General features: G+C 36.6%; 4 protein-coding genes and 1 pseudogene across 5 annotated transcripts in view; 2 read left to right on the top strand and 3 right to left on the bottom strand.

The window, feature by feature from the left end:
• Positions 1 to 1772: 1772 nt before the first annotated feature.
• On the bottom strand, positions 1773 to 7727 carry LOC137742485 (uncharacterized). Of its 2 annotated transcripts, XM_088679943.1 has the most exons (6): positions 7018 to 7727; positions 4812 to 5028; positions 3523 to 3993; positions 3252 to 3401; positions 2638 to 3089; positions 1773 to 2548 (listed from the first exon to the last, which is right to left on the bottom strand). In XM_088679943.1, exons 2-6 carry the CDS (start codon positions 4975 to 4977, stop codon positions 1919 to 1921), a joined length of 1869 nt encoding a protein of 622 aa, XP_088536069.1. In that variant the 5' UTR covers positions 4978 to 5028; positions 7018 to 7727; the 3' UTR covers positions 1773 to 1918. The 2 variants fall into 2 exon arrangements, with proteins under 2 accessions (XP_088536069.1, XP_068338469.2); XM_068482368.2 differs by lacking the exon at positions 4812 to 5028 and having other exon boundaries at positions 7018 to 7267.
• Positions 7728 to 9421: 1694 nt separating this feature from the next.
• LOC137743000 (uncharacterized) lies at positions 9422 to 10261 on the bottom strand (annotated as a pseudogene).
• Positions 10262 to 38043: 27782 nt separating this feature from the next.
• Positions 38044 to 40543, bottom strand: LOC137742788 (small ribosomal subunit protein eS25). Its single transcript, XM_068482740.2, has 4 exons — positions 40366 to 40543; positions 40154 to 40228; positions 39860 to 39994; positions 38044 to 38380 (listed from the first exon to the last, which is right to left on the bottom strand). The coding sequence occupies exons 1-4, from the start codon at positions 40366 to 40368 to the stop codon at positions 38267 to 38269; spliced, it is 327 nt and encodes a 108-aa protein (XP_068338841.2). The 5' UTR covers positions 40369 to 40543; the 3' UTR covers positions 38044 to 38266.
• Positions 40544 to 57990: 17447 nt separating this feature from the next.
• On the top strand, positions 57991 to 67675 carry LOC137743629 (uncharacterized protein At2g27730, mitochondrial). The gene is made up of 5 exons (XM_088680599.1): positions 57991 to 58350; positions 63232 to 64062; positions 65000 to 65119; positions 66780 to 66818; positions 67248 to 67675. The coding sequence occupies exons 3-5, from the start codon at positions 65018 to 65020 to the stop codon at positions 67455 to 67457; spliced, it is 351 nt and encodes a 116-aa protein (XP_088536725.1). The 5' UTR covers positions 57991 to 58350; positions 63232 to 64062; positions 65000 to 65017; the 3' UTR covers positions 67458 to 67675.
• Positions 67676 to 71480: 3805 nt separating this feature from the next.
• LOC137742387 (N-carbamoylputrescine amidase) overlaps positions 71481 to 72089 on the top strand; it is a 4193-nt gene continuing 3584 nt past the window's right edge. Inside the window, exon 1 of the mRNA XM_068482242.2 lies at positions 71481 to 71811. Within this exon, the coding sequence (XP_068338343.2) occupies positions 71723 to 71811 (89 nt within the window). The 5' untranslated portion in view covers positions 71481 to 71722. The remainder of the gene's footprint in view (positions 71812 to 72089) is intronic.

Consider the following 72089-nt stretch of genomic DNA (forward strand, 5'->3'; position numbering starts at 1 on the left):
ACTTGCGGCAAGAGGGATTAAATTAAGGTTTTTTTTTTTAGGTGGCTGCATGATATCAAATGGAGAATGGGGAATATAATAATATAGTGGCTGCGGCTTATGGGAGAGGATTAGGTTACGGTTTTCAGAATTATGGAATGGGAGGTCAATGGCTTAGAGAGAAATTAGGGTCCATGATTATGGAATGCACGGCAAAGGTAAAAATAAAAATGGGATGGTGGCTGCGGATTGAAACTTAGGGTGAATGGCTGAAAACTCTAGGGTGAAAAATTAGGTGCGGCTTAGATTCCTTTTTGGTTTATTAGGTTAAATGATAAATGGGGGGGGGGGGCACGGCTTATGGGATTTTTGGGTGAATATTAGGTTGAATGGCTGATTAAAAATATGAATGAAAGGTGAATCAATATGAATTAAGGTGCGGCTGCAAGGTTGTAGAACTAGGGTTATTAGGGTTTAGGGTTTAAGTGCATAAAATGAGACAAAACTACCCCCCCTTGCACGGCAAGGGAAGGGAATTGGGCTAAAGGCACGGCATGGGTTGGAAATTGGGCTAGGGCCTTGGTCTTGGTACTAAAGTGTATACAAGGCCTACAAAGTGGCTAGAAAATACAGACGTTTAAGTTTAGGAAAGGTTACCAAAACGAGAAACCTAGGGTTAACTTTCATACTTCAAGTAGGAATCCTTGTTTGAGTAAAAATCCTCGTTTTGGTAGGAATTCATCGTTTCTTCAAGTCTTCAACTCATTCATTCCTCTTTTGCTCCAAAAAGGCTCCAATTTGTATCTTCTTGCACACTTTGGCCTTATAATCTGAAAATACACAAAAGTGGCCTTAAACACTAAAATAACTAAGTAAACACAACATAAATGCACGAGAACGAGCTAATTAAGTCGCATGAATATGCTCCTATCAATGATATCGCATGAAAATTGAAGAAAGAAGAAAAAATGTACAAAAAACATAAAATAAAAATAAACTAAAACTAATACAAACAACTACGCAAAATACAAATAAATGGAAAGAGTGTACCAGGTGGAGAAAAATTATCCTCTCCTCGCCAAGTCGATCCCTTAGCAATGGCGCCAAGAATTGCTTGCTAAACCCTACTGCAGGTGTCGCATAGCAGTATAAACTCTAAGTCTAAGTGTCGTATTTCTTAAAGAGCGTTGAAAAACAATACAGAATTTATCAAAATTGAAACAAAGAACAAAACCAAATGAGATGTAACTTATAGAAGAAAAATTAAACAATTAAAAACATAAAAGCATCAGGGTTCCACCCACATACAACTATACAATTTTTACTATTTTGATTCTTTTTTATAACTCAACTAAAATACAATTTTTACTATTTCGATTCTTTTTTATAACTCAACTAAGATACAAATGAGTGCTCTTAACCGGAAAATATAGTAGTTAAGTTTTCTCCATATGAATCTACTTGAAAAGTGACTTTCATTGTAGAATAACAATAAAATGGGTATGGTTTAGCTGCCCGCGCAGCAAAACTTCTCTTTATATCCTTCTTGAATAATGCTCATTGATTAATCCATTATTGATATATTAATGTCAAGCATAACTCCAGCCGTATATTTTGTCTTTCTTTGTTTCATTTCCTTTCCGTATCCAACAAAGGCTTAATCGCCAATTTATTATTTTGCGCCTCATCCTTTAATTGCCTTCCATCATTCTAATGGTCATGCACATTAAAATTAATATAAGTAAGTCAAAATTAAATAAATTAGATATAAAATCTATTTGATCAGTTATACATAATAAAGCACAAATTTGATAAATTACTCAAGAAAAACATTTAATGGTATAACCAAAGCGCATTGGACATGCAATTTTGAGCAATCATCATATACATATATACACATCATTGTGGAGGCCAGGTATCAGTTAGAGGGTTCTACAAATTAGGCCTTGACTTTCCAGTAAATCAAATCCCTCCTTGGCTGAAACAGAAGACTTGAACAATATGTTGAAAAGAATATGTCAGACAGGAGAGGATACTGCAAGAAAGCGAACAAGGCAACTGGGACGAATGCAAATATAAATATAAGATCCGGAACCCATCTCAATTCGTAGCGACAAGATAAATAGAAGGCTGTGCTGAAAGCTACCATCATCGATGTTATAGATATGAAGAGTGAAGTGAGTCCGATCATCAACTTCAACGGTAAGGATTTGAGAAAATCGTTTTCAGCATACCGTGATGTAAGGATGTACAAGAACATGAGGATTGCAGTTGATGAGGAAAAGAGTGCTACTCCATCAGATATGATGAAGATTAGAAATGCTGTCTCTTTTACGAAATTCGGTGTTCGTTTATTATCAGATATACCCCCCGGAATGCTAAATGCAGCTGAAAACACGACAGTGGCGATAATAGTTGAAACAAGCATGCACGAATTTGCAGTGCTCTTCATCCATGATTCTCCCTTGTGCAATAGATCCTCATGCTCGCTAGTGAATAATTCTCGAGGTGTTTTTCCTTGGTTATTTTTCATGTCTATGAAGGGAGGTTGCACTATCTTCTCGACTTCCTGTCACATCAATGATCATTAATGAAATTAAAGAATGCAAAGAATTTTTAGGCGATTAAAGTTGATTATAAAATAATATTTAATCATACCTCAAACCATACTAATTCTCGCTGCATTTGAAGAGCCGCTCCAGACACAAGATTGAGTTGGTCTTGAGGTGCCAATTTTGCTGCTAGATGTAGAATGTTGTTATTCTCATTGTCAGTATATGTTGCTATGATATCTTTGATGGAGCCTGTCTCGTGCACTAGATTGAAGATACATGCATGACGATGCAAGACTGCAATATGGAATATAGTCTGATTGTTGTCGTCACATTCTGATAGCAACTCCGGATAAGAGTCAATAAGAACGGACAAGAACTCATAATTTCCTAATTTCACTGCATCAAATAGTAATTCTGAAGGTTCTCCTATCAGACGCATGACTTCATCATCGTCATGTTTCAACATTTCTTTCCAAAGGCATTCGACTAGTTTCAAGGCTTCAGTTTGCTTCAAGTTTCTTTTGTAAGAAAACTTTATGCCTAGGAGTACTTTCACTGCAAATTAAAATGGTTACAACATAAACAACAAGGTTGATATTCATAAGGACATGCAATTTTCGTACTAATGTGGGATGATCAAATACGATAGTACGTAAAGTTTGTTTTTATATAATTCATCACATTTTGATATCATAATTTTTAGAAGAGTTAACTCACATGTGTTCATAAGTCTTCTACACATTCCAGGAGTACTTTGGTCACCAAATTCTAAAGACTTTCGAGCTATGACATGCAAGGCCGTTCCACCGTCGCCTTTGCGGGCCGTTGCTAATGTAGTATCATCTTCTAGCAACTTCAGGGCTACATCTGCACAATATACAAAGATTAAAAGAAGAGGGGGGGTTGGAAAGAGTGCAAACAATTTTTAAAACAAGAGTAGTCAAGAAATAAAGATGTGTTTAATGTTTAACAAGTTCCAAGTATTTACCATAAAGATCATGATCGATGCAACAGAAGAATAGAAATCTGCGGCTCTTTTCATTCAACGTTTCATATGTTTTATCGTATAAATACCACGCCATTTTAGACTGTCCAAACAAAGCAGCCACATAGAGTGGTGTCATTCCTTTACCACCTGGAATTGTTGGCAAGGACCTATTTTTTCGTATCAAAATCTCGGCAATTTCTAGGGTTCCAGTTGCAGCAGCGAAGCTCAGTGCCGTATTTCCTTTAATGTCTTGAAGTGCCAAGTCTTCTTCATCCATCATTTGGACTAGTTCCCCCACAAAGTGAATATTGTCCTTTACTCCTGCTGCAACGTGAAGAACAGTTTCCCATCCTTTTGTTATACTAGCGGTTAAGAGTGCCCGGTTGATATTTAAGATGTCCTTGGTGGTATCCCAGTCGCCTTTCATTGCAGCTTTATAGAGGGGCATACACAAGTTCAAGTAGGAATCTCCTGTGTTGGATGCAAGAGAGGTGAAGTTAGATTGAGCATATGACTAATTTGTTGAATGTAATGTGTGTGTGTGTGTTTGCGCGCTTGAATCTTTCACTTGGTTTTTTAGTTTATTTTGACAGTATAAATGCTATAATTTTCGCATCATCTAAAAATTCACTTTATATCAAATAAATAGACAATTTATCATTCTAATTAGGAGGTTACTAGCATTCAAACCGGTCGATCTGTTCAATACATATGAATGTAGAAAAACAAACTCCAAATTTTGATTGATCTTTTTTCTTTTTTACACAGAAGATATTTTAATGATGATGAGGAAAATAAACTTTTTTTATTATTATGTTTGTACAGTGAAATACATTAATCACAAGTGAACAAAATATTAGATGCACGCACGTGGTGGACACAATTATTATCAAAACTAATATACTCTTAAGTTTACGGATGGCATACTATAGTTAAGGTATTATTCTTTGTTAACGTAACATGGTGACATTTAGTCCATATCTTGATCTTCACACTTTCAATCAGTGTCTACGATCTCATGCTACTGCCTGTATCGTACAAACTCTGTATTATTAGATAATAGCAGTTCAAATAATTTTGCTGACTTTTTTGCCACTTTAATTAACCAACATGCAAATACAATGGTTGTGCTTGTGCCATATTTCCGGGATAATATATGTAAACTATCACTCATATATATATATATATAGACACACACACATACATATCATACTTGCATCTCTTTATAAGAGAAAAAAAAAGAATCATATATGCATGGGATGCGCATTAAAGAGGAAGATCGCACGTACTATTGGTATTTTCTAGTAGATGACGTGAAGGATGGGTCGGTTGATGAATGGGTTCTGTAGAAGCGGGAATGCCAATGACGACATTTTCAGCAACCGGAGCACCATTTACTGCCGCCATTTGAATCCCAGTTGGAGCTGGTATACTTTGTGCTCGTGGACTAGACATTTTTCCTAATTGAACTTGTGGAAGTAACGTAAACGCCTGTAATTATTATATCTACACAGAAAAACCTGAATTAGCAAGTAATTTATAATGTAGGATGTTTCTAAAGCATTAACTACAAGTTAAATAGCGAGATAACCAATAATAAGTGATTTGATTTACACTAGTAGAGTGAGATAACCCATAATGTCAATTTTTTAATACAACCATGTATTTACATTAAGATGAGATAGAATATATCGAACTTGTCATCCATAATATTTGAACTCAAGATTTCTTACTTAAAAGTTCGATTAATTAAGTTGTAGTACTAAGCAACAATTTTAATTTTATTTAAGAAAACAAGTTTTAGTGTATTTCTTTCAAAAATTCAGATGTAGTATATTGGTCATTTAGGAAAGAAAGGTTTTTTCAGCCAAAATAGACACTAAGATTGATATAACTCTTTATTTTGGTTCTTGACAATAAAAACCGATAGAAGTGATCCATGAGTTTGTCCACCATAAATTGTTTTACCCTTATGTGAAAAATCTGTCAATATCTTCATTAAGTGAATTGATTGATTTGATAAAAATATCTTTAAAAAGATGATCACTTAGCTATTCACGTGGCCATTTGATAAGATTATATGTTGACTTATTTTCATAGAATAATTGATTTGACAAAAATATCTTTAAAAAGATGATCACGTAGCTATTCACGTGACAATTTAATAAGAATATATGTTGACTTATTTTCATAGAATTTACGGTAGACAAATTTAGGATCATTTTTATCAATTTTCATTGTTAAAGACTAAGGTAAGGAATTATAATAATTTCATAGATCAATTTAACTAAAATATAGAAAAGAAAAATAAAAGACAAACACAATTGGTTCGCTCTTTTGTAGAGTTATACGTCACTCCCCTACGTTAGGCTGACGAAGTACCAAAATGTTATGGAAAGAGCCAGTCATGTGTCCGGCACTAAAAACACATGTCGGGCCCTATTCGCAATGGTGGGGATCTTTTTTATTTTATTACTTTTTGAAATAAAAAATTGTTTATTCACTAAAATCCTTTGAAAATGAGCAGTTAAAACTGGAGCGAGTCTTTTTTTTAATTTTTTTGATAGAAAAGAAAAGACTCCATTAAAGGGAGAATCTCCTTGCACAGACAGAGCCATTAGAATCAAATAACAGAGCAAGGTTGGATCCTCTCCGGATCTCATCCATCCGGATCCTCCAGATCCTTTTAAAGCCTGAGTTCCCCGAAGTCGGGCTTCACCGGAGCCGGTAATCGGCAACTTCGTAGTAGTGGTTGATCAGATACTCCAGCTTCTTGTTCTAAAAAAGAGTGTGTAGAAGTTTCTAGAGAAACAAACAGAAAAGTGAAGAAGAAGCAGATTTGAAGAAGAAGAGTTGAAGAAGAAGTCAAAGCAGAAGCAAAACTGCAGAGATGAAGAAGGAAGAAGAAGAAGAAGAAGAAGGATCCGGATCCTAGTCCTCCTTTTGTTCCAGAACCATTGGTCATCCTTTGCCTATTATTCTTACAAGTTATAGTTTACAACAAGACTGGCATGGTGAATCTGTTATGCTTCTAATTAAGCCATGTAATGGTACGTACAAGATTGACAAGTAAAAAGGAAAAACTAAATATGTATTCAAGTAATACACACACACATATATATGATTATTCAAGGTACTGGATTACAAAAAACATGAAGATAATAATGAGTGTACGGAAATTATGCAAGTAAAAATAGCGATCTAACATACTTGCATGATAATATTTGTTTTGTTTTGTTCGAAAAAAAATTATCATGCAGGTAATTTTTTTGTTTAAGTTATTATTAATTTTGATAAACGAAAGCTTGAACTCTAAGAATATACGCATGGAAATTTTGTTGGACCAACAAACATTAGAGGGAGAGTTTTTATCATTTTTTCCGTAAACTAAAAGAAGAAAAAGAGAGCCAGCAGACCAAATAAAAAGAAAAGAACAAGGAGAACTGGAGAAGAATTCATGGATTGATATAATGTATTTATAGAAATATTACTTACAGATTTCCAGCACCGAACCAACTGGAGCTAATTACACAGCAACACTGCTACTCATCCCCGGCTTGGTTTAGTGGACAGTAGTTTAGAGAGAGAGTAGTCTTAGCTGTGCCTGTGTATATATATTGAGAGCTTATCAGTTATCAAGATTTTGAAATTCAAGCCGGAAGAGGCCGCTCTCTCTCTCTCTCTCTCTCTCTCTCTCTCTCTCTCTCTCTCTCTCTCTCTCGCTGCTTTAGTGGGAAAGAGCTAGGAAACTTACAAAGACTCTTTCAAGACTTAATATGTGGCTACCCTCACTCCATGCATGGGGTTTTTAGGTGGTAAACACCCATTTTTAGTTTTCACACAAGTTTCTTAATTTTCGATTGTCAGATCGAATGAATTGAATAAGATAAAAAAACATAAATTAACAAAAAATATATGAAAAATAAAAAACTAAATTGGATTAATAATTCCCGTAGTGATAAGATGCTCAGAAGATAATCCACCAAATTTATAAAGCCACCACCATGCTGCTCCTCCAAACCACATCCATAATCCTCGCCTTCATGGGCTCCCTCCTCTTCCTCTATCTCCTCTCGAGACTATCCATTTCGCCGTCCAGGTTTCTTCAGCATGTAGGGAAGCAGCTATTGCAAAGAGAACGCAGGAACTTATGTATCAATTTGGCACAATATTGCATCAGGCAATCAACTTATTAGGCAACCAACTCTTCTACGTGGGAAGCATCGTGGTTATCTTCTTAATGTCAGCTAGTTCTACAATAACATCTCTCCTCGCGGAATTAATTGGTCATATGTTTGGAATTTAGGAAAGTAGTAGGGATTTGATTTTTTCAGATTGTGAATTCATAACCTTGGATGAATGAGTTTTTTTTCCCCTTTTGGTTATGAAGGTTGGATGGGTGAACGGAGAGTTGACAGAAATGTTAATTTTGGACTTGAATTCTAATGGACTTTACCACGAGGGTTTAAATCTGAATTTTTTCATCATGAAGGCTATCTTCCGATTACCATATCACCACATAGACATTAATCCAATTTAGTCAAACAAAAATGAATGTGTAGATAGCACTACATTTTTTAGTAATGATACACTTACCACTTATTTGTATCATCATTTGTACAATATCTCTAATAAAGATAGAGTTTGTCAACGCATGCGAATCTTATCTCTAGAAAGATGTTGCAAATATGTGATACCGAGTAACATTTTTACAATATTTTTTCATTTGCTAAACGTTGAAATTAATAAATTAATAATATTGTTTTGATTAAAGACCCGATGGAGGGACGTGGAAAAAGTAGTCTCGGTCGGCAAAGACTAGTAAGGCCATCTCCAAACGAGGGCTGGCCAAAGGGCTCGTTTTAACCCTCTAGCCTAGCTCTTGGTTGAAGACAATTTTCAAGCTATTTTCAACCCTTTAATCCTCAGAATCCTTCGATTGGAGATGGCCTAATAGTGTGGAGCCTATAAGGAGGTGGCCTCCGCTGCGGACTCACTTTCAGGTGGAGAGGAGCCCGCCAAAATAATATAAACATAGAAAAACACTGTATGTTTATATATTGTAAAGTGAGTGACAAAAGTCAGTGGATTCCCCACTTGGAGTTGGAGGGTAGTGAAAAAGCTAAACTATATATAATTGCAGGGAAACTTGCAGGAAATTTCCTCTCCATATATTCAACCATACAGGTGAAAGGTCCCTATCGCACGAGGAAGAATGACACACGCCTACCGATTAATAATTTTGGATAATACATCTTTAAGGGAAGAGATCAGTAGGTCTGGAAGAGATTTCTCATATTTTTACAAATATGACGGTTATTTTGTGCGATTCACATCACATCGCTTTATCCTAACCGTTTATTTTTCAAGTTACACTTTATATATCATCTTTATAAAATATTAGCTAAATTAAAAATATTTGAGGTATCTAATTAAGTTCAAAGAAATTGACGAATACTTTATTCTAAGAAGACATTAAAATTTTATTGTGATAATTAAATACACAAATGGTTTCAGATTGAATTCAATTTTTGCAAGGATGATATATGAATCAAGACTTACAAAATAGAAGGTTTGGATTGTTAAAATTTGATGTGGGGAGGGGATCTCTTTCCTTAAAGTGCATGAAACTTACATTCCTAGCAGGGCCGTCTCTGAAATTTTGGGGACCCTGTGCAAAATTCATAAAAGGGGCCCTTCTTATAAGACATTTAAAAAAAAAAAATAAAAAAATTGAACAACGTATTGATGCTAAACTTTAAAACTAACTAACTATCTGTTTCTAAATATTATTAAATGTAAAGAAAGCTACAAAATAACCATAGTACTAATAACTAACAATAAGTTCAATCTAAAGAAACCAAATAAACAAAACTTAAAAAAGTCTAGCACCGAAGCTTCACTTAAAGATGGCTCTTTGTGCATTTTTTGCTGCAAAATCATCAATTAAACCTTCATAATCAATTTTGTCTAAAAAATCACTTTCAATCGATATCAAAGCTAGTCCATTTAACCTTTCCTGCAACATGGTTGACCGCAAGTATGATTTTAATAACTTTAACTTTGAGAAACTTCTTTCTACAGATGCAACAGTAACAGGTATAGTCAACAAAATTTTGTATGCAATGCTTGCGATCGGGAAACAACGCATCCCCTTCAAGTAGTTCAATATGTCAATGGATGTCCTTATTTCTTTTGGCAAACGCTCTCGTAAAAGCTTCAACTCTACTAATAATGCATCCCCGTCAACATCAAAGAGCTCATCTTTCTTGAGAAAGTTTTGAAGCCGATCACAACAATCTTTCAATTTATCATTGTCTATCGAATTCAACCGTTCCAAAGTGAACAAAAACCCAAATATATCATCATACGCTTGATATTCTGCAAACCTTCTCTTCAGTGAACCAATAGTTTGATCTATTATATACAAGAAGTAATGAACCCTAAAAGATTCCTCTGCTGATTATTCAGTTGGTTGGGATGATTCACCTTCATTCTCATCACAATGTCTTTTTCTACGAACTTGATGCTTTTCTGGAAACACAGGATCAATTTCCATTTCAATAGCAAGTTTTTTAGCATTAATCATAGCCTCTGCAAATCCAGTTTCTCTGTACTTTTCAAAATAAGCGATCAATCCTTGTACTTGTTCTATAGCAACATCAATAAGCATGTCTGTAGATTGCAAATTTTTGCTAACCTCATTAACAGTAGCCAATATTTCATACCAAATAGTCATGCCCAATAAAAACTCAAAATTCCCAATGTCGTATGTGAAGGAAGATTTGTGAAAAACAAGTTCATTTGAGCAACATCAACAACATGCAATTAACAATTAAAAGGCGGAATCATGTTTATATGCACTCAAAAACAAAACTTAACCCATGAACTTCAAAGCCTAGTAGATAGGTGAACCAAGACTCAACTCAAAACAAAGTGAGTTGAGAAATCAATACCTTTGTAGATTCCTCTTTGCATAAGCAAAGGCTAATCACCCAAAGAGAGGGCCTTCATTCCTTGCATCTTAGATCCATGGATTTGGATGGATGAAAAAGGTTTCTCCAAGTTCCCAAAATTGAGAACCTCTAAGTCTCCACACCAAGGCATATTGTAGAAGAAATGAGTGACCTAGAGGAAGTAAGATTGCTAGCTTTTCCCCTCTAGATTGGCCGGCCTCTTTGAGAGCAAAGGGAGGTTTGTGTTCTCATCTTTACTCCTAAGAAAACCCTAAGGATGAAATGGCTATAAAGATGTCTTTATACCACCTCACAATGGAGTGGCAAACTTGCAATTAAGCCAAGTTCACTACCCTCCTCTAAATGGCCGGCCTAAGGGGATTTATTGGGCTATTTGGGCCTTTGTGAATCATTATTCATTAAGTTGTCATACAACTTAAGTCAATGGACTTGACGTTCGAAGCCCATTGGGCCTTAAGGTCCAAAACTATCCCGAGGTCTTTAACGAACTTATTCGTTTGATTAATTAACATATTAATTAATCCTTGCCATAAATAATTAAACCATTTAATTATTCTTACTCATCTCCGTTGAATCTTCAATCTCTACCTTACACGGTGTACGATCCATTAGGTTCCTTTTAGCGAGGCAGTGGGCGATTCAAACTCTTTCAAATCGATTGTGAATTGAAACTTACTTTCAATTCTCCCGTTAGTGATAATACACTTTTAGGGCTTCCACAAACCATGGTTGACGCCTAACAGCATGTCATGGTTACCCAAGCTAATCAGAAGAGGTGGAGAACCTATTCAGTTTTAGGATTACAAATGCAATACGGTCTTTCTCTAATACAATACTCTTGACCACATTGTTTGGTTTGATAGTTTATTCATGTCTACTATCCAATGTGAGTCTTGTGCTTATATGATTACCTTGAATGTGATTTGGAACAAATTCCTAAATCTCATTCATACTTTGGCCAAAGATTCTTAATCATATCATAGAGTATTCTCCCTCAAACAGTTTGAAGGTTATAGATCCTTTGTTGCGCATTCACTTGCCTTCATGGCTAAGTGGCTTAACCCCAACGATGTCATGGACACCCTCCTGATGGAGTGACTTTGACATAATCAAAGATTAAGGACCTAACCACAAGACAACTGTGATGCCTCAGGTCAAAAGACTAATTTGCATTATCCCAACCATGAGTTCTCATGTGACATGAATATGAGAACTCTTCGTTGATCGTGTTCAGTGAACTCATTCTCTATTGAGCACCTACGTACTTGTCTTGATGTCACACACACCAATGACTCGAGACTAGTCACTCTCCCTGAGAGAAAACATAGCACGTACTGATCTTAACGGACTGTCAATGCCCAATTGACAATCCTATGATCAGGAACGTTTAGGATGTGTCAACGAAAGAATGGTCTCATGAATCTAACTTCTTTAGATCGCATTCTTCCAATCACATATTCCTTGGACTTATCGTTTAAGCATATAACATTTATATGAGACGGCTCAAACAATAATCTTTGCCCTTTACATTTAAACTACATTAGTTTAACTTTGTGAAATGTCCGTAAAGTATCATCATATGATTGGTTTTAGGGCACATTTCCAACAGTATGTTCCCATAGATTTAGCTGCACTTCTTGTTACTAAGTCATTGTCACTTTCTGCTAATTGGAGTAAAGCTTTTTTTATTTGTAGAGGTTGGGATTGAATTGCTTTAACACTTGCAACACGGCTTTCCCATCGTGTGGCCAACAATGATTTGAGAGTTAGTCCTTTTATATTTTCTTTCAAAATCAGTCATCGTTTTGTAGAATTTGCAAACAAGCTGTAAATACGTTGTACTATTCCAAAGAAGTCTTTCGCTTTGCCACAAGAATTTGCCATATCACAAAGTGTTAAGTTAAGACTATGGCAACCATATGGAGTGTACATTGCCCTAGGATTTATATCCAAAAGCCTCTTTTGTACACCTTGGTGTCTCCCTCTCATATTTGATCCATTATCATAACCTTGCCCTCTTACATCATCAATATCAAGATCAAGAACTTTTAATGCATTATGCAACTCTTCAAACAGTCATTCTCCTAATGTGTTATTCACAATCAGATATTGCAAAAAATATTCTTCTACTTTTACTGGAGTATTGTTCATATCCACACATCTTATGATCAAGGTCATCTGCTCTTGGTGGCTAAAATCAGGAGTACAATCAAGTATCATGGTAAAATATTTAGCTTCTTTGACTTTTTGAATGATTGCAGCTTTGATTTTACAAGATATCAACAATATCAACTCATTCTGGATAGTATGACTAAGATAATGATAACAAATCTCATTATTTTGGAAGCGTTGAAGATGATTATTTATCAATGGATCAAATTCAACCATCATTTGAACTAGGCCCATAAAATTTCCATTACTTCCTTGATAAAGCGTATCGTTATTTCCATGAAAAGCCAGTGTGTGTTTAGCTAAATATTTCAAACTGGAAATCAACATTCATAATAACTCCCTCCAATGCTCTTTTTCTTTCTTGATCTGGTATTGCACAACTTTGTCAATTGTTTCATTTTTCTGCAATCTAAGACGCAAATCAATCCAAATGGTCATGTTCGAGATGTGATCAAAACTGTTTTCATGCTCTTTAAGCCTCACATTGAGATGTGTCCAATCTTTGTAGCCCTCATTTGCTAATTGACCTTTGAGAGGCCCTTTCTTGAACAATTTACAACAAAAGCAGAACACTTTATCAACATCCCTTGAATAGACTAGCCAATCTCTATCATGTTTCTCTCTAATGGATAAGTATCAAGTGTAAAAGGCTGCATTAAAATGCCTATTAAACTGATCTTTAGGACCTTTCTCAATTAATAGATCTCTTCCAGGACCTTTTTCTGCCAACAAATCAATCCATTTAGGATCAAACTATCCCAAATTTGAGGATCATAAATGTTTGAGGGAATGGACTCACTCGGTTGATCAGTGACAATAGGAGCATCCTCATGATTATCATTCTCATCAAGGTCATCATCAATTTCATCATTGCCCAAATCATCAACTAATTTCTCATTGTCATCCTGTTGTTCCATAATTAAATCATCCACTGAACTTTGTGGTTCTTTTTCTTTCAGAAAGAACCTATCAATAACTCCTTTTTGAGACTGAATCAATTGTTCAACTTTTCTTTTTCTTTGACGCTTCAAGTAGCTAGATGGATATTTTCTAGTAGGTGCCATCTTTTATGTGTCAAAAAAGATCACAATAAAATTATAGTAAGTATGAACAATGAAACCTGATAGTTCGTAATATGTGTGCGTCTAGTGATTTTTTTATTTTGTCCTGAAAGGTACAAAAGAAAAAAAAATCATTATGAGAAATACCCAAATCTTCAAGTTTCGAGTCAATATACTTAAATTAGTAAATATCTTATTTTGATCTAAGTCTACATCACTCTGATCAGTTGAATTGTCTTCATGATTTGGAAGTTTTTCTTTAATTTCATAAATTTATAAATTAGGGTTTAATAATTTGTGGGAAATATAACAATGGGACGAAGAGAAAAAGGAATTACATTGGGAGTCTGGGACACTCACACTGGCGCAGAGTTCTGGTGCTCTGCGTTGAATTATTTGCATCTGTAGTGACGGTAATCTGGTGTGAAAAGAAGAAAAGTGAAATGCAGCAATGGGATTTTGGCGTGAGAGAGAGAAGTAGTCTGAATTGTTTGCCTCAGTAGTGGGGTTCTCCAATTGATTAACTTTGCCCTTTATTAGTTATTATTTTATATATTTTTGTATAGATAGTACTAGTAGTCTGATGGCTTTTAACCCTTTAGTCTTTTAGGGAGTAGTCTGACTGATGGTTTTTAGGTAGTAGACTAGTAGTCGGATGGCTTTTGGCCCATCAGAGTTTTATATGTATATATTTTGATTTGATTAGTATTTCTATATATTATTTTTATATAATATTATTTTATATGTATTATTATATTCAATAAAAAATATTTTTGGGGGCCCCCGAAATTTTAGGGCCCTATGCCATGGAACCAGTCACACTCTCCCAAAGCCGGCTCTGATTCCTAGTAAAGAGAATGGATATATCCCACTCATTACGAATTATATATCTTTATTGTATAAATGTTTATAATAATAATCATTTAACTCTTAATTCTTATTAAAAAAAAATCATTAATTTGAACAAGAGATCACTTACACATCCTAATGTAAGGACAAATCGACAACGTTAGTACTATACTAGCATATTCATGAATAACGGTTTATTTACATGACACATTTTGCTGACTAAATGATCCATTTGGAATGATTATTGTTTTTAAATATTCTTTAATAAAGATTAGGAAGTTAAACGGTTCTAATTATGCGATTTATGTAGTAATAACACACTATTCATAAGGATAAAATATGTATATTCTCCATATGATGCAAGTATTACTCTAATAATAATTAGCAATAATCGTAATAAATAGTAATTTATAATCACGGTGGCATAAAAATTTGGCTTCCCGCATCCGAGGAGGCGACGCCCGCCGCACTGCTTGGAAGGAGACAATCTGCCGAAAAGAAATGAGGATTGAAAATCAAATACAAGAGAAAGTGGTAGGGCGCAGCCCGATGCTCAACTATTGGTGAACCTTGTTATGGTTGGGGCACAAATTTGTGAGAATATCTAAGACAGGATTTATTATTAGAAGTGTATCTAACTTATAATATACTTGGTAGTCAATTGTGAAATATTAGCTAGAGGTAAAATGAGTAGAAATATTGAAAGTCTGTGTCTCATCCAAACATACTCTTTAACTTTGGATTGTTACATTGTTTTACACGTGTGTTTATTATTAAAAGTGATTAATGAGATGAGACTAGTTATAATATTTACATGTATTTGATATAATTATTATATAACTGTCATATATAATTAATATGAATATATGTATTTAATACGATCACTATTTGACAGTCAGATAAATCGGAATTGACCACTCAAGAATTTGAATATATGGCTCCCTAGCTAAAAAGCATATCGATCAAAGAGTGCCACAATTATATACTTTTTAAGAGAATTCAATAAGAATGAAATTACACTTTGCAAACTCTTTTAAGAACGAAGAATGTTTGGCTATGGACCTATGTGAAGCACTACGAAACTACAGTATTTGGAATTAGGCTCAACTAAAATACAGACAATTTGACATATTGTTTACTGTTTAGTATTGTCTGTGTCTATTGGAATCGAGATCCTCTTTGTATATCTGTGTTTGGCACTCAAGGACACAGAGATCCGGGCCGTTGAAGCGAGACCAGAGAACTGGAGAATATCTCACTTCTGTTTAGAGTGTTGGCCATCCATAAATTAAATCTTATATGCTGATTTTTGACGTTCTTGAAACTCGTAATGATTAAAGAAGGGAGATCATTTTCACACATATTTTTTAGTTTCTCACGCACTCTTGTTTGATCATGTTTATTTCCGTTTGATTTAATCAATTTAATAGTTAAAAATAAAAGAAACAAAGGCCTACTAACGCTCCGGTTAAAAGATGTGATTATGGGACAGAGGTTTAGGGCCGAAGGGATAAAGGAAAACCTAGGAAGACTTTGGAAGGGACTCTAAGAAAAGACTTAGTATTTGGATCTAACGGAAGACATGCGTTCTAAGATTCATATAGCCTACCCCAGTTAGTGGGAAAAAAGCTTTGTTGTTGTTATTGTAATAGTTAAAAATAAAAAGGAAAATTTTATTAAAACCCATTCAACCTCTTTTTACACCCAACTCTAAAAATATTTTATTAAAATTCCTAAGTCACCCTTGTCTAAAACCGAAAAACAAAAAACAAAATCAAAATGTATTTCCACACCCACCGTTCTTCCAGCTCAAACCCCACAAGAGATTTGCCAACGATTTTTCAAGGCAACTTCAAATCAAACTGCCTTCCATGGCAGCCCATTTACCTTCCGTTCAAGTTTTGACATCGAACGCCTTCCATACAACATAAAGGCACCCTTGGTCGTGATTCTCCACGTCACCGACTCTGTAACACTTGAAAACTCTATAGGTCCCCATCTTCGTCGGCATTTGTCGGTTGAAGGAAGTGAGCAATAAAGAGAAAAACGGGTAGAAGTGTTAAAATGCTTGAAATAAACATGTTGGAATAATGGTAGGCTAGTCAATTTTCTTGTTCAAAGTTAGGCAAGTTAGGTTAGTCAAGCAAGTTAGGTAAGTTAGGCAAAATTAGGCTTATGTTCTTTTTCTTCCCTATATATATGTTTCATCTTGTAATTGTTTCATCAAGCAAATATACAAAACCATCTTCAACACTTCTCTCTCATGGGTTAAACCCTAGAACCCACGAAACCCTAGCAGGTTCATATTTTATCATGGTATCAGAGCATCGTTTCTGGTGACTCTGAATACCCCACCTATCTTCAACGCTTCCGCACCACAACCAACAACATCGTCATCATGAGTGATTCAGGAACCAACACAAAACCATTAGAGATGGCTACTGATCTCTCGAACCCGTTTTTATTACATCCCTCTGATCAACCTGGGAACATCTTGGTCTCCAAAACCCTTCAAGGAGACAACTACAACACATGGAGCCGTGCTATGCGCATCAGTCTAAGTGCTAAGAACAAGCTAGGTTTGGTCGATGGAACCATTGACCCACCTGCTGAAACAGATAAACAATTTGCATTGTGGCAACGATGCAATGACATGGTTCTCGCATGGATCCTGAATTCTGTACATGAAGACATTGCAAGCAGCGTTTCCTACTACACTTCAGCAGCAGATGTGTGGGCTGACTTGCGTGATCGTTTCTCTCAAGGGAACGATTCACGTGTTTACCAAATTAAGAGAGAAATTGTTGAGCACAGACAGGAGCAACAATCGATCTCAGTCTACTACACCAAACTAAAGGCGTACTCTCTTGTTTTACAACAAGAGAAACAAGTGGAGGTATCTCTCACTCGTCATAACAACAGTTTGAGCAACAATCGATCTCAGTCTACTACACCAAACTAAAGGCGTACTCTCTTGTTTTACAACAAGAGAAACAAGTGGAGGTATCTCTCACTCGTCATAACAACAGTTTGCATGCGATGCATTTGACAAGCCATAGGCTGCACAACGAGGTAACTCCTCTATTAAATGCTCATATTGTGATCAAAAATATCATACCGTAGATCGGTGTTTCTATCTCAATGGTTTTCCACCGGGGCACAAATACCATGGCAAAAAGACGATTCTTCCTAACAAGAAGAAACCTGCTGCTAATCAAACAAAGACTGGCAGTGAAGTCGCCACAGTCACGGATCAGCACCGTCATGAAACCAACGGTGACAGCCCCAAGTTCACTCCTGAAGAGTACAACCAAATCATGGCCATGCTCAAGAAAAACAATTTGGATGGTAATCCTCACCATTTTGCAGACGCCATAGGACATGGCTACGAGGAGGACGATTGGCCTGGGCAAGCGATATAATGGGCTCTATTACTTGTCGTCAACACAAAATCCTCATTTAGCTCACAATGTCAACCGTCATTCAAACCTTTGGCACCCACTAAGCTCGGCACAATTTGAGGTCTTAATTAGCAAGTTGGGTGTCATCGACATTCACACTCCAACTTGAGGGGGAGTGTTAAAATGCTTGAAATAAACATGTTGGAATAATGGTAGGCTAGTCAATTTTCTTGTTCAAAGTTAGGCAAGTTAGGTTAGTCAAGCAAGTTAGGTAAGTTAGGCAAAATTAGGCTTATGTTCTTTTTCTTCCCTATATATATGTTTCATCTTGTAATTGTTTCATCAAGCAAATATACAAAACCATCTTCAACACTTCTCTCTCATGGGTTAAACCCTAGAACCCACGAAACCCTAGCAGGTTCATATTTTATCAAGAAGGAGAGAGAAGGAGAGAGAAGGAGAGAGAGAGAGAGAGAGAGAGAGAGAGAGAGAGAGAATGGAGGATGAGAACAAACAGAAAGGAAAATGAGCCTAAAAATAGAAGACACTGACACGAAAAATTTACCGGCGTCAGTGAAGAAGTTGCTGGAAAGCTGTGGAAGTTGGTGGGGCTGATATGGGTTCATCTCCTTTCAATATATTTTCCTTATATCACATTAATTTACGGTTAATGTGAAGAGTTCAATGGTAACAATATTTAAGTTGGGTGTGGAAATAAGTTTTGAGGGTCTAAATAAAATTTCCCAAATAAAAATGGGTGGGGGAAAGGCTAAAATATGTAATGTGGAAATTGGTTTCCATAAAGAACTTACATATTAAGAGGATTAGGCGCATGGACTTGAACAACAAGCGGCAAGGTGTGATGAAAACTTATAGGCTATGTTTGGATAGTGGTTTCCACGTCTCAAGAGATTGATGTCAAGTTATGAAGTAACGAATCATAAAATGCACATGAGAGGGATGTCAAGTTATATAGAGGGCTTAGGAAAGTCCTCCATGAACATTGTAAATGCACGTGAGAGGGATTTGTAGATAATACCTCCCAATGAAGGAATTAGCAAATCTCTCTCACATACCTGTAATGCTCGAGTAAGAGTTTTTCTTATCCCTTCCAAGTGACATTTTATGATTCATTCCTTAAAAACTTAACATCGGTATATCCCTTGAAACTCAGAAACCCCACATCTAAACACAGCCATGGAGTTGATTTGATATCTTTATGGTCAATGAAAATTATATCAAATAAAAATGTGGATTAGGTGTCTATGCTACATCAATTCTTTATCTTTTTAAGTGATATCATTATCATGTATAGTTTTGTCTGCAATAGCATTATTATCACGTTTACATATAAGAAGTTAACAACGAAAAGTCTAGTCGTCCAGCTACCTTTATTTTTTGTGGCATCAGTTGTGTCATGAGTCATGACTGCTTGTTGCGTTCCTCTAAAATATCTTATCTTGATTTTTTCTTTATTATCAAAATTGTAACAATGGTCCTAATAAACTTTCTGAACGCTCGTCATTGAAATATGATTTTTTTTTTTTTTTTTTTTAAATAAAAAGAGACTAGTTGGTGACTTAGTCACTGTAGTCCACTTTTTTGGTGGTCAAAAAAAAAAATCACAGAGGCATTTTAGTCTCTTCATGGCCATCATCATGTAATTCACCAGTACCAAAAAATCGAACCTGAACGTGCTTTGTGGAATATAGGTTTGGAAGATGATATTAGAAGTGGTATATTTTTCTTGTAGTGCCTTCAATTATATGAAGAATTAATTAAGTTGGAAGATGTTTTGGAATATATATGGTGTTTAAAAACATCGGGGTTGGAATAAAGTCGACATCTTTAATACCTATAATGATAAAAAATTGATCACTCAAAAATTTATTCTTATTTAAAATTAACATTATCTTGTACTTGTTATGTTCTTATTAATTATCACTTCTTGAAAAGAAATTAAAAAAAAAAATAGTTGTTCAAAACTTTATCCCCCCATCTTGTAATTGTTATTTGGATCGTCACCAAATTCTGGAAAGTGTTTAAGCTCATCGCCTCCAATTTCTTAAATACTTCTATAAACTCTGTTTATTCGATCTCAATATGGTGAGCTTTGATTGCTGGAGCTAAGCCTCTTGGTCCTTGTAATGTGTTTTTGGTGGAAGCTACAACGCTGCGTCTTGGTCTTACACAAGCTATCTGTAGAAAACAGAAACTTAGCAAGTAAGGAATCAGAATTTTAGAGAGAGAGAGAGAGAGAGAGAGAGAAATGTAGAGAGAGAGGGAATTGTGTAAATGTATTCTCCATTACATGAGTGTTTTGTGTGCATTGAGTATTTATACATAAATACCAAAACTAACTTAGCTGACTCAACATTCCCTACCTAACACATAGACTAAAGGTCTAATATGGTGCTTTACACCTTTGATAACCTTGTGAACCTTCAGTACTCCTAACACACCCCCTCAAGCTAAAGGTAGAGGAGCGAACTGAAAGCTTGTCAATCAAGGAAGTAAAACAATCAGCAGGAAGAGACTTGGTGAAAATATCAGCAATCTGTGACAATGTACTAACATGTTGTACAACAATCTGTCCCAGAAGAACCTTTTCACGGATGAAATGATAGTCAATCTCAACATGCTTTGTTCGAGCATGGAAGACTGGATTGAAAGCTAGGGCAACAGCACTTTTGTTATCACAGAAGGTGACAGGTTTACGGAGAAGGGGGAATGAAATATCAGAAAGAATCTTGGTTATCCACGAAATTTCTGCAGTAGTGTTTGCAAGAGACCGGTACTTGGCCTCAGTGGATGACCGAGCCATTGTGATTTGTTTCTTAGCACTCCAAGCAACCAAGTTTGGTCCCAAAAACACACAATAAACACCTGTAGAGTGTCTGTCAACAGGACAACCAACCAAATCAGCGTCTGACCAAGCTGTGAGATGTTGAGCACCCTTTGTAAATCATAGACCTGAGTCAATGGTATCTTTGAGATATCTCAAGATACGCTTAACAGCTAGCAAATGAATGGTTCGTGAAGTCTGCATGTGTTGGCACACTTGATTCACTGCAAAAGCTAGATCAGGTCGAGTCCAGGTAAGATACTGCAATGCACCAACAATGGACCTGTAGGAAGTAGGATCCGAAAGTGGATTTCCAGAGTGATCTAGTTTAGAAGAACTAACCGGAATGTTGTAGAGTTTGACTCCTAACATATCAGTTTTCTTAAGTAGATCCAAGGTATACTTTGATTGATGTAGAAATGGACCTTTGGAAGATCATTGCACTTCGATTCCCAAAAAATAATTATATCACCAAGATCTTTAACAGAAAAATAGCTTGCAGGTGAGAAATAATAGTTTGGTAGACTTAAGAAGAGCTGCCAGTGATGATTATATCATCGACATAAACCAAGATGAAACTAATAGTGGTGTCTTTCTTTATGAAAAGACTTGTATCAGATGAGGATGAAGAGAATCCCAAAAACAAAATAGCCTGATAAAAAGCTTCATACCAGGCTCTAGGAGCCTGTTTAAGACCATATAGCGATTTCTTAAGTTTGCAAACATGAGTAGGCTTGGAAGTATTAACAAAACCAGGGGGCTGCACCATATAGACATCCTCTTTTAAATGACCATGTAGAAATGCATTGCTAACATCTAGTTGATGAATAAACCAATCATAATGCACTGCAATAGAAAGCAAAATCTGAATGGTTTGTGGTTTAGCCACGAGACTGAAGGTTTTTGAGAAATCCAATCCCTCTTGTTGATGAAACCCCTTAGCAACTAGACGTGCTTTATACCTTTCGATAGACCCAACTACCTTGTATTTCACTTTGAAGACCCATTTACAACCAACAAGATTGCAAGAAGGATGATGAGGCACCAAATCCCATGTACCAGTGGAGTGAAGAGCTTGAAACTCATCTTACATTGCTACCATCCAAGGTGCATATTTAAAAGCTTGGAGATAAGTAGTTAGTGCTGATGGTATTTTGGTGAGAGGATCAACTGAAGAAGGAAGAGGATGCTTTGTAGTAGTGAAAACTTTGGGCTTATGAATACCTGATTTAGCTCTAGTAATCATAGGATTAGTGTTGATAAGTGCTGCAATATGTTGATTTAAATCTGGTGCTGCAACATTATGATCAGAGACATTGATTGATGAATGAAATGTGGAAGGAAGAGATGTTAGAACATCCATTGGTGGTGTAAAAGAGTCATTAGGACTTACAGAGATCTGAGCTTGCAGGCCTGCAATTTGAGAAGAAGATGGCATAGGTATAGTAACTGAGACTGGAGGAGTTGCAAAAATGGAATTGAATAGTGCAGAACATGGAGAAACTGAAAAGTTGTGTTGAAGATAAGGAAAAACACCCTCATCAAACACAACATGCCTTGAGATGTAGAGCTTCTCAGTTACTGGATCATAACACCTCTAGTCATTATGATTCAAACTATAACCCAGAAAGATGCACTGCTTACTCTTGGGTTCCAACTTGTGACTGGAATAAGATTTCAACCATGGATAACATGCACAACCAAAAGGCTTCAATGTATAATAGTTTGGTGGAGCTTGAAATAATTATTCCCATAGACTCAAAGAGGAAGTCTGTGAAGGCAACTTGTTAATGAGATACACTGATGTTTGAAAAGCTTTAACCTAAAATTTGGATAGGAGATCACTCTAAGAAAGTAAAGTTCTGCCCATTTCAACAACATGGCGATGTTTTCTCTCAGCACACCCATTTTGTTCAGGTGTATGAGGACAACTCAGCTGATGTGTTATGCGTTGAGCATTGAAGAAACTTTGGAGTGTTTTGTTTAAAAACTCACCCCCTGAATCAAATCTGAGGCATTGAACCTTAGAGGCAAACAGTGTTTGGACTTTGAGAATAAAGGTTTGAAGTATTGAAGCAACATCAGATTTAAGATACAAAGGATATAACCAATTGTATTTTGTGAAATCATCCACTAGTATTAAGTAATATTTGTAACGAGTACAATAGAAGGTAGGAGAAGGTCCCCATACATCTGCATGAACCAAATGGAATGGTTTAACTGAGTTACAAGGCAACACAGAGAATGGAAGGTTAGAAGCTTTGCCCATTTGACAAGCTACACAAACTTGCAATTTATTTACTGAACCAAGTACAAGTAAATGGTTAGTACGTAAAACAGAATGTAAAACTGCAATAGAAGGGTGTCCAAGTCTTCTATGTCAGAGATAAATATCAACCTTTGCAACCATCAAGGCACGAGGAGACACTATGATTCCATAAGATCCATTTGAAGCTGTCAAGTAGAAAATATAAAGACCACCTTCACTGGGGCCCTGGAAGAGCATCTTCCTAGTTCTTAGATCCTTAATATAGAATCCAAAATGATCAAATGTCAAAGAACACCAATTATCATGGACAAACTTGTACACAAATAACAGATTATGAAATGCTTGAGGTATAAGTAAAACATCATTAAGACGAAAAGCAGCAATAGGTGTGCGTATAAAGGTATGACCAATATGAGATATACACAGACCTTTACCATCTCCTACAAATAGTTGCTCACTGCCTGTGTATGGAATGGCAGAGTTGAAGAATGAAGGATCTGGAGTAACATAATAAGAGGCACCACTGTCTGTTATCCAATAATTTGGTATAGAAGTGGTTGTTGTAGACATAGCCATAAGTGAATAACCTGAAAACTGAGGTGAACCAAAAACCTGATTATGGCCAGAAGTCATTGAAGAAGCAAATTGAGATAGACGACCACAATGAAGGGCTTGATGACCATACTAATTGCAAAGCTGACATGGAATAGATTTACCATAGAGGAAAAAGTTATGAGATCGAGATGGACTAACACCAAGAATACCATATGTTTGATTGGTAGAGCGATTACCCCCAAAATTGTGATTGCGATTTTGATTGTTGCGACCTCGATAATTCCCTCGGAATCCAGACTGAGAACCAGAATTATTAGAGGATTGAGCAACATAGGCATGAAATGGAGCAGATATATTAGATGCAGACGATCGGGTTTTACGCTTTTGAAGAGAACTTTCTTTGCTCAAAAGTAAACCATCCAGTTTATCAGAAGTAACTAACTCATTCCTTGTTTCTATAAAATCAACAAAGGATTCGTAATCATCAGGAAGACCAAACAAAGTATAAGCTACCAAATCAAACTCAGAGATTAACTCACCCGCAGCAGCAAATTTATCAGAAATGTTTTTAATGGAGTTGAGATAATCAGTCATCGAAAAGTCACCTTTTTGGATTATCTGAATCTTAGCTCGAAGGCTATGAATGTATGTGCAAGAGGCTCCAGCAAAAACATTTTTCCAAAGAAAGCCAAAGAGATCTGGAATCATTCATTCCAACAGTCAGAGGGAGAAGATCTTCAGAGATAGTCGAATTGATCTAAATCATCAAGATTTGATCTCACTCACACCAAATTTCATGTGCAAAATTAAGAACACGAAGTCCAGTAGAATCACGAATGAATTGAGAAGGGCATGTGTTGGTGCCATCGATAAGCCCTAACATCGTAAATTGCTTCAGAACTGGAAGAAATAAACTGCGCCAGGTGATGAAGTTGCGACGATTCAACTTCGTCGGAACCGTACCGGCGATGTTCTGAACAATGATAGAGATAATCGAAGCCAATAAAGGATTAGAAACTTCAGCATGAGGAGCAAAATCTGAAGAATTGGCAAGAAAAGAAGAATTGGAGGAGTTTGCCGCAGCAGCCATGGGGAATCACATAGAAAATCGAAGAAAATATGAGGGTAAGAGCTGTTTGGCAGGAAAGAAAAGGCAAGAAAATCAAGAACGTGGAAGCAAGAGATCAACGTCGGTGGACTCTGACGATGATACCATGTAGAAAACAAAAACTTAGCGAGTAAGGAATCATAATTTTAGAGAAAGAGAGAGAGAAAGAGAGAGATAAATTTAGAGAGAGAGAGATAGGGAATTGTGTAAATGTATTCTCCATTACATAAGTGCTTTGTGTACATTAAACATAAATACCAAAACTAACTTAGCTGACTTAGCATTCCCTAGGTCTAATATGGTGTTTTACACCTTTGATAACCTTGTGAACCTTCAGTACTCCTAACACTATCAAGGTGGGGCACAAAAAGATTGTTGTTGAGGATGACTCAAAAATTCTTATTGATGCCATCAATGGTGTTTGTTTCGTTCCCTGGAAGCTTAGAGTTCTGTTTAATGTTATTCTGAGCCTTGCTTGTAATTTTGAGTCTATCAGTTTTGTCCATCTTTCGAGAAGCGAATTTTATTGTTGATAGTTTAGCAAGTTTAGGTCATTATTTACATTCATTTTGTATTTGTCTTAATTATGTTCCTAGTTGTGCAACGACTATGTCGCACACTGACGACTCTTCTACTAGATGCCCTAAAGCCTTTTATATTTTATTTTATTTTTCTTTCTAAAAGAATCATCAACAATCTATTACGGTCATAATAATGTAATCTTCTTCTTGAATTCTGGTTTGATTTATATTTAATTTGGATACCCCGTCATTATGTTCGGGAATCTTTTGTTGCATGATTTAACTAGAATTTCTACATCTTGTGCTATGCCTCTCATCCGCTGAAAAAAAAATCAAGTTGACTAATTAAAATAGTAGAGCACCGTGACACATTTGTCTTCAACTAGAAACTTTTTGTTCCTGAAGGCGAGTGGAATCAGTATTGTGACAAGGGGCCCTTGCACGTCATGTTGGCACCATCTCTAATTCTTGGGTTAAAACTAGAAATAATTTTTCTTCTTCAATTTTTCTGGAATAAATTTTTAACCCGAAATTACTAAATGGTGAATTTAGGATAATTTTTTTCTTAAAATAACTTTTTTTTTTTAAATAATTATGTAGACTATCCTATTTTAATTTTATGAACACTTTAACCTTAAAATATTAAGATTCCAATAAATATTGAAAAATAACTAAACCGACACCATGAAATTCGTGAAACACTATGAAATAATATGAAACACATAAAAGGAATTTTTTTTTTTAATTACTTTATCCGTTGGATTTAAATGTGGACTATTAGATCTTTTTTTTTTTTTTACTGTTGGATTTGATCATATTAGATCTTAGCCGTTGAATTAAATGAATTTATAAATAAAAACTAAAACAAATACACATATATGGTGGGCCAAGCCCACTAACCCATGGAGAATCATGGCCTAAATTTGTCCAAGAAATGAGTTTGGGTTAAAACTCATATTTGCCCTAAGGGTTAGAATAAGTTGGGGTATGTTTAGAACCTAAAAATTGAGTTTTATTCTAAGAGTCAGAATAAGTCTTATGTGCTCGTGAAATAAATTACATAAAGTTTCTAGTGTATGGTGGTAAGTTCATAGACAATGATAATCAATTTTAGAATTGCAGGATCAAAATGAGAAACGAGGTCAAATTTATAAAATCATCCTTGATAAAAATCCTTCCTATCTCACAAAAATAAAAATAAAAAATAAAATAAAATAAAAAATTTATAACCATTTCATTAGTAAAGACCAATCATATGGTAGCCAATAAATTCAACTGACCCCTCTAAATTTCGGAGAATCTCTGTGAAAGACTAGGGTGATGCCCCTTTAAAAGTTGGAGTTATCCTGTATACATACTTTTGGACTGCTTGATAAAATGTCTCGAAGAGGAGTTGCCATTCTTATTATTTTGTAAAATATATCAACTTGGGCATTATATTATTGTTATTCGTTCAAGTAGTGAATTTTCTCAACTGAAAGAAAGTAGTACTCCTGCAAAAATATGGTGGGGACAGGGAGGAAAATAGTATATAATCATGTGTATTTGTTAATCACATTAACTTTGATTCTACTGTTGCTACTACTTCAATAAAGCGAGCCTTTTCCGCTACAAATATTGTGAAAAGTCTATTGCGTAACTGTTGACCCTAAAAAGTACCAAGTTTTCATGGCACACAAGTCGAATAACTAATGAGCTAACTACGTCCTTCGATTGAATGCGAGGTGTGCTAACTCGACAACCAAGCTCGGTCAGTGAGTGAATGAATGTGGTGGTGGTGGTGTCGAACACATTGTTGACTTCGGTGTCTTGAGATTGTGGTCTAGGAAGGAACTCGTCTCAGCCTCTAGGTTCTAGAGCCTATTTACAAGGCTGCCAATTTCTTCAAAGTTTATGAATCGTGGGCACCGGGCTTAGCTGATGTAATCATATTTGTGCAAATATAAGTGTGTCGAATTGGTACTAGACTGTACGGACACAAATACTCTAAACAGATAAGTACCTTGATTATACATGTGGTTCAGCCGTTTGAATGCCAAGCTCTAAAACGTACATCTGAATATCCAATCATAAAATAAATTCGACTTTCAATATGCCGAACGAAACAACGAGGGAACACCTCATTTCGCCGAGAAAGCTAATGAACTGACCTCTTCCAATAAGGACTTAAAGATTCCTTATTGATCAAGACTTGGATAAAGAACCATCTGATCTCAAAGAATTATTGTTAAGACTAACTAGAGGTCTTCCTCAGTTGCTTGATTTTGCGGCTCCAGCGCTATTAAAACAAACTAAAGGTGTCGTCGGTTGTCAACCATAGTGCTGTTAAGACTAACTGAAGATGTCCTCGACGAAGTTAGAAAGGTCAATGTTTTCTTAAGAATGAGAGGGTTTTGTGTAGAGCAAAAATTTGTGCATGACAGATTTGCTTGTGTTTGAAGATAGCTCGATTGATGCACAAAGTTTTGTATTTATTAGGTTGTATATTTGCTTAGCATGGCCGAATGGTGTTTGTAGAAGGAATTGGATCCGCTCCAGACCTTAGTGTCCGAAGTCTAGGAATCAAATCATCTGGGCCGCTGATTGGTGTGTAAAAGAAATCAGAGTTGTTGGTTTTGTGTGGTGGGCCAAGAAAATGAGTTAATGAGGACCATTGGATTGAATTTGTGTGGTCCAGATGAATTGATCCCTAGGCTCTGGACACTAAGGTCCAAAGCGGATCCAATTCCTTTGTAGAATTCAACTGCAACTCAAACTATAGGAAGAGAGACTGATCCACATGTCATTTACCTTCAGATGGCTAGTAGAGACTTTTCAAACAAAATAAAAGCCTATCTAGGCTTATCACATCATTGCCAAAAGCCTAGCTTACCTAGGTTTCTTATCTCATCATTACCAAAGCCATCATCTTTAACCCTATCCATGCATGAATCCTGATCCACACTCGCATTAGGAGTCAAATCTCCTATGATGATCACAATTAGAAATAATTATTGATAATTCCATAATAATATTTCTAAAAATCATTGATAATTGTCTTGAGTCACGTGTAAAATCAAAATTATTCTTTCATTGAACGGCTTCAATTGAATGGACTAAAAGTGGCAAAGTCAAGTACAAACAGTAACCGAATGAAAGATCAATGATTGAGTGATAGTATGGTGATTTATACTAAAAGCAATTATTTTCTTAATTGATAATGAAGCTATATGTAGTGTCTTCAAAATATGAAAACATGTCGTAGACAATTGTAACTTGTATTGTTATTTGTTCTACAAAATTATTAATGATGGAACTATGGTTTAATTTTTAAGGTTATTATATGTCTAATGAATTTTTGTGATTTTCTACATGTGACCGTCCGAGTAATTGTTCTTGGATCCGTTACTGCACCTAACTCAACCTAACCCCACACACAATTATTATTCACCCACAACCAAAACCCAATATTAATAAATTTAGTGAGCTTAACCAATTTGTACTATGGTCTAGTGGTATTTCTCTTCACTTGTAAGTGAAAGGTCTTAGGTTTGATCCTCGCCAAAGGCTAATTTGAACCACATTATTGCTAGCCTATCCCCTCCTCCTTAGTGTAGATAATATCATTTGTTGAAAAAATTCAAAATAAATAAATATAGAGCTTCAATTAAGGAGCCTCTGAAATACCTTTATATGGCTCAATCAACATTGTCTTTCAAAGATGTGACAATTTATCTTTTAGATCTCCTTTTAAAGATCATTTCTAGGAAAAATCAACTAAATCTGAAATTACATGACTGTTGGACTAAATGGTAGTTATTTTAGCCTTTTTTTTTTTTTTTTATGAAACTTCATTTATTTTATTCATTGCAATTGAATGTTTTAATAGTTTTGAATTTGTCTAATTTTTGCTAAAATAATATATGAATAACAAATTGAAAAATAAACTCTTCGAATCATTAAAAAAAATTACGAAATTGTTGTAGGCCTAATTTACTGAATCATATAAAGGACAAAGAGAGAAGGGGGTGCGGCAACACTAGAGAGAAAGAGAGATGTGTAATTGTGAGGTGTGTGTTATCTCACCCCATCGTGCCTTTATCTATAGTAGTAGGGAAGGTAAATTTTTTACCCTAATAGGATTACAACTCTAATAGGATAATATCTAGTGTAAGAGATATGGTAGAATCCCATAAGCATATCCTAGATATGATAGGATTTACATGATCACATTCATAATCTAATAGGACTACAACACTCCCCCTTGAGGGTGTAAATACTCAAACAAATAGCGCATCTGATCTTTAGCGATGAAGTAAGTATAGTTGATGAAGTCATCGACGCAATGAGCAAATGCAAATCTCAAAACAACGGAAGAATGCATAAAAGGTAAAACTTACAAAACCTCGCTATGGTAAAACCTAAGGTGAGAGAAAAACCCATAGACTAAGGAGAAAAGTGAGAAGTTGCATTAAGTCAAAACTATACATCTTCTAAACGCAAGTAGAAGAGCTCACAAGGGTATGACCAGCCCAAGATGGGTGCCTCATCAAGGAAAATGCTCTTAATCGTAGGAAAAAAAAAGTATATTAAGATCAAGTGAATATGCTTCTAGATATTCCCCTTGAGTTTGACGGAATTTCCAAATGAGAACTGCGAATCATTAGGCATACCAATTCCTCAAACAAGCTTCTGGAAGGTTAATTTCGACAGTGACGTTGTGTAAAGGTCGACAAGGTTTGTCTAGGATCGGCTTGCCTGACTTCAGTCTCTTGATGCTTTGCTAATGTGATGTAGACGCAATATGTCTTAGCGATGATTTCGTTGATGTATCATGTCTTAATCAGGTTGATACATGCGGCATAGTCTTCATGGATCATCTTTGGGACTCAACGATTGATGAAAACAGCAAGTACTTTGAATATGTTGAACAAGAATTCTTAACCATGTTTCACGTGTAGCGTAGTAAAGTACAGTGAGTCTTGGAATGATTCGAAGATTTCACAACTAAGGTCATATCATGGACCTCCAAGATATTATGATATGCCTAACAGTAAAGACATAACCATTTGGGGACGTGCCCTGTATAGATTTGATAAGTAACCAGCATCAGCATAATAACAAGGCAAACATCTCCGAGGATCAAGGAGGTTGGTCAGCTCGGGATGTGTTGGGATAAGCCCAGATCTGTAGTACTTTCAGGGTAACACAAATACGTCTTTAATACCAATTCAATGGTTGCGTGTAGGCGGGGTGTTGCATCTTTACCAATAGATTAACAGTGAAAGAGATGTCATATCTAACGTAACGAGCTAAGTACAACAAATCGCAAAGTTGAACTCGGATGTGGAATTTCGAATTCCATAACCTCTTCAAGGGTCTCATTTGCATGTACCGTAGGAAGATCATAGTTATACTCAAATGTAACACTTTCCGGGTGTAGTTCGACTGGTAGACCAAAGTACCATTAGAACAATGCTTGAACTTCAGGTCAAGGCATAAACGAATTTTCTCAAGATCTATCATCTTAAATTCCATCTTCAGGTGCGAGGTAGTTTTCTCAAGCTCATCCACGGTCTTAGTAAAATTCATGTCAATGACATAAACTGCAACTCTAGAAATTTGGAATAAGACTTCATAGTTTAACACGCAAGGGCATAGTTTATATCCCTAACTGATCAAATAATTACTTAGATGGATGGGCATACCACATCCATCGAATTGTTTCAATCCATAAAGTGAACGCCTCAAACGAGTTGAGAGGGTGTTCCATGGTTTGGAACTATTTGAACCAATATATGTAATTCTTTGGGAACTTACATGTAAATCTCCATATCTATATCCCCATGGAGAAACACTAACCACATTCATATTATTCTAGTCAATCACAGAACGATTGAGAGAAACCTTGTGCCGTAAGGCCTGCATTATATCACACTATTTCATTCATCTTATTACGCTTCATTTCCCACTTGTAACACAACAGGGTTACCTTGAGTAATGTATGAACGATAGGTCTTAACACCTTTTCGTAAGGAATTAAACTTAGATTGTGATTTTGGTTGTCCAATCAGTTCTACTTTGTCACTAATCAACGGAACACGGTTTGATATCGTCGTTTTTCATTTATGTCGATAACTACCATATAAGTGAAAACATCATCAATGATCTTATCCAAACTAGTATACTAGACCAAGAACTTCAAGTCTCGAGAGTAATCTAGATTAATCTCGTGAGGTGGAAATGATCTAAGACAACGATCGAGTATAGATTCATTTTGTGTCGTGACCTTCCTCTTCTAGGGAAGTGAATCCTATGAACCAAGTGATATGTCGTGCTTCAGGCTGAGATAGATTGATTGGCTATCCACCGGTGTACCAAACCATTCAATAGGGATGGCAGACTCTTCGAGGATGTTAACTCGACGTCCGTGAAGTACGTCTATCCTTGCAGGCATGTTTACAACTGATAAATGGTCTCTTCACTTCAGCTAGATCAGAGAAATGGTTTTGAAAGCAACATTCTGAAAGCTAGAATACATTGCACTTGTTTATCACATTTGTGCAGTATAAGGATCGAGATGAGACATAGTGGGCAATGTCCACACAAATTCGCGTCATTCTACATGAACGTTGATGTTTTTATCTCCCCCTAATGACGGGAAGAATGTCTCATTGAAGCGATAGTCTGTAAATTAGCGGTAAAAAGATCGCTTGCAAAGGCTCTAAGAGAGCTAGTGTGAAAGATAATCGTAATCGACAAAGATTCACATCCTTCTTTGAGTACCCATATTTGTATGTTACGGCCGCACAACATGGTACATAGAATGCACACCCAAATGCATAAATACAAAGCGTCAAGTTCGTACTCAGTAACCAACTGTAACGTCAAAAATGGTTGAGTGGCAATGGGCCTAAAGGCAGACCAATATAGCTGCGTACAATATTGTATTGCCCTAGACTGAAACTGAAAGCTCGGTGCGTTCACCAAGGTCCGGACGATCATTTAAGTTTCACTTTATGATCACTTTGCGAGGCTATTTTGCAGTGAAGATAGGAATTCGATGTCCAATTATAAACCTAAAAGAAATGCAATACTTATGGAAAACCTTTGATATAAACTCTCTGGCATTATCTAGTTTTCCAAACTTTATGGGATAATTAAGGTGGTGAACCCTTAAATCGGCCAAGAGGTTTACAACAATGTGTGTGGAAAAACATGTGACGAGTTTGTTGATTCATCAACCAAAACCATAAAGTATTTATATGGTCCGTATTTTGGTTGGATTAGTTCACATATATTCCCTTGAATCCACTGTGAAAAGAGCGTTATGTCATATCTTTGCGAGGGATGATATAGAAATCAAATTTCCCAAATGAGCAGGCTTGGCAAAGTGTGCTTGTAAGCACATGATCCTTACTTCGGTTAAGGAAATGCGTTGTGGCATCATTGTTCGATCTAAGTGTCCCAAAAGGTTGTGCCAAAGAAAGTAAGCTGCTCGAATCACCTAGCTCTAGGCTGGCCATATATGGTGTGTTCCTAATTGGGAGACAGCCTATTAGCCCCAAAGCAAAGCTTCAGGCTCATTTTTGAAGGTGGTGCAAAGTTATTCTACTCTATTTTTCATCAATGGTTTCATTCATGATTATTGTTCTCTCGAATATCCGTAAGACTCAACGGCGTTCTTCCAGAACGGGGAGAATAAAGGTCTCTTAAATGGTAATTTAGTACCATCCATACAACGAGGAGCATGCCAATGCTCTTAATCAGGTTGGATAGACATGAAGTCGTTGCTAAATATGTGATTTAGGTATAAAGTTAGTGTGCACAATATCGCATTCATCCAAACAACTAATTTCGCACATTCGTACCTAATCACATGTTTAATTGAATTCAGTCGCATGTATTAGAAACATGATTCAATTAACTCAAATTCGAGGACAATATCGATAAGATTATCCATAATGAAAATCAAACATCAAACATGAATCTAAGAACATAAAAGAATGTTCACCAAGTAAACCAAAGTGATATAGGGGATTCGGCCAACAAGGTCATTCATGTCAAAATTATGCTTTTCCAACGATGTTCGGTAGAGTAAAATTAGTCTCACATCTTGACTACAAGAATGATACTCCTCAAAGACATTAGTAGGGGCACAAATAAGTGCATAACTACTAATCTATTCCATCGAGACAGAAGTAGATTCTGCAGAGTTGACGAAAAAATATCCCTTATTCTTGAAGTTTTGGGTCTTAGGTGCCAAGGATCACGCTTCAAGCATGATGCCACACCTTGGTAGGCCTTGATTCTACCATATGTTGTAAAGGCAAACTCGAAATTGGATTCTGATAGACAAACCCAAACTTAGGTTTGGTAGGCTCCAACCGAAGCTGGAGGGGTCTATTCGGTAGGCCCTTGCCGAAGCAGAGCAATATCGTTCGGTAGACTCCAATCGAAGTTGGGTCTTTACCTTTTTCTCACATTTATGGTAGTAATCAAATCCAATAATTTGGTAAACTTCTGCTCTCTATATTGTTGCTTCAAGAGTGAGTTAGAATCAAGGAATGACGAGAAAAGTATTCTCCAGTCAAAATTCGATCAGATTTATAAACTTCAGAATCGTACTCATTCATGGACGTAATCATGGTGTTCTTCAAGCAATATCTTTCATGATTAGAAAGTCTGTAGAAGCAAGCCAAAAAGCCATGGAATCATCGTTCAGGAGGTATTTCCGTTTGTTATGCATTGGGCATAAGTCTTCGTATAAAGATCATGGCATAGGCTTATTCAGCTTTTCCATGCCATTGTTGGCTTCAATGGTATCTCAACTTCTTGAGAGTCAAGTGGAGATTCACGTCTTGTACCCACATAAAGTGGTTTCTGTAAAGAAATGTCCAAATCAGTGAAATCAAACTTGTTACGATTTGACAATCCACTGAATTGAGGGAACAAGATTGTGATTGGTGCTATGGAAATAAGATATCTATAAGCATCAAAGTTAGAACATTCAGGTTCTAAGACATGGTTTACACGAAAAAACTTAAGGTATACATGGGTGTATTGTTTTATGAAAACTTTGGGTTTCAAAGGCACTAAATTCGAAACTACAGGTTCGAGTTTAGTTATGAATCTTCCGATTCATAAAATGAGGTACATGAAAGAACACATAGTACAATATACAACTAAGCATAGTGGATTTGGATTGCTTCAGGAACTCAAGTGTGAGTGCTTCAGGATTATGAAAAGGAGTCAACGGTTCAAAGGAAAGAATAAAATATTAAATTGTTACATTCCAAAAGTGGACTTGATGCCAATAATTTTGAATGTAATGTCAGATTAATTGACTACTGATCACTTTTAATTAATTCAATAGGTCGAACCATACGGGGTCGATCATAAAAGCAAAGAAATATAAAATTTCAGACCATATTTTGGGTTACATGGTTGCAGGCCATGCAATAGAAAACCCCTAAAAATTAGTTAAGGCTGTGAAATTGGGCACCAAAATAATACAGGTGCAGGTTGAAAAAAGACAACCAAAGGATTGTTCGATGTTATCCAGAATAAGGCCCTGCAGTAAAAGCTGCAGACTTAGGCTCAGGCCAGGCTACACGAGGCAGCCCATGTAAGTCGGCAAGCTGCAATTGCAGCATAAAGTAGACCAAGGGGAAGAGACGGGCCCAGCAACTTAGAAGGCTACTGGAGGCGGGCCAAAACGTGGGAGCAGAGCCTAGAAGATCGGAGATTACTGGTTGGTGGGCTGAGGCTCGGGATAAGCCCAGCATATGCTAGCTTTGTTTTGCGCGCAAAACCAAGCGACGCGCTGACTTCTTATGAGACATGGGCGTGAAGCCCAGCACGAAAGACTCAGGCAATGAGGCCTAGTCTAATGCAAGAACAGCAAACCCAAACAGAGGTTCTGATGCAGGATTGAAGTCGCCATGTCACTGGCTCAAGCTGCAGGCTTGGCACAGCTGGGAGCCGAGGCTCAATTGCAATTTTCCCTAAAAATAATTTTCTTTCTCTTTTTTTTCAAACTCTAGGGTTTGGAAAACCCAATAGTGCTTCTATTTTCTTTCGATTCTTTGACTCACAAATTCCAAGTAGCTAGTTATAATTACGTAATGCATGAATGTGTGTGTGTGTAGGAAGCCTTTAACGATCCAAACCATCTATTTTTCAAGTTGTACTTCATAGATCATCCTTACAAAATATTAGCCAAATCGAAAATATTTAAGACATCTAATTGGATTAAAATAAATGAACGAATATTTTGTTCTATAACAAACAATGAAATTTGATCTTGATAATTAAATAGGCAAATGGTTCCGGATTTAATTGAATTTTTGCAAGAATGATCTATAAATCGAGACTAACAAAATAGATTGAATTTTTGCAAGGATGGTCTATGAATCAAGACTAACAAAATAGACGGTTCGAATCATTGAAATTCGATGTAGAGTGGGCCCCACATCTAATCCCCATTTATATATATATATATATATATATATATATATATATATATATATATATATATATATAGATACACACACACACACACACACACATACATATATATTGCCAAATATATGAACATATACAATATATAGATCAGAATGAAAATATAAATGTAGGGGGTTCATGCATCATGGGGAATGTTTTCATGCTTCATGGTCGTTTCAAAGATCTTAATTTATTTTAAAAGAACCTGATTGGCCTTGGCCGAAGACAACTAAGCCTTTGAATTTGTAGAAGATCTTTCTCGAAAAGCCAAAATTGCATCTCCAATGCATTGTATCACGTTCAACAAAGAAAAATTAAATTGAATCACTAGCATGTAGATTAATTCAATAAAATAATAAATTAATCATAAAAGAATGATTAAAATGTAATGCTCTCCTGGTTGAAGATCAAACTCTCCTTAGCACAGCGTCGAGAGCGTGCTGATAACGTATTGTAGGCCTTATTTACTGAATCATATAAAGGACAAAGAGAGGGGGTGTGGCAACATCAGAGAGATGTGTAATTGTGAGGTGTGTGTTATCTCACCCCATTGTGCCTTTATTTATAGTAGTAGGGAAGGTAAATTTTTTACCCCAATAGGATTACAACTCTAATAGTATAATATATAGTCTAAGAGATATGGTAAAATCCTTTAAGACCCCAGATATGATAGGATTTACACAATCACATTTCTAATCTAATAGGACTGCATCAGAAATGCATTTGTCCCTCAATCCTCAATATAAGAAACGGTGGTTAATGAATAATAAAATATAGGTATAAGATATAATTGGTTAAATTTCTTTTCTATTTATACATCCCACGTAGATAAAATCTCGTCTCCACCGATCCATAAAAGAAAAAAAAAATTCCTTATCATTGACAACTTGTCTTTGGTGTTAGGGTCAACGACAATTCTTCTTGGTTTATTTCTTCCTTTGTTCCTCCTTATTTCTTGTAGTGGTCGCTCTCTTGCTCTATCAAGGAGATCCCTCTTGGTTGTGACCGCTCTTTCTCTTTGAAATGAAAGTTTTTGTAGTTGTGGTCGCTCTCTCACTTTATTGATGAGCACCTTTACTATATGTATGCCTTATTGCTCAAATTTGAATTTCAGAGCGACGACTTTGTTTACTAGTTTTGTGGTTTTTGCACTTAACAGGCTACAAGGAGGAAGCTTGACATTTGTTGGAGGTGACTCATAATATAACTTCTTTGCAGGCGATTGCAAGATCATTAAAAGTTTGATAAGGTATTTTCCTTTTGGTGCCTTTGCAGTAGTTCTCCAACTCGTAAAATTTAGTCCTCGAGAGTGTTAATCTTTATGGTTGGTTAAATTTGGTTGAACCTCGTGTGAGCTAATTAGATCACCCAACAAGTCGCTAATATTGTCCTTATTGGTTGGTATTTCATCTTGCTCAATCAAATTCCAGGAAAGTACTTCAAAGTGCCACAATCCTTTTATCTCAAATTCTCTAAACAAATACCTCTAAACTTTCTTTTTTCAACGAGATCATTTCCTGGTTACCAACATATCATTAAAGCACACAACCAAGGCAACCTTATATTTAGGCTTAAGGAACGTGTGATTAAAATTGCTTTGTTTGTAGCTAGATGCATTCATCGATTTAATGAATCTCCCAAATCATGTCTACGAGATAGCAATATATACAACATATATGCACACTAATAGTTCTAACCTTGAGAAGTCATTGAAACGAAGCAAATGGTGAACTGAGAACAGTAGCAACAAGAAAAGATCTTCCACTCTCTCTACATGCCATATACACTCCTATATCGGGTGGAATGGTGTGCTAGAATGTTGTATATGAGAATGTGGACCTAAGAGTGATATTTATAGGTAAGATTACTCAATTTATGGCCCATAAAGAGAGCGCAATACGTATATTTAACACTTGTAAAATTCATAACCTAACAGGATAGATATTCCCATTAATTATAACTTTACCTCATCAAATAATTCGGGATAACATCTATTACTTCCTATCTTGTATCCTTAATCAATAGGGCTCCTAATAAATGTAAACCCCACAGAAATCCTACATCTTTCTCAACCCAAGATTTTCGTCATTGAGCACGAGGCGTCATAGTGGTGGCGTTCTCATACCATAATGCTCAACCATGTTAGTTTACAATTTATACCTACAACTTAATCAAAACCCTGCGGCTACACGCCCAAGTTTTTCTCCTGGTCAGAGAATAGGTTTCGAGCCATGGACAGGGCAAAACAAAGGATGCAAAGACAAACAGAGTCGACAAATAACACGGCAAAACCTTTGTTCGAATAAAATCCACGACCAAAAGAGGGCAAAGTTACAGCACAATACATTATCAGTTGCATAAAATAAACTGTCGAAAATAATGGAAAAATAAAACGACGGATATAGTCATCATACAAAATGAAAAAGACAATAGTTTTCCCTAACATCACAAAAAAGGTGAATACTTGTGCCTCCATGACCGAAAACTAACATCTTTCCCGTTTAAGTATTGGTGGCTCTGGTGTATATCTGCTGGCTAGCATGAGCAGCTATCAGCCTAATGGAACCCCTTGCCATCAAATCCTTAATTGCACGGCGAGCCAATGATCCATTAATCTGAAAAAACAAGAAAAAAGAAATAAACTTCAGTTACTTTAGCATCGGCTAAAGTTAACGACCACTTCATCGACCAATAGGTTAAAGACGTGCAAATTGTTATATAATCAGCAACTGAAAACACAATGCAATATATGTAGAGAAATTAAACCTACATTTGTAATCTAATATCATTATAAAAGCTACATGTGGAGTTTAAGCATGATGGGATGGTTCTCAGGAACAATCGTTGGGACAGTACAAAAAAATTATATTTTTACTTTAACAAGTGCCTATGTATGCTGCATGCATACGAAGCATTTGAATTTTAATCACCATACACGTTTATGCCCCCATGATGATCCTCAACTACAATTTGAGTACAACATGGGAGAATATATGTATACAAGTTTCTCTGTTGACAATCAGTAATAATAACAGATATGATGTGATATGATGTGATGAAAAGTGAGAAGAAAAGAATCATAAATGCAATGAACTGAATTATAACGCTTTCCATCAGTCCCCAGATTTGAAAGAAAACAGAACCCTACCAACCAAAGTGTGAAATAAACAGTCCAAAAGTCGAGAGATGTTGAAAAACAAAAAGAAAATCCTAGCACAGGAAGAATAGAAAATTGGAGAGTATGAGGTATGGAAAAGGGTGAGGAGCTGCTTAAGCACTGAAAAGGAAAACTGATATACTGCAACGTGATAGTTTAATCATGACAGCCCAAATCAAGCCTGATAGTTTAAAGCTTAGAATTTACTGGTGTCGGGTATTTTAAGAAACAATCAGTTACAAAACTTTCCTAATTGATTCTAGCAGAGAGCAAGTATGCAGGAAAGAACAACAGAAGTCATAAGACCAAGGGGATAATTAACCTCAATAAGCAGCACAAATTACAGTTTGCCTAAGACAGACTTTAAGCTAATAACAAACACAACATAACTATCCAATTATATTGAGTAATTGCGCAGGTATTGTTTGACATGTAAAAATGTGAATCATGATTGTGAATAGAAGCGAGGCACATCAACAATTGAAACAAATTTACATCCATTATGTGTATTTAGTGAGAAATCAATCATGCCTTTAAATAGAACAGGGTGAAAACAACAATTTGGAACAAACCCTTTTACAAAGTTGAAATTTGATTACATTGAAAACCTACAATCGTTTAAAAAAACAGAACTAACAAAGAGTATACCAAATATGCAATAAGTGTAAGTAGATAGATACAGTGTGCCAAAGAGATAAAAGAATGAACTTGTAAAGATCATAGATCACTTCAATCACTTCATCAATGCCCGCAGTAAGTTTTCGTCAATAGGTTTACCCAAAAACTATAAATCCATTATGACAATTAATATTAGATAACCATTATGTAACTCAAACATATACTTAGACTTCCAAAATAAGGGACATTTATACAGACTAACAACTCCCTATGAAAACGACCATACAGAAGAAAATTGAAGTCGGACTCGGAATCATACCCTTAGTCTGTCAGACAAGATGGAAGGAGTAATGAGCTTGTACTTCGGAACTTCGGAAAGCAGCTTGTCGTAAGTCCCCTGATCAAACAAAACCATGTTGTTCACCTTCTCCTTTTGCTTTCCCTTGCTCCACTTCTGTTAATCCATCAAAGTTTTAAAAAAATGAGAAATTCCTCACATTTTCACACACAAAAATCAATGAGAGAAAAACAACTCATGTACTGTAGCCCAAACAATCAAACAAATGCCCCAAATATTAGAGAAACGGATTCTGGGTAGGAAATACAAAGAGACCTTCTTCTTCTGCTTGCCTCCGCCAGACTTGGCAGGCTTTGAGGATGGTGGAGGAGCCTTATCCTTCTTGGGAGCCTGTAAGAACAACAAGTACAAGAAATTAAGCGACCAGTCTACAAAATTCGAAGACCAAAAATGTTGCATTCAGGTTTTTTGTAAGCATTAGAAGGGAAATGAAGAGACTTTGGGGCTCGGAAGAGAGAGAAAATTACCATGGCGATGAGGGTCGCAGGATTCGCAGGGGTTGCAGGGCTCTGGAGTCAATGTGGAGCAAGAGACAGCCGTCGGACGGAGATGTAGAGTTAGGGTTTTGATAAGAAGCGCAAAGAAATAGAGTTCGGGCTTGGTAGGGTTTTCAAGAGCAAATAGTCCCAAAACCCACTCCACCCCTAAAATAGGCCGGCCCAAAGTCCACCCCATCTTCTAGACCGGCGTAGAATGAACTAAGAGAGGAATCGACCCATCTAACGTTATGTTGACGTTAGCCATGGGTTGAGTTCTTTTTTGCGATTGGCGCGTTGGATATACGCGAGCGTGGGAGCGCATTCCTGCAATGAAAAAAAAAATTGTAAAAAATGTTTAAAACTACCAAAAAATTCGACAATTTTTTTTTTTTATATAAATACCTAACCATCTTTCACAAAAGTCGTACTTTCAGGAAATGACACGTAGCGTAACAAGATTGATTAAAAATTCTATCCAAAATTAAAATAAAATTATTTTTTTATTATTTTATAAAAAAATTTAATAATATTTTAATACGAATTGACTAGACTCTTGCCCAGCTCATTTTTTAGAGGTGGAGATGCAATTGGCCAAATGCTATTTATTGTAGTCAATTACTATTCATTTGGGTGGATTAAATGGACTTTGGACCAACTCATTTTTTAGGGGTGGAATTGCTTTAAGAGAAGCACTAACATGCGCTGTATGCATCTTTGTTTTTTTTTGTTTTGTTTTTTTTTTTTTTAGTACATCGATGTATTTACACTAGGGGAAGGGTGAGTTCGGCTAAGCCACATAATGGACAGCCAAGTTTGGTATTGAATTCGCCATCCACGAGATTTGAGACCTTCTCACTTTTAAGCAAAGAGAAATATCACCAAACCGTAGTACTGAGTGGCTTTAAGAACATTTTTCTCAAAAAAAATGTAATATCAAATTTTTCTTTCTTAATTTTGAAAAAAATTTCATAAGAGTACTTTCATCCTTAGACCATCTCCAACTTCTGGGTTAAAACCAAAAAAAAAAGAAAAAAAATCTGGAAAATTTAGGTTTTAACCATAAACAGCTTTTCTACTTGATATGAGCATATTTATGCGACTTTGTTATCTTATTTCTTTGCATTTATTTAGTTAATTTCCATGTATTTTGGTAACTTATGTTATTTTCGTATTATTGTAGGCCCAGTTGGTAAAGATGACAATAAATAGCTAAATGGAGCAATTTGGAGCAGTTTTGGACTTGGATTGGATAGCAAGCGTGGATAGCATATGGGCTGAACGTTTTTGGTATTTAAATGGTGCTAGATATGTGCTAAAATATGGAGAAATTAAAGTTGAGGCTTGGAAGGCAAGGAATTAGACAAGAAAGAGGAATCCTAGTTGGAGAGGAACATTATCTTATTTTATCTTATTCAACCTTATCTTATCTTATCTTATCTTATCTCCAACTGCAAGGAGGAATCCTAATCACATTCCAAGACTTTCTACCTGATTTTTAGAGTCCTAAAATAATTCAAAATGCCATAACCCTTTCCTCCTTGGATTCAGCCATTTTCCCCTATATATATGAAATTCCTGCAGAGATTTACAGTGTGCCATGCCTACCATTCATCCATTGAAGTTGCTGGAATTTTCAAAGTTCTTTCTATCTTTGTTTTAAGTTTCAATGTTTATTTTAGATTGCTTTTCAATTATGATGAACATGTGTAACTAAGTTTCTTTTTAGCTAGAGTGAATTCGAAGCCATGATCATATATTTTATATAAATTGATTACATCCAGTTATTGTTTCGTAAAACATGTATGCGATTTACTTATCTGCTTTATAGAGAACTTATTCTTGTATGTTTATTAAAGGTGCACACTTAGTTTGCATGCAGGGATTTGATTCTAGAATATAAGGGAATTTCACCTAATCGTTATTTCTTCCTTTGTTCCTTCTTATTTCTTGTAGCGGTCGCTCTCTTGCTCTATCAAGGAGATCCCTCTTGGTTGTGACCGCTCTTTCTCTTTGAAATGAAAGTTTTTGTAGTTGTGGTCGCTCTTTTGCTTTATTGATGAGCACCTTTACTATATGTATGCCTTATTGCTCAAATTTGAATTTCAGAGCGACGACTTTGTTTACTAGTTTTGTGGTTTTTGCACTTAACAGGCTACAAAGAGGAAGCTTGACATTTGTTGGAGATGACTCATAACATAACTTCTTTGTCGGCGATTGCAAGATCATTAAAAGTTTGATAAGGTATTTTCCTTTTGGTGCCTTTGCAGTAGTTCTCCAACTCATAAAATTTAGTCCTCGAGAGTGTTAATCTTTATGGTTGGTTAAATTTGGTTGAACCTCGTGTGAGCTAATTAGATCACCCAACAAGTCCCTAATATTGTCCTTATTGGTTGGTATTTCATCTTGCTCAATCAAATTCCAGGAAAGTACTTCAAAGTGCCACAATCCTTTTATCTCAAATTCTTTAAACAAATACCTCTAAACTTTCTTTTTTCAACGAGATCATTTCCTGGTTACCAACATATCATTAAAGCACACAACCAAGGCAACCTTATTTTTAGGCTTAAGGAACGTGTGATTAAAATTGCTTTGTTTGTAGCTAGATGCATTCATCGATTTAATGAATCTCCCAGATCATGTCTACGAGATAGCAATATATAGAACATATATGCACACTAATAGTTCTAACCTTGAGAAGTCATTGAAACGAAGCAAATGGTGAACTGAGAATAGTAGTAACAAGAAAAGATCTTCCGCTCTCTCTACATGCCTTATACACTCCTACATCGAGTGGAATGGTGTGCTACAATGTTGTATATGAGAATGTGTACCTAAGAGTGATATTTATAGGCAAGATTACTCGATTTATGGCCCATAAAGAGAGCGCAATACGTATATTTAACACTTGTAAAATTCATAACCTAACAGGATAGATATTCCCATTAATAATAACTTTACCGCGTCAAATAATTCGGGATAATATATATTACTTCCCATCTTGTATCTTTAATCAATAGGGCTCCTAATAAATGTAAACCCCACATAAATCCTACATCTAACCTTCTCAACCCAAGATTTTCGTCATTGAGCACGAGGCGTCATAGTGGTGGCGTACTCATAACATAACGCGCAACCATGTTAGTTTACAATTTATACCTACAACTTAATCAAAACCCTGCGGCTACATGCCCTAGCTTTTCTCTTGGTCAGAGAATGCTTTAGCTATCCCTTCATCCAAATTTTATTCACAACTTAATTAACTTACTGCCATTTACTTTTGTTTTAATCAATTCGTCCAAAATCCCACCAGTCATTGTTTTGTTGTTAGTTTAACTTAGTTTTCAGTTTTATAATTTAATTTGTGTTGATTAGCATCCCTTCTAATCCCTGGAATAGAACGATCCCTACTTACTCGTACTACGATTGCATAATTTATAGGGTTTAATTTGTGTGTTAGTTTCTACCACATCAAATTTTGGCGCCGTTGCCGGGGATTAGTAAAATTGCTAATCCCTCTGTTTTTTGTTTATTTTTCTTTTGATAGTTGATTTAGTTTTATTTCTTTGATTTCAGGTACTAGAGAAGCAAGGCATGGCAATTGCTAATCTTCAAGCTCAAATGACGAATCTTACTTCTCTTATGTCGCAGTATATCGAAAGGTCCACAATGCAAAGTGTCCCTACATTTGGTGTGTCCTATAGGCAAGGATATCAAACTAATCAACATCTTTAATTAATTGAGAATGGCAGTTGAGATAGTGTCAATGTTTGGGGTTATCAAGGCCATAATCAATCAAGAAACGACTTGTTTTCCAACACTTACAATCCAGGTTGGAGAGATCATTCAAATTTTATGTGGAGTGAACCTCAACAAGTTCAACAAGCCATCTCAAGAGTTTTATTCAAGATCTATCCAACCACCACAAATTCCCCCACAACAATTCCAACTATATTCAAGTATGTCCATGGATTATGATAAAATTCTTCAAACACTAAATACTTCTTGTGCTTCTTTGACTCAAGACTTAGAAAACCAAGTTAAAGAGATGGTCGAATTGAAAAATCAACTTGGACAAATCGCAAAATTCATGGGACAAATTCGAGAACAAATCGAACTTTCTAGCTCAACTATTGTCAATTCGATGGGAGAATTTGAAATCGCTGAAGCTATCACTTTAAGAAGTGGTATGGAGGTTGCAGGTGATTTGAAGGTGTCCAACCATAGCCTAGAAGTGGACAAAGAGCTATTGTCCAATGAAGAGGAAGACTCATCCATGGCAAGCTTAGAAGAAGCCTTGCCGCAACACCTAATCATCTCTAATCATATTGCCGCAGCTACCCTAGCTCCACCACCATCCAATTCTAGTAAGGTTGTTCCGAATTCAATTCTTTCTAACCTTATTCCACCAAATGTCCCTATTCCTTGCAGATTCTTGCAATTCAAGAAAAAAGAGAAAGAAAGACATCTTCGAAACCTTCCCAAATGTGCAAGTTAATATCCCGATTCTTGGTACAATAAAGCAAGTTCCAGAATGTGTTGAATTTTTTAAAGAGCTTTGTACAACAAGAATATGGATTCAAGAGAAAGAATTGGCTAAGGAATATCTAGAATTCATCAAAGAGGATGTACTTGAGACAACCATCCCCGAAGAAGTTGGATTTTATGACATGGGACAAGTCATTGCCCTTACACCAAATCTGGCCGAAAGCAACATTCCTGAAACTTTCAAATAAGTGTTTGTCCTTGAGTTCTTGTCGCAACACACAGGTAAGCCACCTCCTCAAATTTCAATTTCGTTTTCTACTAACATGTTGTTGATTTCAATGATTCAGGCACCCACTCTAGAATTTAAACCATTACCGGATCATTTCAAGTATCACCTTCCATTCAAAGATCAACTCCATGCCACTGGTCCTAGTGAGGATTAAATGGAGGTATTGTCCGACTAGAAGATGGTAAAGCAACCGCTTCTTGGGAGGCGATCCATGTGTTTGAATAAAGAGACCATGGAATTTCCGGCTCCTACAGCCAGGTTTGCTCTCTTTTACCCTTCTCTTTATTGTTTTTACTTTGCCATGATAGTCTTGTTTGCTAGTTATCTTTTGTTGTTTTTTTGTTTACGTTTATTTTTGAAACATTGAGGACAATGTTTGGTTTAAGTGGGCGGGGGTGGGGGGGGTAAACAGATTGCTTTTCATGACTTATTTTTGAATTTCACCACCTATCACTACTAATGTTGTTATTCATTGTTTTAAAGTGCTTTTATTGTGTGTCATATAAAAAAATTTGAAAAAAAAAAAACCAAAAAGAGTCGTTTTTGTTGCGTGTGTGTTTTAGGTACCTTTCAACACAATGATGAGGATTTGTTTTTAATTGCATGACTATTAAAGAAAGTTACAAACATGGGTGGAAGTTTGATATGCTCTTTGGTTAATACTTAGTTGTAGTTGTCATTTACGAATTCACATGTAATCGCAAAGAAAAAAAAATCAGTTTTTGGAACATGCTTGAAGGAAGAAACTCAAACTAACGCTACAACCCTATGAGACTTGAGCCTATTCTTTGTTTGGAGAGTTATTAATATGTGATATTGTTGTTTTCTAAAGTCGTTGCATGATCTCATTATTTCTTTGCTTGGTTGCTACTTAGAAAGCTTTTTCATCATTTTAGTTCCAAATACTAGAACTCATGCCCGTTTCATTCAAAACATAAAATTGATTGCATGACAAATAACAAGATGAAGTTGTTTAGTTATCACTAGAGCCAAAAAGCCCTATCCCTTGCATATGTATTGTAGGTTTAACCCCTTTGAGCCTTATTTAGCCTATTTTCTTTGTTAGCCTGCATTATCCCTACCTAACCTAGTATAGGAATATCCATACCCTTATTCTTAAATAATAGTGAAGCATGACTTGTTGGGAATTCCTTTTGATTTACAATTTGCAAAAAAAATAAGTGTGGGAGAAGGATCTGTTGTTTTGAATCCAATGAAGTAGTTCTTATGTTTTATGTTTCAAAGAAAATAGAAAAGAAGAAAAAAGAGAAGAAGAAAAACGTTGAAAAAAAAAAGAGAAAAGAAAAAAGAGAGGTTGAAAAGAAGTGAGAATGAGTTCGTAAGTGTTGGTTGCTGAAGAAGGGTCCAAACATGTGAATCTGACCCTAAAGTTGTACGAATCTCCCCTTTGTGTTTATAGTTGGGTGTTGCAATCAAAAGTTGAATTCTAAGTGTTGATCTCATTACTTTGCTTACTATCACTTTAAGAACCATTGTTTATCCTTAACCTTTTTGTATTAGCCAATACCTTAGCCCCATTACAACTCTTAGACTTTTATCTTGATTGTTATGTGATTCAATATGTTGAGTTTGAAATTGGTACGAGCATATGGAATCCCTGGTTCTCGCTTCTAATTAATGGCACTCCATTCATGAGATCATATACATGTTTGTATTAATAATTCCAAAAAGTGCCTTCTTTGTTATAACATATGTGAGTGCTAGTCTACATGTTTACACCAATCTTCTCACATATACTTAGTTTAGGGTTTTTAGAAAATCTGTATGAAAATAGAGAGTATATCCAGTGAGGAATTGAGTGAATTCTCTAAGGCATGTTACCACTTTCAAATGTTGTTTTAAATGATTAAATGCAAGCTAGTGAGTGGCTACTGCGGTTAAGTATAAGCTCAAAAGTAAGGATGTTTAAAATCTATGTAAGTAATGATTTCTCACATGTCATGTTTCATTGGAAATCCCTGAGGTAATTGTTGGAAGGTTTAGGTGTTGTCTTGTTTTCTTTATTTTGCTCGGGGACTAGCAAAAGCTAAGTGTGGGGGAATTTAATAGGAGCATATTTATGCGACTTTGTTATCTTATTTCTTTGCATTTATTTAGTTAATTTCCATTGATTTTGGTAATTTATGTTATTTTCGTATTATTGTAGGTCCAGTTGGTAAAAATGACAATAAATAGATAAAAATGGAGCAATTTGGAGCAGTTTTGGATTTAGATTGGATGGCAGGCGTGGATAGCATATGGGCTAAACATTTTTGGTGTTTAAATGGTGCTAGATATGTGCTAAAATATGGAGAAATTAAAGTTGAGGCTTGGAAGGCAAGGAATTAGACAAGAAAGAGGAATCCTAGTTAGAGATGAACATTATATTATCTTATCCAACCTTATCTTGTTTTATCCAACATTATCTTATCTCCAGCTGCAAGGAGGAATCCTAATCACATTCAAAGACTCCCTACTTGATTTTTAGAGTCCTAAAATAATTCAAAATGTCATAACCCTTTCCTCCTTGGATTCAGCCATTTTCCCTTATATATATGAAATTCTTGCATAGATTTAGAGTGTGCCATGCCTACCATTCATCCATTGAAGTTGCTGGAATTTTCAAAGTTCTTTCTATCTTTGTTTTAAGTTTCAATGTTTATTTTAGATTGCTTTTCAGTTATGATGAACATGTGTAATTAAGTTTCTTTTTAGCTAGAAGTGAATTCGAAGCCATGATCATATGTTTTATATAAATTGATTACATCCAGTTATCGTTTCGTAAAACATGAATGCGATTTACTTATCTACTTTATAAAGAACTTATTCTTGTATGTTTATTAAGGGTGCACACTTACTTTGCATGCAGGGATTTAATGCTAGAATATAAGGGAATTTCACCTAATCATTATGAACTTATATTTGTAAGTAGTAAAAGTCACTAGTCATGATTGAGTTAAGTAAATTCTTGGCACGAGTATCATGCTTTTCATAGTTACGAATGCTTTGTCAATGCTTATGATTTTCACATAATTTAATGATCTTTGAGATGTATCTCTATCATGCTTTTCATAGTTAGGGAACTGAGAAGAATAATTTGGTTGCGTCGCTCAGTCCAATTCAATGAACTTAGGAAAATCTGAGAGTTAATTAGTGTTGTTCACAGTTAATTTGGGGCATTTTCATTCATGGTTTATAGGAAGAATAACTGGAATCGATTTGTATGCATATGTTTCATGTGTGGAGAAGAATCTTTTAGCTATCCCTTCATCCAAATTTCATTCACAACTTAATTAACTTGCTGCCATTTACTTTTGTTTTAATCAAATTCGTCCAAAATCCCCCCAGTCATTGTTTTGTTGTTAGTTTAACTTAGTTTTCAGATTTATAAGTTTAATTTGTGTTGATTAGCATCCCTTCTAATTCCCGGAATAAAACGATCCCTACTTACTCGTACTACGATTGCATAATTTATAGGGTTTAATTTGTGTGTTAGTTTCTACCACATCACTACTCTAACCCTTCTGGATTAAATTAAGGCTTGAATTTAGGCTTTTTTTTTTTTAAGTAACCTTTTACCGAGACAACCGTTCCCTTGCCGGTTTACTGCCTGATTGACACATCCCACCCTAAGAGGCAGGGTGTGTCACTGATGGCTTCACATCAGTAAAGAATCAGCAATTGACAGCAAGAACTAAAAATCAATAAAAGGAAAACTTGTATGGTGTTCTATATCTCCATGAATCTAGGAACTTTTGCTTGCATTGTATCACTTGGTCTACGTACCGGAAATGATAACATTCGAGATTATCTTTGGTTTCATAGTCAGGAGTATAATAAGTCAATTTATAATCCAAAACTTGCTTTAGTCTCTGTTTATGGTGACGTAAGTCCCTCCCTACAACTAATTAACTAATAATTCTTACAAGAACAAGGTCTACTAGACATAATTATGAAGTTAATAAAACCTTTCACATGAATCTTTCACAAAACTATGAACTAATATTATCAATTAATCAGAATGGTTCGTTATTAGACCGTGGTATTTGATTCGCCAAATACATCATTATTGTATACTCTTTCATATGTATGGCACAACACAACCTTTGTTTTTCAAGTTTCTAATATCTTATGTTTAAAAATCACTAAATCGACACTAATATAATTTTTTTTATAATTATTTTAGCCATTGGATTTAATTTTAGGTCGTTAGATCTTTTTCTTTTTAACTGTTAGAATTAAAAAAAATATATACATTTGAATTTGGATTTAATTTTAGGTCGTTAGATCTTTTTCTTTTTAACTGTTAGAATTTAAAAAAAAATACATTTGAATATGGACTGTTGGATCAACCAACGATCCAGTGCTCTAACATGGTTGGATTAAAGCAGAGAGCCATTAGCCTCAATATTCTGCCCGACAAGTGCCCAACAAGCCCAAGTAGGTGGGTCCTTGGTTGTCGAAGACTTGAAGAGCCTGGCACGTTGATGTGGGCCTTGTGTGAAGCTTGTGCGTCTGGGCTTCTACTAGTAGGGTCCACGCGCACAAATGGGTTAACCCACTAGCCCAGTGTCAAATCCTGGCCGGAATTTGCCCTAAAAATGATTTGTGGGTTAAAATCATATTTGACCCAAGTGTTAGAGCAAGTTGGGGTGGGTTTAGAACCTTAAATTTGAGTTTTACTCAAGGGTTGGAGTATGTCTTAGGGCAAAATTGTCCAAGAAATTGGCCAATAGGCTTAAAGAATAATAATTATTCAAGTGCATCTCTATCTTGTAAATGAATTATCAGGGCAATTAGCATTATAAAAAAAAAATTAATATAAAGATAATATTATATTTAATTTTGGATATGATTTTTAACTAATCTAGTTACTCATTGTGTCATTATCTAAATGTACAATTTTAGTGGAAGAGTATGGTTGTGTATAGTTTTTTTTTTTTTAATTTTAAATTGACATTATTTTCTAACCAAATTAATATGGATCGTTGGATACAGCTTTTTTTTTTTTTTAGGCAATCCAACATCTAAGGTTGTGCTATGTGGGCCCAATTTTTAAATTTTTTTTATTCCTAAAAAGGACGGATTAATATGGACTGTTAGATTATATAACAATTAGAAATCCAACGATTCACGTTGCGGCACGTGTTCTAGCCGTTTGATTAGAAATCAAAATTTTTTTACCATTGGAAATCCAATAGTCCAGATTTTATACTGTTGGAAATCGAACGGATGAAAACGGCCATATTGCCCATGTAGAATATGCGCTTAGTGCACTGCAAGTTAGGCCCCACCAGCCTTTTTTATTTGCCGATGCGCCATCCACATGCACATATTGTGCACGCGCTTGACGTAAAAATATTAATAACATAGATACTAGCTCATTGTTGTAGAAACCCATATAATAACCAAAGTCATACTACATTATAAGTATGAAAGGCCAAGCAGAGAAGTAGAAATAGTTATTCCAAGAAGTCGGGTTCAATTCGTAAATTGCCAATATAAAATTAGCAAGAAAGATCCAACGGGTGGCAATCACAAATCCAACAGGTCTCATTGTGAATTCGTGATAATAATAAAATAATAAAGTACCTTGGCACCAGTGAAAATCAGGTACAACTGAAAAGTAAGTATAATACAAATCATCAATTACACAGACATGGTATGCTCATCAGTTAATGCGAACACCTGACCTTATTTATAGATATTCTGACATGAATAAGTTGGGTGTGTAAATGACACTCTAATACTACACACATGTGAAGCTACATTAAGCGCTCACATATGAGTTATATTGCCTAGTGCAATCTAGGTGCAATCTAGGGACACATCTACACTGGATTCAATGCGATTTTAATAATGCATGTGAATATACATGTGAAATTGGTTCTGACCACCTAGACAATACAAATAAAGAAACACGTGCAAGCATATATAATGAGCAAATATATCATATAAAAACATGCCATGGATAATTTCTCAAATAAAAAGTGTCATAAAATCATGAGAGTAATGCTAGAGAGACTAAATTTGACAAAATTTCATAAACTAAATGACATAAAAGTTGATGATTGAGTTATTACTTAAACGTTGATAAACATATTCATTCCTATTGTGACAAATCATTTAGTTTCCAAATTTTGTATATAAATTTAATCTCTCTAGCATTACCAAAATCATAATATCCCAATAAACATTGCAAGTCTAAAAGTAAAGCATGGTGATAAAGCATTCCAAATAAAAGTTCACAAATCTCAGTAACCACAACATCATCATCATATAAAACTTTGTGCTTTTAAAGTAAAACGAAAGCATGAGGCGATATAAAACACATTATAAAACCACATTTGAAAACATATAATAATATAGTTTAGAAGTGAAAGCCTACTCACACACATCTTATGGTTGCAGCCGCCTTGCGGTGCACACTCTTGTAATCCATAAGATAACATTTCTAAGGTGAAACAACCTTTACTCAGCAATTAAATCAAATACTACGAAGAATATTGAAATATAGGCTCGAAACACCAAATTCGGTGTCCGAAAACGTACATCCATCGCAGCGCGCGTATTTAAGAAAATAAAAATACTTTGATAAATTAATAAGTTACTAATTAATAAGTTACCAATTAATAAATTTCCTATAGCCTCTCTGGACTCGAAAGTAATATATAAATATGATTTACCACCAGTTGTCTTCTTTAAATAAAAAATAAATAAACACTACGTGCATGTACGTTTCAAATTGAATTGGCTTATAAGGTGCCGTTTGGTACGCAGACAGGACAGAATATGATGGAATGGGACAGAACGGAACGCGTAGGATGGAACGGGACGATTGTTCCATTCTGCATTTTGGTAAGCACATGGTGAATGGAACCAAAAGATTAAATGACTAACTTACACTTGTTCTGTATGTTGTTTGGTGCAATGTTTATGCGATGAGATGGGATGGGACAGTTTTTTAGTTGTTCATATATTTGAACACATGTATGCTTATCTATGATATATTTTTTACACTAGCGAATATCAATCTTTTTTGTCATTTTATTAAGGGAAGTGTTATTGGCACTTCAAAAATCTTATTATATACTCCTCACAAATGTATTTTTCTTTTCTAATATAGAAATTTTAGAGTGTAGAATGAGATTTTTGGAGTGCTAATAACAATTCCCTTTATTAATTCATTTTATTAATAGTTTATTATTAGGAGAATTTAGGTTTCCATCCCTATTTTTTCTACTTCATTGATTAAAACCTTATTCCTTTTCAAATTTTGATCAAAGTCCTTCAGTTTTAATAAACGCCATTAATTATTCAAAAACAAAATATTTACATGTCAAGCTAATTAAGTTTTATTTTTAAATATATTCATTTAGTGTTAGAAACGTTACATTTGATATATTATATTTATGGCTAAACTTTTTATCATTATTTCTATTTCTAATTTGTACCCATTTTTAATTTGCAATCATTTTTTAAATTGTACCAATTTTCTTTTAAATTTTAATTTGTACTCATATATTAATTTCTTTTTGTCCCTTATTTTTTTAACTTTTATTTGTACTCATTATTTTTTTAACCTTTTATTTGTACGCATAATGTGACGACCCATCCCGAATTAATATATATATTTTATCCTTGAATGCGTGGAAATGACTATTATGCCCTCAAGACTTAGTGACGGTGACACACCCCGACCGAGATCAGGGCATGCTGGCCGTCACACGAAGGTGACGTAGCCATGTGCGCGTGCGGAAGCTAATAAGAAGGTAAAATAAAAGTACGAATAATTAAAAACTAACTAGCATACAAAGTACTAGTGTATGTGAGACACTAAGTTCAGAGCAAGACTACAGCAGTCAAAAGGAAAGATACGACATATATACACCCGAAGGTGACCCTACAATGGTGAATGTCTGTCAGAAATGCCGGGACGCCCTCTGGGATAAACCACCAAACTTGCTAGACCACTAGAACCTGGAGGGGCGCAAAAACAAAAGCGTGAGTGGGCAAAAACAAAGCTCTTTGAAAACTCTTTAGTAAAATACATTTTAACCCCTCGCCGTAAAACCTGTATACTTCCCAGAAAATGAACATATATACGTATGTATAGATATGTCAATCATGCTCCATGATATGCCATTCATGCTCGAGAATATGCCACAATGGAAACTCATAATCACATGTAAATGCTCAAGCATAATTCACATCAATAACATATAATCTGGCAGCCGGGAGTCACCTAACGTGACCTGTACGGCTGCAGATAGAGCTCCAATCTCAACTCAATATCTGAATCTGCACACGAGTCGGAACCACCTAACGTGGTCTGTACGACAGGACTGGGTGTAATATATACGCTCTAGTGCTACGATCACGTGAAGACTGTGCGAATAATCGCGGGTCACCTACGAGTCGAAACCACCTAATGTGGTCTGCACGACAAGGCTTGCACCTAACTTGGATCCAAGGCGAGCGTGTGGTGCGGGTGAACATCACGTGAAGGACTATGCCCTGGCCCTGGGCGAGAGCACTAACACCGGGGTGCAGATTATGAGCTCTCTAAGCATTTCAAACTACTATTACATAACAACATGAATACCGCTTACCTGGCACTTAACTGTGCGTCCACAGCACCAAATACACATATATATATATATGTATGCCACTACTAATACATGCGATGATGTGTAAACAACATTCATATGATGCATGGCATAAAACAAATAACCTTTTCTATTTAATTTCTGGGAATTAATATGTATATAGGTATATACAGAAAACAAAAGCCCACTCACTGATAATTGGAAGGGTCGTAGCCCCCCTGCCTCGAGTATGAACGCTCGTCCTCGGAATACGAATCACCTATACGCGAAAAAGCTACGAAAACGTTAATTTAAAAGCACATAACCAACTTCTCGTAATAACTTCTCATACATTGCTCAAATTGTACAATTGAATATACCAACGTGCTCTACACAACCTCAGGATCACACCCATAATTTTAAAATAATTTTTGGACCACGCACGCGCCCCCACGCGCCGTCCTAGGCACGGACCTACGCGCCCCCCACGCGCGGCCACGTGCACTGCACACTGACGGCGTCAACTGACGCCGTCAGGAATATTCCGTTAAACTGACGGAATATTCCGTTAAACTTGACAGATTCCGTTAACGGCGTCAGGAATATTCCGTCAGATTTGACGGAATATTCCGTCACCTTCTCCGGCGAGACTCCGGCGCCGGCGACGGCGCCGGAAAACTGGAAAATTTTCAAACTTTGTTTTCTCCTTCGTTTCTCAACCAAATTTCATTATTTTTGAACCAAAATGAAGCTTAGGACTAGTAGAATCACGAAAGGCTAGTTTCAAGGGCTAAAAACTACGCGATCATACCTGTCCACGAAATCAAAAACCGGCCAACTTCGTACAGGACGATCCCGACGTCCAAATTCGTCCAACGATACACTCCGAGGCTCCTTGGGACCTCACAAACACAACTACAAGCTTCAAAATTGCAAAAACAAGCTAGTTTAAGGGTTGCATGAACAGTACATAATTCGGCCATTGTTGCAACGACGTGAAAACGTTCGAATTCTTACCTGGAATTGGTATGGTTGTGCTCCTCACAACCTCACGAGTTCAATGGTGTAATTGGTTTCTTGATTGGTGAAAGTTTTGAGTATGTTTGTGTGTAGTCCGTATGTTTGCAGAAGGAAGAAGAAGAGAGGAACTCGGGGAGAGAGAGAGAGAGAGAGAGAGAGAGAGACAGAGTGACAGAAAGTGAGGGAAAGAGGGAGGGAATCCCGGAAGAAAAGAGAGTGTATGAGTGTGTGTGGTCCTACAACACCACACCACACAACACTAATGTGATAAAAACGAATTAGGGGGTAAAGTCGTAAATTCACACGTACGTTAAAATGAAATTTGGGACGGGATGTTACAGACGGGGATGTATGTACATAGTTTTAAATTATTTTCCCATGGACGTAATTGAATTGTACTCGACGTCATGAGAGCGTTGAAGCGGGTTAGGGCCGAGTCGGGTTTGTAGTGAAAATGTTATGAAGGAATAAGGAAATTGGGTTGGTTTCTTTTGATTGGACCCAATTGCATGAACCCTAAACATGCAACCCAATTAAGACTTGAGGCCATTTAAACTAGCCAATCCGGACACACACACACACACACACACACACACACACACACACACACACACACACACACACACATACACGTGTACATCCTCACCATCCATCCTCCCTTTTTCTCGAACACTCTTCCATCCATACAATCCGACCCCTCTAGCCTTCAAACGCCATCAAACACTCACGGATCGAGTGATTGGAGGTCATCATCATCTTCATTGCGACTCCATGAGTCTAGTGACACCTTTGGAATGAAGAACAGTTTACTGGAACCCGAGAACTTAGGAGCTCCGGCGGGGTACCCTGTTTCCCTGACGTGATCGTCGAGGTTCCACTTGCTTTTGAGACTCAAAAAGGTATCAACACAACTCCTTTGGTGTTTTAGACTAGTTTTGGTTAAGTTTGGATGTTGAAATAAGCTCGACTGTGGGTTTCTAGGTTTAGCCAGAATTTCGAGTAATTTTTCGACAACTTCTCGTGGGTTTTAGGACTTCAAACAGGTAAGGTAATGTTCTACTCTCTGAGAGCTTCAAATCCATATAAAATTCGTGAATTTTGGTTGAAAAATGAGTGAGATATTGAAGTTCTAAATTTTTTCAGAAACCGGAGACACAGACGGCGGTCGACGGCGGCTTCAGCGAATCGACAGGATAAGAAGGGGGAATATTCCGTCAACTTTGACGGAATATACTGACGGCGTTAGATAACACCGTTAGTTTTTAAACGAAATATTCCCTAACGCCATTAGGGATTCCGTCAATGTGCCAGGCAGTGCCTGCGCGTGGCCAGTGTGTGAAGGCGCGTGGGACGTCAGAAAATTATTCTAAAAATATGGGGATACTCGTGATGTTGAGTAAGCCACGACGGTATATTCAAACACCCCAATTAAGCAACGTATGAGAAGTTATTGCACAGTTTTGGTTATGTGCTTAAAATTAATGTTGAATTAGTTGTTTCACATATAGGTTAGACGTTCCCAGAGAACGAGCGTAGCCAGGCGAGACTCGGGGGTTACAACCCTGCTACATACCAGTGAGTTGGCTTTTGGTTTTTATATATAATATATATATATGAGTTTTCCAGAAACTGTTTTTAAATGGAATTTCGTTTAAAATGCCATGTCATGTTTGCTTTACATTTTAGCATATGCATTAGTATAGCTTTGCATAATTTTGCATGATACTGTAGAGGCCCAGGTAAGTTCAGGTGAGTATATATTGACGGTTTGGTTGCATGGTAGTTGATTATGAATTTATGCACGTAGAGCTCATTGTCCTGCACCCCGGTGTTAGTGCTCCGTCCGTGGCCAGGGCCTAGCCTTCACGTGATCGTTCACCTCCCGCATCGCACGCTCAGCTTGGATCCAAGTCAGGTGCTAGCCTGTCGTACAGACCACAGGTGGTTCCAACTCGTAAATGACCTACGATTCATCGCACAGCTTTCCCGTGATCGTAGCACTTAAGCGCACTTATTTACATCCAGCCTATCGTACAGACCACATTAGATGGTTCCTACTCGTGTACAGGTTTAGTGCCGTATAGGTCACTTTAGGTGACTTCGGCTGGATTGATGAGCAATAGGTTCAGCCGTATAGGTCACGTTAGGTGACTCCAGCTAGCAAATCACTTTTACATTGATTTATATCACCTGGCTTACATATTTACTGTTGAGATAGTGACATGGCATATACTTGGTTTTCGTTACTCCCGAGCTTGATTTCTATAAATACATATGTATTACTATTTTCTGGGAAATTATAAGGGTTTTACAGTGAGGGGTTATTACTTTTGGAAAGAGAAATGGTTTGAAAAAGCTTTGTTTTTGCCCACTCACACTTTCTGTTTTGCGCCCCTCCAAGTTTTAGGTAGAAGTTTGTGTTAGTGGCTTACGAGGATTCTACGGCGGTTCTGACAGACTTCTAATAATGTAGGAACTTTACTTCTTTCATATTCTGTATAATTAATATTTAGCATGCTGGACTGCACTTAGGTTCCCTGTGCTCTGAATATGTGTATTTACACCTTAAACACTTTCACTCGCACTTGTACATTTATTTAGTGTAGATTAGCTAATTCGGTTTTTATTTACCCACATTTCCATATCACTATCACTTCCGCATTGCGCTTATGGCTATGTCACCCTCACATAATGGCCATCATGCCTTAATTTAGGTCAGGGTGTGTCACATAATTTATTTATAATGTACCCCTTTTTTTTTTTTTTTACAAATGTACCACTTTGTTATATGTAAAATGTATCCCTATTTTTTTTGTAAGTACCATTTTTTTATGTAAAATGTACCCATTTTTTAATGTAAATACTATTTATTTTTTAATCTAAAATGTACTGTTGTTTTTTTAATATAAAATGTACCCATTGTTTTCTACAAAATGTACCCACATTTTTATGTAAATGTACCAATTTTTTGTATATAAAATGTAGCCAAATTTCATTATATAAATGTACTCATTTTATAAAACCCATAAGCAATTATTATTATTTTATTTATCAAAACCCATAAGCAATTTGGAATAATTAAATTGGTAGGGTAAGTGAAAGCCCAAAAAAAAAAAAAAAAAAAAAAAAAAAAAAAAAAAAAAAAAAAAAAAAAAAGAAGAAAAAAAAGAAGAAGGATTAAGGACCTCAACTAAACTCTCTCTTATTATTATTATTATTATTATACACACTTTTTTCTTTGACCATCTCTCTCCCATGTCTCTCTACTTTCTCTTCTTCCATATGCTTCTTACTCTTATCGTGCCCAGATTGCTCTCCGTAAAAATCAAACTCGGTAAATCAAACCCATACTTTCTTTTCATTTCATTTTCTTTCCATTCAATTCAAACCCATATTTCTCTTCAAATCAAACACAGAAAAATCCCAAAATTTTCTTTTTTTCAATTTACAGAGGCTTCATCGGATTGTCGGATCTGCAAATTCATTTCAATCAATTTCTTCAATGCCGTCATCGTCCTCCTACAGTGTTGTCGTCGTCCTCTCTAGGCTTACGACGACGACCTGGCTATGGTGATAGCGTTCGAGAAGAAGGTGGAGCGAAAAACCTTAAAGAACAGAGAGATAATTTCTATCTTAATATTCCTCTTCTCATTTACTTTTCACAACTTAACATTTTCTTACATTCTAATCTCTATATATATATGTAAGGCTATGTACCAAAATATCTATGACAGCCTGTAAACATAACCACCTAACTAAACTATACAGAAGTAATAATACAGTTACAACAAGAATGATTTGCTAACTAAAATTATATGAACTGTTATGACTTGGCATCTTTATCTTTACACCCCCTCAAGCTGAGCTTGGAAAGAGTAGGAGTGCCAAGAGAGAGCTTGGATTGAAGGAAGAGAAACCGATGTTTAGACAGAGATTTGGTGTGAATATCTGCGATCTGATCCTGACTACAGACATACTGAATTTTAACCAGATTGGCAAGGACCAGCTCCCTGATATAGTGGTAATCGATTTCCACGTGTTTAGTTCGGGCATGAAAAACAGGGTTGGATGCAAGTGAAATGGCAGAGATGTTGTCGCACCAGATGGTAGGTTGGAGCGTGAAGGGGAAACCAAAATCTCTGAAAACCTTGCAGATCCAGGTAATTTCAGCGGCAGTGTGAGCAAGAGACCGATATTCAGCCTCAGTAGAAGAACGAGCGACAGTAGACTGCTTTTTAGCACTCCAGCTGACTAAATTGGAGCCAAGATACACACAAAATCCACTTGTGGATCGTCTATCAAATGGGCAGCCAGCCCAGTCTGCATCAGAGTATGCTGATAGAGTAAGAGGACCCTTAAGAAACCAGATGCCATGAGAAGATGTACCTTTGAGAAAACGCAAAATTCTCTTGGCTGCTTGCAGATGTAAGTCAGTAGGAGTATGCATAAATTGACATACTTGGTTGACTGCAAAGGAGATATCAGGCCGAGTCCAAGTGAGATACTGAAGACCTCCCACAATGGATCGATACTCGGTAGGATTTGCCAAAGGTGTACCACTGTGATCCAGTTTGACAGTACCAAGAGGTGTCGAACAAGGCTTAGCACCCTCCATTTTTGTCTTGTGCAAAAGGTCCAGCAAATATTTCCCTTGATGTAAAAATAATCCGTCTGTGGTGCGTTGGACTTCAAGTCCCAAGAAGTAATGTAAGGGACCTAAGTCTTTAACAGGAAACAAAGAACTTAGCTTCTGAATGAACAGATGGCAGGCTGAAGAATCCGGACCACTGACCAATATATCGTCGACATAGACAAGTACAACCACAAGAACTGGAGCCTGGAGAACAAAGAGAGATGCATCAGAGGAGGACTGAGTAAAGCCGAGAGACTGAAGAGACTGAAACAGCTTATCAAACCATGCCCGTGGGGCCTGTTTGAGTCCATACAGGGACTTTTTCAATTTACACACATGAGTTGGATAGTTTGGATCACTGAAACCAGGTGGCTGATGCATGAAGACTTCTTCCTTTAAATCACCATGAAGAAAAGCATTGCTAATATCGAGTTGATGAAGAAACCAATTAAACTGGACAGCAAAGGTTAACAGGATGCGAATGGTGACAGGCTTTGCGACAGGACTGAATGTCTCTTGATAGTCTAGACCCTCTTGTTGGTGAAAGCCCTTGGCAACAAGCCGGGCTTTATACCTGTCAACTGTGCCATCAGGCTTCTTTTTGATTCGAAATACCCATTTACAGCCAACAATATTTTGAGTGGAAGAAGAAGGAACCAAGATCCATGTACCAGTGGATTGGAGGGCATTAAATTCGGCCTGCATTGCAGTTCTCCACTCAGCAAACTTAGAAGCTTGATTGTAAGTTGTGGGGATATAATCAATAGAGGATGAGAGGGGATGTTTGGTAGCATTGTAGGCCCGAGGCTGAAAAATACCATTTTTCGAACGAGTGACCATTGGGTGTGTGTTATGACTTGGCAAAGGTGGAGAAGGTGATGGAGATTGGATCGGGACTTGGGAGACAGGAGCACTAGGAGAGGAAGCAGGGGTAATAGGGTTAATAGGAGGAGAGCATGTTGGAACAGAGTGTAGGGTAGAAATAGGAAAATGTAGATCAAAGGGAGGAGAGAGAGGAAGGGTAGAAGGAGATAATGAAGATGTCTTGGTAGTGAAGGGAAATGAGGTCTCATCAAATTGAACATGCCGAGAGATGTAAACTCGGGCAGTGGCTGTGTCTAAGCACCTATAACCCTTATGTTGTAAGCTGTACCCAAGAAAAACACACTGCTTGCTTTTGCCATCAAGTTTAGAGTGAACATAAGGTTTTAACCAGGGGAAGCAACTATACCCAAAGATCCGTAGGCGAGTGTAGTCAGGGAGTGTATGAAATAGTAACTCCCATGGAGATTTAAGAAGACCAGAAATGGGTAACCTGTTGATCAAGTAAATGGCAGTGGAGAAGGCTTCAACCCAATAAACGGAAGGGACTTGAGAAGCGACTAACAGTGTTCGAGCTGTTTCGACAAGATGTCGATGCTTGCGTTCTACACATCCATTCTGTTCAGGTGTATGTGGGCAGCTGTACTGATGAGAAATGCCATTCAAATGGAGATAAGACTGAAAAGAAGCACTAGTGAACTCACCCCCTGAATCAGAACGTATAGTCTTTATTTGATTGCCAACAGATTTTTCCACATAGTTCTTGAAAGTTACAAAGGTAGAAAACACCTCAGATTTTCTGCGTAATGGAAAGAACCAGCTATATCTGGTGTAATCATCTACTAACAACAGATAATACTGAAAACCACTCACAGAAGACACAGGGGCAGGTCCCCATACATCACAATGAATTAAAGCTAAACTATGAGGAGTTGATGACTTAGCAGGAGAAAAGGACAGTTTATGATTCTTAGCAATGGCACAATCTGAGCAGAAGAAGTCAACGGAGGATTTACCATGCAGTGCAAGACGATTACTAGAGATTACTTTCCGAAAAATGGTAGAGGAGGGATGACCCAATCGACTGTGCCAAATCTTCACTGGAGCTTTAATACTGACGAATGCTGATGAAGAAACAGAAGAGATACCTCTGGAAGAAAAGCTTTGCAAAGGGTAGGAGCCATCTCTAACTGGTCCCCGCAAAAGCATCTTCCCCGTAGAACGATCCTTTACAGAGGATCCATCAGAATCAAGAGTTAATGAACATGAATTGTCATTGACAAATTGAAAGGCAGATAATAAGTTGTGCTTCATTTGAGGAACATGAAGTACATTGTTCAATTTAAAGGAATGATGAGGAGCATGTAACAAAGAGGAACCAGTATGAGTGATGTGAAGACCTTTACCATCACCAATGTAGACTTTATCTTCACCAGTATAAGGAGATGGAGACGAGATGTTGGAGATGTCATTGGTTATGTGAGAAGTTGCTCCAGAATCAATGAGCCAGGAAGGAGAAGAGGACTTGGATTGATAGCGCGCACACATTGCAGCAAGCTTTGCTGGAGGGATTTTACCAGAAATATCTGGATTCATGCGATCAAAGCAATCGATTGCCTCATGACTTGTATTCCCACAGATCTGGCAGGGATGACGAGCACCCGATGAAAAGGAACTACGAGAGGAGGAATGATGACCACGATTGGGGCCAGAGGTGAAGCCATGAGTGTAGTTGCCCCGATGATTTCCTCTATGTCCTCGATTATTAGAAAATCGATTATTCCGGCCACGATAGGAGTTATATCGAGAAGAGTTATGGAGAGGAGTCTGTTGAGCAGCAAAAGCCTGAGGTGGTGTAGGAAGAAGAGGCGGTGAAGCATGAACCGAGAGAGCATGAAACGGTTCAGTAGGTGCAGAAGAGGCAAGTTGCTTTCGTCGATTCATGGAAAGCTCCTTGGTGAGTAATAATCCATGCAACTCATCAAGAGATGTGGAAGAGAGACGAAGCATGATGGAGTCGATGAAGGATTCGAACTCATCAGGAAGACCAGCCAGTGTAGCAGCAATTAGATCGCGATCTGAAATCGAAGCACCTGCTGCAGTGAGGGAATCAGAAATTTCTTTGATCTGCTGCAGATAATCCGCCATTGATTGAGAGTTCTTCTGAATGCACTGAAGGCGAGAACGAAGCTGATGAATGTGCGCATCAGAAACACCACCGAAGCGCTGCTCAAGTTTAAGCCACAGATCTCTGGAAGACGAAACGCCGACAGTGAAGGGAATGACTTCTTCAGAGAGTGTTGAATTGAACCAGATGAGAAGATTCTGATCTTTCTCATACCAACTCTCGAAAACAGGATTGATCGATCTGTCTGGGAGAAATGGCGCCGGACAGGGCTCAGTGCCATCAATGAGTCCAAGAAGCTTGTACCGGCGAAGAATAGGGGCAAAGAGAGCACACCATGGTAGGTAATTCGAACGCTTGAGCTTGATCGGCACCATGCTTCCGATGTTCTGAATCGTGAGAGAAGCGAACGAATTAGACACATTAGGGTTTGGAGAAGAGGAATTGGGATTTGGAGTCGGAGAAGAGGAACCGGTGGGCGACGCCATCAGACAACAAGAGGCAAGATCCAAGATGCGAGATCAAAGAACAACACTGGTAATATCTCACAGATCGAAGATGAGAGAAGTGAACGGAGACGAGAGCACGGCGGAAGAGAGGATGATCGAAGAGAGCCGTGAGGCGGTGGCGATGGATACCATGAAAAACCTTAAAGAACAGAGAGATAATTTCTATCTTAATATTCCTCTTCTCATTTACTTTTCACAACTTAACATTTTCTTACATTCTAATCTCTATATATATATGTAAGGCTATGTACCAAAATATCTATGACAGCCTGTAAACATAACCACCTAACTAAACTATACAGAAGTAATAATACAGTTACAACAAGAATGATTTGCTAACTAAAATTATATGAACTGTTATGACTTGGCATCTTTATCTTTAGGAGCACAGAGGGACTGAATAGGTACCGGTGGAGGAGCTTTGACATTGTCAACGACGGCCTTGGTCTCTTCTTTGCACTTTTTGTTGTCATCGAAAGAGGCTCGATGATGCTTGCTATGCGAGTCCTGGGCGTCGCTGGCAATAGTCTCATCGTGGGACTAGCAGGGAGGAGGGAGGCGGCGAGAGAAAGCTGGGTTTGAGTTCGAATGGGTTTGTTGGGATTGGGTTAGCCATAGTTGGCTTACTGGGTTTGTGGTGGAGGAGGATGAGGCTATAGGAGAAATGGATGGTAGAAGAGAAGGAGGCTACGGGAGAAAGAGGGAGGGTAGATAGTGAAATTAATGAAAAGGAAGAGGGGTATTGTTGTTCCAAAAAATTATAATTTTGTATTCCATGGGTTGGAACAAATCCTTCCAAGGAGAAGGTGGAACAAAAAAAGTGACTAACATTTGTTCTACAGGACAGTGCGTCCTAAACAATTTGGCGCACTAAACGTGAAACGAGTGCGTTCCGTCCCATCCCATGTACCAAATAGTACAAAACGAATAATTAAAGTACCCAAAATTTAAATTCCTCCATGCAATTTGGTTTAGGTGGGTCGACTGATCAACTATGTAATTGAACCGAACCAGGAACTATGATTGAACCGAACCAGCGGTCCAGCTCAAAAAAAAAAAAAAAAAAAAAAAAACCTTTTCTCAAATCAGGCGGTGAAGAGGTTCCATTTCTACATCTGAGTCCATCCTTTATAAACCCTGAGGATGCCCATTTTAAGCAACTAGATTCTTCTTCTATCGTCTCTCTCGTCTCAATCGCTGCAAGCGTTCGTCTGGTAAGCCATTTCTCTGTAACATTTCTCATCGACTGTGTGTTTCTTGCAATTTTAGGGTTTGTAATCGAGTTGCCTAGCTGTTTGATGTCAGTCACCACTGCGAGTGTGACTCCGATATAATTCGTGGAATCAATTTTCCTAAATTTTTTCAGTGCTGATTTAAGGTTGAATTTATTTATGCTGCACCAGTTCCTTAATTTCTATAAAAATTGAAGCTCGATTTGTTAATAATTTTTTGAAAAGTATTATAGCACATTTCATTTCGTATGATTCTGTAATCTGGGTTTATTGGAATGGATGAGGTTATAACAAAATGAAATTGTTTGCAAGTCAAGGCAAAGGGAATTAAGGTTCTGTTTAGTTATAGGCTATAAATAGTGAAATATAATTCTCTCTTCTTTCGAAAGAAAGTAAGGGAGTGTGTTACAAGCTGCCGTTGGTCCTTAGTTTGTGTTAAATATACCATGTTTATTTTGAAGAATGAACATTCAAACAGACCGAGGCATTTTGCTTCTTTCTTTATTTGTGTAATTTTTCTTCTGGGTTTTCTTTTGGGCGAGGGGATGAGGGCGGGGTTTGTAATTGGAGGTGATCTTTAATGTATCTTACTGAATTCTCATACTTGCCTAGTTAATATTGGACTCAAAAGGGGGCTTATGTGCTATTAGGTCCTTAATGGTTTTGTTGTTCCAGGGGTGGGGTACAATAGAGAACATCCTATCGTGCGTATGCAATTTGAATATGACTTGATAAAGGTTATGGTGGAAAGGGTTATATTATTAAGTTAAACAATAAGACAGTTGGGTTTATCAGAGATTATCAACAGTTTACAATTTTTGGTTTTTTGTATTTTAGAAGTTTTTTTTAGAACTGAAAACATCGCTTATAGAATAAAAGATAAGGGTATGTTTTTCTTGATCCATAATATCATTTTCAGGTAGGATAATCAACTACAATGGCATCAAGGATGGCTGCAAGGTTTGTGCCTCGGAGGTTTTCAAGCAGTGGAAAAGTTCTCAGTGAGGAGGAAAAAGCTGCAGAGAATGTTTACATCAAGGTCATTTCTAAATTCCCTGGATATTTTCTCTTATGCCTTTCCTTTGAATTGTTTGGCTGCTTATTTGTGGTGCATTTTTATTAATATCCTCTTGGACGTAGGTTAAGTGCCGAGGAACATTGTCGGATGATGGAACCGTCTTTATTTAGGAGCTGAACTTATATAAATCACTTGTCTGTCTTGGGAATATGAACTAAGAAACTGATTAAAAATCTGAAGATAAACTTGTAGAAATGTATCAGGTCTGTATACTATGGACCTCAGTATTAATCTTATAGCTGGTAAACACCTTTTAGAGTTGGGTGTAAATGATGCAAGAACCAAGTTAATGGAATGCTAAATAAGTCGATCCACGTACAAGCACATACGGTGAAGAGGCTTTATTTTTTTTAATGTAATAAAATGCAATTTAGACATGTATTTGATGGGTCATTGTGTTTTAATCTTTCTATGTCACATGATTATTGTATTAGATGTCATAATTTGATTTTAGAACTTCTCAAGCGTATTGTGCGTCTTTTGAGATTCATATACCAATGAACCTATGAAAGGGGATTTTTCTTAAGCAATTTAAAAATAAAAAAAGTTGTTCTTTGGCTCGGCTAGGTGCATCCCAAATTTCTTTTTTATTCAAAACCTGATGAGTTCAGCCCACCCTGAGCTTAAATCCTGAACTTTTCTTTTTCTACAACCAAATTATTTGAATTTTGTTTCATCAATCTTGTACTTATATCTTGAACTTGTACATATGCATGTGAACTTCATAGGCCCAAATAAAAGCAACATATGAACTGGGTAGTGACGACATGCGATGGATCTCAAATCACTGTTCATATGCTAATCATTTTGGATTTGGTTTCCATAAAATATTGTTCTGTTATTCTCGAGATGCCTTTATTTCTTTCTTTGTTTTCTTTTTTATTCTAAAATGTTGATTATCAAGTGGGCGTGGGGGGTTTCTCCGTAATGATTAAAAATGTATTAGTCTGATTGAATTTGATTCTTTCAATTGTGATGACAATCGAGGATAGAATAATGCCTGCTTTTCCTTTGAGACCGATTCCCATTATTTCTATTTATCTCCAATCTTCTGGCTGTTTCTTAATTTTATTTTCATTCCTTTTGGGATTGAAAGTCAACTGCATCAACAGTTTAGGATCTTGATTTGCATCTAATTCTCCTTTGGCTTTATGCTGGAGTTTTGAAGATCCAAACATTGAAAGGGAAAAAAAAAAAAAAAAAAAAAAGAATGTATCTTAATTTGATTAGTGTTAAGATGATTTGGTGATAGAAATGTCGCTCAAAGGATTACTCAGATTCGCAGATGGTTTCTCCGTTTTTCTTTTGTTGCCAGACACTCAGATGGGGTTTCTATTAGAACACCTGGTTTCTGTAGTGGATTACAATATGACCCATGCATTTGTATTGTTTCAGATATTTAGATTTGTAGGATCTCATCGCTGTCGTGTCAGTCCCACACATTTGGAAGTTTGTGGTACTCTATTTGTGGAAAAAACCTGTGTGTATAGATACTCATAAATATGTTGATATACTCTATGATGCGTGAATGATTGCTTTGATTTTGTCTGTTTCTTTATCATATTTGCAATGCTATTCTGATACATCTTCTCACAGTTATTGTTTGTTTGTTATTTTGCAGAAAATCGAGCAAGAGAAGCTGGAGAAGCTTGCACGTAAAGTATGATTAAGAATGTTTTACTTTTTCTGTTCTTTAAGAATTAAGCAATCTTAGATGCTCATCACGTTAGAATGTAAAGCGTTCTTTATTTATTTTAGCGGATCACTTATGAAGGTTTTTGTAGTGTTCAATGAAAGCTCATTTAAATTGAAAAACACAATAATACAAGTGGGGATCATACATTGGTGTGCACCTATTTTATTCATCTTCTGTCCCTCTGGTGGGGACATCCCGATAAAACTGGAACGACATCACTTGCGCTTTATAGTGCGATTTGTTGGTGTCAATTTTTATTTTTGCGTTGCTGATCACATATTTATTATGGTTATCACAAAATCAATTTGATTTATACGTTCTGGTTGATTTACACACTGGTTGGGATTGGCATGCCGCTGCCACAAATAATATGGTCAATTTGAACATTTTCAGGGCCTTAAACCAGAAGAGAAGCCAGCTGGAAGCTCAGGGGGCCCAGTCTCTGATGCCAAACCTAGTGCCTCTTCCTCTGGAGCATCAACAGCCAAGGTATCGACTGACAAGTACCGGAATTATGTTGTTGTAGCTGGTGTTATGACTGCTGCTGCTTCTCTCGGTTGGTATCTCAAAGCTAGTCGAAAGAAGGAAGAAGTGCAGGACTGAGATTGACATGATTTGATATGGACTATCGAAGCTTCAGTTGTTATAACTAGTTCTGGTAGAGCGCAGGAATAATACAAGCTGTGAACCTTCTCTGTTTGTGTTCCGGATGTATACTGTTTTGAGGTCCGCAATATTCTCATGACCTTTTCTGTTTCGGGAAATATATGCGTAAATGATAGGTGTTTAGCACTTGGTTTTCCAGTGCGATTGCTTTTCCATTATGTTAACAAGTTAATAAGTGGGTAGAAAATGTTGTTGAATTGTGTTACCAACTTACCAGGTGGGAATGTCACTGGGGCTCAAGGAGTAGTGGTAAACGCAACGCAGGTTCGACCCGATGCCTTCTCTCTCTATTTCCTTCTTCGGCCACACCGCACCACACCATACGCTAGCCACACCACCGACGTGACGCTCTCTCTCTCTCTCTCTCTTTATATCACCTTCGACGACTCCGACATGACGCCTTCTCTCTCTTTCACCTCCGATGGCTGCAATGCACGAAGAAGAAATTTCATCCTAATTCATCAAATTTAATTAGGGCTTCCATTTGGGATTCTAAAATGGAAATTTTGAAATAGAATTAGGGTTTCAAGTTGGGATTTTTGAATTGTAATAAGGGTTTAATTACGCCTTTACAATTACCGACTCGAAAAAACCGAAACTATTTTGGTATGAAATTGGATCCTCTCCTGAGCAGGAGATCAGGATCCTCCTGATCCAATAACACGGGCCATTGGATTAAAACAAATAGAATGCCCCTCTAAAACTTATAATAATTGTAGCCGTTGGATCAAAATTCAACGGTCCGTGTTAGTGGGTTAGGAGGTTCTTGATTACCTGCTCATGAGAGGATCCAATTCCTTTTGGTACTACCTCAATTCTGGTATAATATCGAAACAATCGGTTCCGTTTTGTTTTTTTTCCTCTTACGAACCGTTCGGTTTTTTTTTGGGACCACCCATTTCGGTTCAGTTCAGAAGTCCAACTCAGACCGTTTTAAAAATTAAATATAGAAATTGGATAGTTTTACATCGCATTGAATAATATGGTCCGAATGCACGAGTCCAAATACCCGTATGCTCACCCTTAGGAAAAAAATTTTAGGGTACCCGGTTCCCCATCTGAGCTAGTGTTCCCAGCAAATAAAGGCATGACCCATATTTATTTAATTTTAAGAGAGTTGTTATTCCCATTCCAACGTCTTATCTTCCCATCCACCTTTTTATGAATTTTTTTAATTACAAATTTGTCCATTTGTAAAATGACTAATAAGGACCTTAGTTACCCTCTTTTGCATTACTTTTTTCTTTTTATATAAAAAATAAAAAAAGAAAAGTTTGGGTGTGATAACTCTCACGCTATGTTTAGACGATTTGTCTCCCTTAAACCCTAACTCATCCTTCCCATCTCCTTTTATTCAGAGAAAGCAAAAAGAATGAACTTAGAAGATGACATTTATAGAGAAGAAGTAGATGATTATGTTTCTGTTGAACATGTAAAAGATAATTTTATGTGGGTCATTTTGATTTGTCGACATCGTACAATTGAAGCATTTGAATTTGCATTAGGCTAGGGTGCAATTTGTATCACGTTTTCCTATGAGAATTCCTAGAATTTGTTTTCATTGGGTTAGGGTAATAATTCAAGTAAGGCATGTTTGTCGCAACTGACATTGATAATCGTCCAACTTGATTTGCTGTCTTCGAAACCTACACACAAATCCCTTTCTTAATTAGCACTATTTTCAACTTGATGTAATGCCCATTTATTTACGTATGGTGGAATTCGTTTGCAGCAGATAGATGAATCTCGTAATAATCTAGCATCTACACACATGGTGGATTGTACTAGTGAATTTACCACAAATAAGGTAATATTTGCTTGAGTATGCAATTGATTTACTTATACTTTTGTATGTTTATTTATAGTGTGCAATTTTGGTACGTAGTTATTCAAGAGTAGAGAAGAATTAATACAATGGGCTCGAGAAGTTGGGAAGGTCAATGGTTTTGTTATTGTGACGTTATGATCCAATCAAGGTGGAAAAGATAACAGGAGCCCTAGACTTACATGGGTTGTGAAGGGAATTGACAATATGTAAATCGAATTCACAAAAAAGACATAAATGATGAGGATAGAAGGAATTCTGGAACGAAAAAAATGTGGATGCCTGTTTCAATTAAAAGGTAAAAAGCTAGCAATTCATGATGATTGGATATTGACGGTAGTTATTGGAGTGCATAATCACACAGTAGCATGCCATTTGGAGGGTCATTCATTTGCTAATAGATTATTGCCTAAAGAGACTTCGTTGTTGATTGATCTGTCTAAAAGTTGGGTGCAACCAAAGGAGATTTTGACTACACTAAAATGAAGAGACAAACGAAATGTATCTACACTGGGGACAATTTATAATGCATGTCAACATTTGAGGCTTTTGGAGAAAGGTGGGAGGTCCCAAATGTAGTAATTGATGAGTAAGCTATCTGAGCATAGGTACACTGAGTGGCATAGGAGTTGCCCAAAGACTAATATTTTTTTTGGACTTGTTTTGCACACATCCGACTTGTTTGAACAATTCTAGATTCTATTCATGGTATTTTTTTTTTCAATAAACTCCCCGTGTTTCAATGCTTTTCTGTAATTTTCTGACTAAATTACTCTTGGTTTGATCCTTGGGGAATATGAATTGGGATTTTTTTTGTCTTGTTTTTCTTTAGAATTCGTGATCTTCTTTTAAATCCACGTCTACGATTTAGTGTTTTTTTTTTCTTTTTTCTTTTTTTATTTTTATTTCTGGAATAATTACTAAAATGTTTTTATCCCTAAGATTTTGGTTGCCCAAATTAGAACCCACCTCTCTACAACTCCTATTTGCCTTCCCTTAATGAAATTTTAGAAAACATTCTCCATCATCATCTAGCATAACCTCATATACATGCGCTCCTTGCAAAAAAAAAAAAAAAACCCCAGGGGTTCGGACTTGAGGGATGGTTTACTTGAATAAGCTTCTCCATTTTCAATTCCTACCAAACATGTACATCAGGCTAGAGATTAGAAGACCTCAATTTTTTTTTTCCCTTGGCTTTTAGACGAGTAATATCATTTGTTAATATTTTTTTTAAGAGAAAAGTTTATCTCTAATTATATATATATATATATATATATATATATATATATATATATATATATAGGATTATTTTAGAAATAATAATGGGTGAGAAAATAATATTTTAATTTTTGAACTTTTATAGTGAGTGCAAATATAAGGTGGATGGGGAAATAAGATAAAGGGTGGGTATAGTAGCTCTTAAAAAAATGTTACTATTTTTGTCAGTACATTCCCAATTTAGCCCTAAAGTGAAATAGAATTTCGAAAAAACCACTCTCCTCACGCCAAGAACTCACGCCGATCAATCACCCCTCGCCGCCATGAAATCATGGCAAGACAACGACCCACCTCCATTGATGGCGATATTACACCAGCGACATTCTCTCGCTTCCTAATCTTCATTTTCTCCTCTTCCCTTCTTACCTCGTCATGAAGCCCGATGATCTGCGACAACTTCAACCTTCATATCTGTTGTCGCCAACCTTGTAGGGATGGCTGACGACAATTTGTAGTGTCCTTTTCATTAGAACGAAAAATAGGAAAGTAGAAGAGATAGAAAGAAAAAGGGAGAGGGGAAGGGATAGATGGGTGGGGCTGGGGCGGAGATCGGGAACTCCGGGACCAGAATCTGGGTCAGTTTCCTTAATTATTTTATTTTGTTTTTATTTAATTTATTTTCTGAAAATTTAGGATTAAACGGGTAGATTGTTTGCAACCTGTCAAAAAGATGGCTGCGTGGTAAATAAAGGCTACGTGTCATGTGGCCATTTGTGGGGTATACCAACTGTTTGATAAATTTTTTATTATGACGAAAAGATAAATGATATATCATATATTTTTATGTAAGTGATTTATTTTTTAAGTTATTAATTTTTTAACATATATACTCTATTATCTGTATAATAACACGTGATGTATCATTTCGTATGCTTGTGACATTAAAAAATCTCTTTTTTTGACATGGGGCACCGGGTACCCAGAAAAATTTCTCCACCCGTAGCGGAGAATCAAATGGCAGGTCTAGTCCACTTTGCTAAAGGCGGCGGAGTTAAAAGCGCCACTCAACCAATTAACAACAGTTATCACGCTAAAGTAAACAGAAGATTTTCAGGGGAGGACAGGATCAGAACATAATCCGCACAGAGAGAAGAAAATGGAAAAGGGTAAACGGGAGGTGGTGGTTTCAGCTCTGCAATTCGCTTGCACCGACGACGTCGCCACCAACGTCGCCACCGCCGAAAGGTCTCTCTTCCCTCTTGCTCTTCACCCCTTTAATCTTACTTGATCAATAAATTTGCTGAGTTTTTGTTTCTCCCCAATTTATTAAAGTTTGCAATTTGAACTTTTTATGTGTATTTCTGCAACTATAGAACCAAAGGTTATCAGCTTGTTTTCCGTATGTGAACAATTCTTGTACCGGTTTAATTTCTGGGTTGTTCTTCTTTTGCCAATATTACTCCATTTTACTGGTTTTTTACCCAGAACATTGCTCCAGTTGTATAATTATATGTTCGTGTTTG

The sequence above is a fragment of the Pyrus communis genome, chromosome 11 (genome assembly GCF_041283825.1).
Source record: "Pyrus communis isolate YQ-2024b chromosome 11, ASM4128382v1, whole genome shotgun sequence".
Taxonomy (NCBI): domain Eukaryota; kingdom Viridiplantae; phylum Streptophyta; class Magnoliopsida; order Rosales; family Rosaceae; genus Pyrus; species Pyrus communis.

What these genes read in the sequence shown, in the direction of transcription:
- LOC137743629 (XM_088680599.1), top strand. Translation starts at nt 65,018, where the DNA reads ATGGCATCAAGGATGGCTGCAAGGTTTGTGCCTCGGAGGTTTTCAAGC. An exon ending in CAGAGAATGTTTACATCAAG is followed by an intron (nt 65,120 to 66,779) that starts GTCATTTCTAAA and finishes GTTATTTTGCAG; the next exon opens with AAAATCGAGCAAGAGAAGCT. An exon ending in TGGAGAAGCTTGCACGTAAA is followed by an intron (nt 66,819 to 67,247) that starts GTATGATTAAGA and finishes GAACATTTTCAG; the next exon opens with GGCCTTAAACCAGAAGAGAA.
- LOC137742485 (XM_088679943.1), bottom strand. Translation starts at nt 4,977, where the DNA reads ATGTCTAGTCCACGAGCACAAAGTATACCAGCTCCAACTGGGATTCAA. An exon ending in CATCGATCATGATCTTTATG is followed by an intron (nt 3,402 to 3,522) that starts GTAAATACTTGG and finishes TATATTGTGCAG; the next exon opens with ATGTAGCCCTGAAGTTGCTA. An exon ending in GAGAATTAGTATGGTTTGAG is followed by an intron (nt 2,549 to 2,637) that starts GTATGATTAAAT and finishes TTGATGTGACAG; the next exon opens with GAAGTCGAGAAGATAGTGCA.
- LOC137742788 (XM_068482740.2), bottom strand. An exon ending in GAGGCAAGCAGAAGAAGAAG is followed by an intron (nt 39,995 to 40,153) that starts GTCTCTTTGTAT and finishes ATGGATTAACAG; the next exon opens with AAGTGGAGCAAGGGAAAGCA. An exon ending in TCTTGTCTGACAGACTAAGG is followed by an intron (nt 38,381 to 39,859) that starts GTATGATTCCGA and finishes TTGTTTTTTCAG; the next exon opens with ATTAATGGATCATTGGCTCG.